This window comes from Nelusetta ayraudi, unplaced genomic scaffold, assembly GCF_046127955.1.
Source record: "Nelusetta ayraudi isolate G7.1 ecotype Tasmania unplaced genomic scaffold, CSIRO-AGI_Nayr_v1 ptg000151l, whole genome shotgun sequence".
In the NCBI taxonomy this organism is placed as follows: Eukaryota; Metazoa; Chordata; class Actinopteri; order Tetraodontiformes; family Monacanthidae; genus Nelusetta; species Nelusetta ayraudi.
The window spans coordinates 3,308,007-3,369,013 of record NW_027466201.1 but is presented as its reverse complement, the minus strand read 5'-3'; the positions used below and the strand labels follow the sequence as shown (position 1 = coordinate 3,369,013).

Sequence of the window (61,007 nt, the reverse complement as noted above, 5' to 3'; positions counted from 1 at the left end):
AGTTTTCCCTGTTGCTACAGCAACAGCATACTTTTATGTCAACTGCAACCTAGTTACTATGGAGATATGTATACAAGAGAAACTCTGTGCCGTCGTAGTCAAGGGCCGGATGACAGCATCGCGTGTGGATGTGTGCACGCACACACACACGCACACGCACACGCACACGCACACGCACACGCACACACACACACACGCGAACAAGAAGGTCCGCTTCACCCTTCAACCATTTTGTTGTGCAACACACACAAACACACCCGCACACACATTAAAGGAGGCGTTCAGGTTCACACGCTGGTCAAGGAACGCATCAAAAAAATCCCCCCATATCCCCGCTGGTATAATCTCAGTGGAGCTAAACACGCTAAAGCTACCATTGATCCTCCCTGTTTGGTGCCCCACCCTGAGCCCCCCCGGGCCAGATGAAATCTAAAGTCTGCTGGCATCTGTGTTATTAAATCCTCCAGTATTAATTTAGCGCTAATTGAGTGAGGGATTCATTGCCCCCCCGCCCCCACCCCCCCACCCTCTCCGTTTACCCCCAGTCTCTTTAATGGAGTCAAATCTGTACTGCTGGCTTTGGTTGTTTGGGAAGAGGGGGATGTGTGTGCGCGTGTGTGTGTGTGTGTGTGTGTGTGTGTGTTTGTGGGGGGGCGGCTATAAAAGGCAGCATCGGCGGCTTAAATCAAAAGCGAAATGCTGCTCCCACCCGGGGATCTCCGCACCGTCTGAGTGAAAGAGAACTATGAAAGCCGAGATCATCAACTATTGATAAGGCAGAATCTGGTACAACCGGAGACAAAATGCACCAATGTGTTTGACTTCAAGTCGGATATGCCTGCAAACGGCTGATAACTGTCTGGCTGTGAAATAACTTATAACCCGCCAATGATGGAGCGAATAATGGGTTGCACGCTTACCAGCCGGGCGGCGGCGGCGGCGTTATTTCATCATTTCAGAATGCAGAAGCTATGATTGATGGAAAGCAGGGGAAACAACCCCGCGCCCGGCTTACGCCGCCGTGGTGCGGCATCATGGGAAATTATGTCTCTGATTTGAGGATGGATTTTTTTTTTTTTTTTTTTGAAGGGCATTGGTGTGTCGGGCCGAGGGCAAAGATGTGAAACGTGAAAGTTAATTAAAGTTGCGATTTAAAAGGCCCTTGATGTTGTTGTGGACTTTGAACCATATATTTTCTGAGCAAAAAAAGTCAATTGAAATTGCGGATCATATCACTGCACTTTTCAAAAATGTACAATGCTGTGGAGATTTTTATACTGTTACATCAGTTTTAGGCAAAATAAGTGAAGGAAATTTGTAAAGGAAATTGTTTTTTTTTTTCTAAACTCTCCACAAATTGATACACTTCAGCTTTGCAATCATGTCATTCGTGTTGGTGTGAGTATTCTAACATCCAGAGCACAACTTTTACCGTAACTGCTTTCATCATGTTGAATCCAAGCGTTAAAACATACAGGAAGATCGCCCGGAAAACATAATCCACAAACAAATCAACTGAAAAAGCGAGGTTGTTTTTTCAGTTTGTTTGATCCTTACCTGACTCCGATCTTTGTCCACCTTCTTGAAGCACTTGTTGAGCGACAGATTGTGGCGCACCGAGTTCTTCCAGCCAGTGGGGGCGCTGGCAAAGTAGGGGAAGTGCTCCAGGATCCAGCCGTAGATATCCTTGACGGGGAGCCGCTTGTTGGGCGCGTCCTCGATGGCCATGAAGATCAGGCAGCTGAAGGAGTACGGCGGCTTGCGGTTGGCGCCCGCCGCCAGGTCGTACGCCGAGTGGCCGTCGCCCAGCAGGGGGTCGTCGGGCGAGGGCGACGAGGACGAGGGCGAGCGGGCGTGCTGGCCGTCGGGGTCCTGCAGCGGGGAGACGCTGCGCAGGCCCGAGTGGCTGAAGCTGTTGAGGAGGTCGGTGCTCTCGTGGAGCCACGAGAGGCTGGTGAGCTCCTCGTCCTCGGCCTTGGAGAAGGAGGCGGAGAGGGAGAGCGAGAGGTCGGCCGCCTCCGCCTCCGAGGCCGCCGTGGCCGCGTCGCCCTGCCGGTACGGCGGGCTCATGCCCTGCGAGGCGCTGGCTCCACTACTGGGGCTTTGAGCCTTCTTACTGGGGGGCATGGTGGGTCCCATCCAGCCCAGGGCTCACTGCTGGTCGTGCACCATTGCGTGGAGAAAAGGGGAAGAAAAGGGGGAGAGAGGAAAAAAGAGGAAGTCAGCTTTTAAGTTCTCTCACGAGTCTTTAAAGGTTCCGTATCGTGCAAATTTTATTTTTCACCGGGGTTTCTTTTAGAAAAATATGAGGCTGTGGCCGGATGATGAACTCTTCGCAAAGAGCGGCCTGCCACACTTCTCAGAAAGTCAGTTCCAAAACGCAAAGCCATCTAAAACTGAAAGCCATCCCACTGTGATGTCACAACGGGCGTTAATGTCCCTCTGATACAGCCGCCTTGTTTTTCGCCCCCTTTCAAAAACACGTGAAAGTTGCAACAAAGCGTCAGGTCAGTTTCAACAAACAGAGGGCGCAGTTTTCTGTAGCTCGAGAGCAGGCGTGCGCAAACTATGGCCCGGGGGCCATATGCGGCTCGTTAAGCTTTTCAATCCGGCCCGAAGAAAATATATTAATACTAAGTAAGTTATAAAAAAGCCGTATATCATTTTCTCAGTGTTTTAAGAGTCATTTCAATAAAGAGCTAAATACCGTGGGGCTCCAAAGACACATTTTGTTGTAACACTTTTGTCTATTTTCAATTGACATTAAAGCACACGTTTTTCTACGCATCCCATGATGATATATTCTCCTCCTATGAGGTTGGTCACCAAAGCACTCCATCCATCTGCTCCTCTGTCACATTTTAAAACACATTGTGGCCCCAACAGTCAAAAAGTTGGCCCAGCCCTGCGCCACAGAGTTGCTTTGTTTTATGTTTTCGGATGAGTTAATGTTGTGGCTGTTCCACTGGGGCTGGAGAAAAAAAGAAAAAGAAAAAAAAAGGACGTGAAAACGGGTGTAATGCACGACCTTTAAAAGGACGAGACACAAAACAAGCTCGTGACCACAATCCCAATTAGACCGTGTTCAGATCAGACGGGATAAGTATACATCATCATTCTTCTCTGGGGCAAATTTAGTGCTTCACTGGATGAGGAAATCTTCCCCCCCCCCTCCCCCCTCCAACTCGCCCCTCTTCCACCGCCGCCTTGTACGGCTCCGGCTCTAATTACGAGCAGTACCAGCCAAAGTACTGCTGTTACACAGCGCCGCTGTCATAACGTAGCCGACAGTTAGAGGGAGTCCGGCGGCGGCAGATATCGTCCCGGTGATTTAACACGGCTGCCGGGGGGGCGTGGGACGGGTCGGTGGGACGGAAGAACCTCCTCTCTGGAGGAGTAATATTAAAATTGGAGTGGGACACACACACACACACACACACACACACACACGCAAGAGACAAACAAGAACAAATGCTAGTGTGAATTTAAACACCCCCAGCCCGAGTCTAATCGGCACGTTATCGTCCAGACGTAAGAGCAGCGCCGCGCTTGTTAAGAGTGTTGTAATTAAAGAGGAGCGGGCGCCGGTATCACAGCACAATCACAAGGCTCGCGACTGAGCGGGACCCGGCCCTTTGATTGTACTCTGGCACAGGCAGCTGCATGTGTGTGTGTGTGTGTGTGTGTGTGTGTGTGTGTGTGTGTGGGTGTGTGTGGGTGTGTGCGAGCCCGGGTGCGTGTGTGTGTAAGGGGGCGGGAACCACGGCAGTGGTTACGGTCTGAATGTAATCTTCTGCTTTTCTGAGTCTGCACACACACACACACGCACGCACGCACGCACGCACGCACGGGCACAGAAATACACGCACGTCAATGTGCAGATTCAAATTTGTACAACATCACGCACATCCCATGTGCGGCAAGCCGCATAAGTATCTGCACACAGGCATGCACACACACACACACACACACACAAGTAAATGTGCAGATCCGAATTTGTACAACATCACGCACATCGCATGCGTAGCGAGCTGCATATGTATCTACACACACACACACACACACACACACACACACACACACACACACACACAAACACACACACACACTCACACACTCACACACACACACAAACACACACACAGCGCCATTAGTACATGGGGATTAAGTCCTGATATGTTCTCGCCGGCCCCTGTGCGCTGTGGCGGCGGCGATGGCAGCTCTCTAATCCAAGGTGATCGCCGTCGGCCGATCTGTCCCCTCACTCTGCGTGATTGACTGGCAGCTGTCACCCAGCGGGCCCCCGGCCACCGCAACTGTCGCCTCGTCGCGGGGCCGGGGCTGATGTGTCGCCATGGCAACAGAGGGAAACAACCACTCTCCCGCCCACCACCCCTCTCTCTCTCTCTCTCTCTCTCTCTCTCTCTCTCTCTCTCTCTCTCTCTCTCTCTCTCTCTCTCTCTCTCTCTCTCTCTCTCTCTCTCTGACGTTCCTCCTCTTCCTTCCTCCCTCCCCCTCCGCGTTTCCTCGAGCACTTATTGGAACGAGAGGGCGGCCGCTATTGGCCTTTGGTGGCCGGAGCCAATATTTAGAGAGTGGACGGTGAGTGTTGCTGTTTTCACTGCCGGGCTGACCGGGAGGGGGGAATGTTTGAAAACACGACATGTTGTTTCTTCTTAAATAAATGAGAGTCAAACTCTCTTCTGCAACAAAAAATAAAATTACAATTCATGAAAACCGCGGCAGGTTCAAAAGGGGAAGTGCGCATCTCCTTGAACAAACACTAATAGAGTTTGTGCTGACTTTTTTTGCTTGTTTGTTTAATCAGCCTTGTGAGTGCAAACATCGTCCAACGGCAACTGAAAAAACCCCCACCAAAAATCAAAATACCGACGAAATCGACTGATCAGCATGTGATTCGTCTGTCCTCACACCGGGGAAATACTTTGGTGTGCAACATGTGGTTTGACATGACATGACTTTTCTTGCGGTCGCGCAGCAACTCTGGAGTCCGACACAAACCTCTCCCCGTGGGCCCCACAGAAAAGGTGTCTCATCGCATCGGCACCGAGACGATTCCAATCCCTCTGACAGCCAGGAAGGCGCAGCCCTTCAACTAAAACACCCAAAGTAATGCCGACACAGGCGATGCGTGATTGATCTTCCAGGCCTGAAGGGGGCAACGTAACATGCCAGCTCGTGGCCTAATCTGCTCATGGAAACGATAAAAAATAATGATAATAAAAAGGGGGAAAGGCAGCGGCAGAGCTGGCGAAGCTGCTGCGTCTGTTTCAACAACAACAACAACAAAAAAACTAAAACAAAAGGCACTATTAATAACCGGGGCTCTGTTATACTTCACAGTCAGAAAGTGTGACAGAGACGACAATGTGACTCACTAACATGCAAAAACTTTGAATTCGTGAATCTTCATTAAAAAAAAAAAAAAGACCTACGTCAAGTATGTGCAAATCATTCAACGCAAATATAAGTCCTCAAAAAGCCCCGCCTCCAAAAAAAAGGACAGACGTCCCATTCTAAGAAGAAGAAGAAGAAGAAGAAGAAAAAAACTCGTTGGATAACTACGAGCAACAGTATCGACGGCTAAGACGCCGCTGTTGTCATTTCCCTGCAGATGATTTTCAAGCCCCGAGGGCTTTGCAAGGACCGAGCTAAATATAGACACGTGATGTTTAGCTGCTATAGCTGTTGCTACTGTACGGCCGTCCAGCCCGCGCTCGCTCCCCCGCGGCGGCAGCATCGGCTGCGGTTGGTGGCGACGAAGGAGGAGGAATGATGGGAGGGAGGGAGCGAGAAAAAAGAAAGAGAGAGAGAGAAAAGGCGAGAGGAAAAAAAAAAAAAAAAAAAACCACTTGCCGGAGATGCTCGCCTTTGATCTCCTCTCCTCACTTCTTCTTCTCCTCCTTCCCCTCCTCATCATCCCAGTTTTTCGCCCCCCCCCCCCCCTCCACCCCCCTTCTCTTCAACTTCACCCACTACTTCCCTGACAGAGCGTGCGTGCGCGCTCGCTCGCGCCTCTCATTCAACAAGCTGTAGCCTGTCTGAGGAATATTGTTGCGCCTGATATTGACATTGAGCGTAATTAATTCAAATTGGCCCACGTCGATGCTCGAGCCGCCGCCGCCGCCGCCGCCGCCGCGGCTGAAAATAGTCCGGCGCGCAAATCAAAGAGACGGGCAAGGTGTGTGTGTGTGTGTGTGTGTGTGTGTGTGTGTGTGTGTGGGGGGGGGGTGGTCAGGGTCCGCGCGCGCGCTCGTATTTATGCGCGCGTTTGACAGGCTCGTCACGGCGCCTTTGTCTCGGGGAAGGAAGGAGGAAGGAGGAAGGGCACCACCACCACCACCACCACCGCCGCCGCTCGCCGTCCACCGGCAGGCGCAGACGTCTCTGATGCTCTACCCCCCCCACCACCACCACCACCTCCTTCCCTCCATCTCTCCCGCTTCCACCCTTCTTGTTATGTTGCCATAGCGGCGAGGGGGCCATGAAACATTACGGCTGACAGTAAAGTCATCTCATTTTACTGTTGCCATGACGACAAACTCCTCGCTGTCGGTTGGGGCCAGCGCAAGCTGCCGCCCGAGCCTCGTGCCTTCGCTCGTGTGTGTATGTATGTGTGTGTGTTTATATATGAGTGAGTGTGTGTGTGTGTGTGTGTGTGTGTGTGTGTGCGTGTGTGAGTGCCACCATGTCTCCCATGGGCTCTCATAAAGCTTAACACACTCGCTCAGCTCTAAACAAACTTTCATGCAACTTCTCTACCGCGGCCCCTCAGGAGCCACTGCTAAAGGACAAAGGCAGATATCGCTCAAGTTCAGGCTAAATGATGTCGCCTGCTGCTGCATGTGTGTGTGTGTGTGTGTGTGTGTCTGTGTCTGTGTCTGTGCACGAGCGCGAGTATGCAAGTTCGACGCATCCTCAACATTTGTTTGACAGATGGGACTGTGCTTTTCTCTCTCTGTCTTCTTCATTCTCTGGATCACTCTGGTGTTTGCATGCTTTGTTTTGATTTGTGTTCATCTCTGTTTGGCTTGTCCAAATTTGGCTGAGCGCAGTGTGTGTGTGTGTGTGTGTGTGTGTGTGTGTATAAGTGCTTTATTTTTTTCCTACACTTGTGTGTGTGTGTACGTGCGTGTGCGCATCGGACTGTATAAGCACATGCTCCATCAAGCTGTGGTCCATCTCGCCAAAATATCACATGACAATTCTTTGTGTAGAGTTATGATCCACGATCTGACGCTACATTTATCGACATCTGTTTTGACGTCCAAGGGGATTAAATTTCAAAGTTATCTTTGGGTTTTGTTTGTTTGTTTGTGTGTGTGTGTGTGTGTGTGTGTGTGTGTGTGTGTGTGTGTTTTCGTACAACAAATGTGTTGTACCTGCTCTACTTGTCCCTGCAGGTGCTTCCAATTTTTTTCTTTTCCAAATTCCCAACAACCATCCCCGAAACGCAGACCCCCTTTTCCCCAGCACCAGTTCATCCTCATCCACCATTTTTTTTTTTTGCCGTCTTTGTAATATTTTCAAAATAGGTCAGACCTCCGAGATGCAAAGTGTGTCCAATTAGCATCGCCCTAATTGAGTCAAAACCAAGCACTCTCAGAGCTGTTTCATGTCAAGTCAGAAACTTTTTGGTGCATTTATTTATTCAAGTTTTAATGACATGCGCTGTATAATCCCTCTTAGAAGAGGAGATCATCTCCCCAAAATTAAGATGGTGCGCGGTCATAGATCTTCAGATAGCCACAGCGCGCCCCCCTACCTCTCCCTGTTTGTGTCTCTTACCACGCTGGCTCTATTTGCATGAATACATGGCTTTAAACACACCAGTGTTTACAGTTGGAGGGTACACTTAGTGTAGATGGTTTCTATAATTATGCTGCCGGGTTGCCTCAAGCTCTGACAGGTAACAGTGGAAGGAAATTACTAAGTCAGCTGTTTTGCACTCCAATGCCCTTCAGTCAGATCATTCATTTATTCCTTTGCTTCAAATGAGGACTGACTGTTAACGAGAGAAAAAATAAGAATCAACCAGCAGAAATTCAGAGCCCACAACAACTGTGGGTTCCACATTTCACATTTCAAGTAGTTTAAGATGCTTATTTTTCACTGAGTCCCCTGTGGACCCACCCATACGAATTGATTTTCTGACCCATGACTCTACAGATCCCCAGAAAATTATCACATTTAGCCTTTTGTTTACAGCCTGTCGCTGTAACTGACACATCTTCCACGTGTTTTGGAAGGGGACACAAACAAGGCAGTTAAAGGGTGGAGCCAATACATGGCTGAGGGTGTGGTCACTGACCCTGGAGGGATATCAGTGTCTCACAAAGAGCCGGTCTGGGTGTCTTCCATACAATATCTGAAAGTAAAATGTGGACTATTCCCACTCAGTTTGTTAAAAAAAAAAAAAAAAGATAGAGACACAAGCTGTTGTTAGAAAACACTGGACAATATTCAGCATTTTTTTCAGGAGCTTACTGCTCTGGATCACCCAAAATTACGACTTGAAATCTCAGTGATTCACTGAGTGAGTAGCAGAGCTCAATATTCTGACCTTTTATAGCAGGTGAAAAAAACCTACACAAGGTCAAGGTCAGACACTAGCTGCAGCAAAAAAAAAAAAAAAAAAAAAAAAGTCTTTCTTTTTGCCTCCCACTGAACACACGTATACACAGTAGATGTGAGCGTGAGGAAAGCAGAGAAACACATTTCATCAAATGTAGTACTACTGCAGAAACCTGAACCGGTGGACAGAAACATCACATTACAGTTAGGACAATGTGGTATAAACAGGGAGCAGCTGTTTAACGTATCACTGAGATTATACAGTTGCAACACTAGTGCACTGGAAGCGCACTCAGTACCAATGAGGCTCACAGAGAGGCATTTCCATAGACTGCAGTAAGTGGAGCTGCTGGGAGTCAGGTTGGAATATGAGAGGATATTTTCTCAACAGCATCCCGGATGACACGTCAGCGCCATTAAAGGCAAACCATTTTTTAAAATCAATTTCATCAATACACTTTCACCGCCAGCCGAAAAAAAAAAAAACAATGGCGCAGGTTCGAAATACCGCATTTAATTCCAGGAATGACCGCGCGCCACGGTCAGACCTCTGTATTCACCACAGGTGAAGTCCTCGCTCTTGCTTTTTGAGAGCTGAGATGAAACGCAGTGAGAATGTGTTCGTTTTTTAAAGCTTTACTGGCCTTAATGTGACCCCGCTGACCTCTGACCACCCCGCAGCACTCGGAAGTCTTTGTAATTGGAGGCATGGGGCCGTCAGTGTTTACCCGGAGGGGAGAAGGTTAGTACAACCCCCCCCCCCCCCCCCCCACCTCCCTCCTTTTGAGAGCGGAGCGCGCGGAGGCTAATTCATGCGCTCTAATTGATGGCATAATCATCTGCCGGCGCATTCATTCTCTGCATATACTGGTCTTGAAACTGCACAGCACCTTTACGTAACGCTCTGCAGATCTTCAACCGTTCGTGGCTCTTTTCATTTCGTGTTTTCGGTCTGATTCGTCGGCACCGTTCAAAGTACAATTCAGTGGCGCTGACCCTCTCCACGGAAAAAACCCTGAAGTCATCATCCAGCTACACAACCTACAAGTGAGGAAATGCCGCTTTTATTAGCTCTGGATACGCCATGTACTTTAATAAAAAAAATGATCTAAATGGTTAAAAAAAAAATTGATGCTGACAATTTATACCTATGAATAAAAGAATAAAAATTCATAGTGGACCTTACGGCAGCATTTAGCACCTCCTCGATAAAACTCAAATTTGTGAGCACATGCAGGTTTCTGCACGGCGTTTGTATCACCCGCCTTGTGAGTCTCGACATCAATTTTACCAAAAATACCCAGGCCCGATTATCCATTTGCCTTTAAATGGAATGAGTACTTCAGTGCTGCGTCAGTCAGGCAGTCTGAAAGGCAGAGCTTTACGAATGTGTGACTCCTCCAGACCTGAAGAGGGCAGCACAACACGTGGCGTGCAAAAGGAACTCATGCTCAAGCTTGAACGTGTCACCCAGCGCTAGACCAAAAGAGTCGGTACGATTCAGTGCAATATGCTCTGACCAATCAGGGATGTCAGAGACCAAGATAGCTTTGGGTATCTCGGGCACCCGATGCAAAGTTATACGCATGATCGCGTCGCACATTAAATCGTCCTGCCAATCTTAATGACACGCACAGGGAAAAAAGGCATCCCCCATCAAATAATCCCCCGCTACGCCTGACTGTGGCAGCGGTAGTAATAGTAGTGTCGCAGATAGTGGCGAAGAATGGAATAGTAGCTGGTAGAAGTTATTACTTTGCGGAGGGGTGAACCCAACCTCGTGGCTCCCCTGGCCACGGTGATAAAGCAGCGAGTCAGATGCACCGAGGCAAAACTAATCTGGAGTTTTGATGACAAAAGCACGACCTTTATCCCCCCCCCTACACATACGGCGGACAGCCGGATGGAAGGAAGGAAGGAAAGGGAGAGGAAGACCAACAGAGGAGAAGGGGAGGAAATGAGAACTCTTTCCAAGAATGGAAAATAATGACTTCTGCCCCATGGAAGTCAACTGCGGCAGTCAGGGAGCCCTGTGATGTTCTCCATTTCCAGCCCATGAAATCACCGCCCTACTTCCTGTAACCCCCCCACACCTCCACCATCAGCTCCCCACCCCATGCGCCCGACGACAAATAGAAGAGCCCCAGAGGGCTTTAAAGGCGACACGGCAGGACCAATCACATCCTATAAGGTCTGTCCGAGTCCCCTTCTCATGCCGTCCACAGCAGAAGCAGCAGCAGAGACTTACAGGGGGGAGGTCATAGGTCAGGGTGCCCTTGGGTGAGGCGGTTGGAGGGGGGGGCCACTGCCGACCTTGCGGTTCATTCTGCTCTCGGCTGCCCGGCAACTGACACGGGCGGCGCATGCAACATACATGTACATGCATGAATTCAGACGTTTGCAAACACAAGAGCGAGACGTGAGTGACACTTCGCCCGAGTCAACCCCCACCCCCGCCCACCGCCCCCACCCGAGAGCTGCCTTCTGTTGACTCAGATTTCCTTTTTCTGAAAAATTTACCACATTAAAATTGTGTCCCGGGGAAAAAAAAAAATACTGTCATATTATTTATCGTGTTGAATCCTCGTCATTCATTTTAATGGTGTTTGGGTAATTTATAAAGCAAGAGGGAGGGAGCGGTAGTTATTGGAATTCATGAGTCGGTTCTGATCAAGCGTTTCGATTGGTAAAGCGGCGTGGGGGGACTTCCGCCACAGAGCGAGGCAGCGCTGGGACTTCTCACGATGTGTCACTCTTACTCATTGGAGTTTTAATCGCTTATTCACACTGAATCCCAGCGGCGCTAAAAAGCCAGCAAGGAATTGCTCCCGCCGTTCGCCGCCGTGCCTGATCACCGTTTTTGGCAAATCGCAGCGAATTTGAAAGCAACCTCGACCTCAGAGGGAAGCCTGGAAATGCGGAGGCCAAGAAGTTGTCAGCTGCGGCGACGGCGACCACGGCAGCACAACAGCGGTTCTCCTTTGAAAAAAAAAAAAATTAACGTACGTTTTCCAGAGACTCGACAGTCGCCGCAGCACAGCTGGGAAACCGTTTGTGTTGTGATTTGGCAAATATTGCCGCGAACTGGGGATAACAAAAAGTTTGTAAAAGCTGATGAATGTTGAAGCTCCCCGCCCCACTTTTTGCGCTACCGCCTTATCATCCTGCGGGGCAAATTGGATGAATGTCGGGCGATATTTCACTGGTGGCAGGAGAAAAAGTCAGTGGGTTTCTCCCCTCAGAGAAGCAAGAACGTGGACACTTGGCTCGGCTCCAACCTCTAAAGTGAGCAGATTGGCAGCCGGGGCATCTGTTTCATGGCGCCCTAAATCAAAAACTTCGCTCACAGTTTGGACAAAATTGGGTATATTTCAGCCACTGCAATATTTTTAATTGGCATCTTTTGAAAATTGGTGCGGCGCCACTATCAGCAAAGCCATTTGGCCAGTAAAATAAATAAATAAGCAAAAGGTGTCCTTTTCCTCTCTTTTGAGCTGGAACATAATAAGTGAATGTTCATATCCTGTTCTGCAGAAGAATTAAACACCTGCGCCTCCCCCTCCCCCATCCACCCGACTCTTTGCCCTTTTGTTTACTGGCACCTAAGCAGATAGCAGGATGTGTTTTCAGAGGAACTGGGCCCCACAACTTTTAAATTGAAAAATGACGGCCCACACTGCCTCCAAGCGATGGCAAACGCAGGAACTAAGGCGGAAGCTCCGACATGTGTAGAGGCGAATAAAAATCAAATACTAGCCAGTGAATAATTCAAAACAACACGTTAGACCCCCCACTCCCCCTTCCCCAAACCACCTTCCCACTGCCCGTCCTCTGAAGCAACAGACAAAGCAAACAGACATCTGTCTGGCAAACACCGAAAAGGCTTCATGGGACGCATCAGCAGTCGCCTCTCATGACGGCAGCGCAATCGCACACACACACACACACAGAAACAGACGCACACACAAAAGCAAACGGATGGAGAGGATGTAGACACTTGAAGGTGACTTGTGCATTTGTGTGCAGCCCCGAGGTCTTTTGGTACGGCGCTGGAGTGGTGGTGTTTCAGACCGAGCTTGGGTCAGGCTTTAAGGAGAAATACATAAAAAAAAATAAAAAAAAATTGCCCATGCCTCAGGAGCGCCATGGAAACGGTTTACAACACACTGCGGGCACGCGCATGCCTGTTCGCTGTTTGCACTGGCTCGCTAGCTAGGAGCACGTTTAGTGCAAGATTTTGCCAACCGGTCTATAATATGCTTTCAGTGATGAGAGAGGAAGTTGGCAGAATGACCTGCTCTGAGATAGATAGATGCCTTGCTTGTTCGTACTCATTGTTTCAATGTTCCGCTCTGCTCCCATGGTATGCCACGTCACCGCAGACTACCAGCCTGGCATGAACACTTACAGCGTTGGTTTTCTGCTCATGTAAACTTGGAAAAATCGTTTGAGATTTACTCCTGTCTGAATGTGTTCTGAAAACAAAAAGTGGTTTATGTTCAGGATATGGTTGCAATTTTCCTCCCCCCAAAAAACAAAATCAAAATGAAGCAGAGCGGGACTGAATAAACCGTTTTTGTTTTGATCTACTTTCAATGGCCCCAGATATGTCAGACATGCAGCCAGCAACACTGATCATTGGTTAAAATGACAAAGGTAGCCAAAGGAAATGACGCCAATGTTTGGTTGGTGTGTTCCGGGCTGCTTATAATTTTATAGACAGAAAACAAACAACAAACAAATTTGCCTATGTTAGCTTTAATTCTTCCTTTCATCTTTCCTCTTTCACTATCACTCGTCTTTTGGACTAGCCGAGGAAGGCTTCATTCTCATTTCGTGCGACAAAAAAAAAAAATATCCAAGCCTTCAAATCCTCTGACAAGTCTAGGGCTAAGCTAAGCTAATCACGTCACCAAACTGGGGGACTGGAGGGAGACGGGGAATAACCACATTAATCACCGCTTTCGAGACATTCTTATCAGGTGAAATTATCGTTTTATGGCGCTATTTATGACTTCCAATTAAAGCGTGCATGCCTATCACAGAAAAGTGCTGCGAAGCTTAAATTAGCTTATCGGCTCAATGGCTGTGGATGGGGACCAGTTGCACTTGAGGCATCTGGAATGGGTAGGAGAAAAAAAAAGTGTGCGTGTGAGTGCATGCGTGCGCATGAGGGGTACAAAAAAAAAAGAAAAAAATGTTTTTTGTCATATCTTTCACTCCAGCAACTCTCCCCAAAAAATCTCAAAAGGCGAACCTCAAAACATTTCAAAGGGGGCTCTGAAGGCTCCAAAAAACCTGATGCTAATGCTGCGCGCGCGGCGCTGATCAAATGCTGCGCCGTGCCAAAAAAAGAGGGGTAATAATGATTAAAAGATAAGAGGCCCGCTCTGTCACGTTGCCGCCGCGTCTCTCCCACTCTCCTCCCTCCGCCCGCCTCCGAGGCCTTCGCTGTCTTTTTCCTCTCTGACAGCGAGCGGGTCCCTGCTGGCGCTCGGCGCTCACTTCTTTTACAATATTGTGGGGGGGGGAAAGGAGGAGGAGGAGAGCGATGAAGAGAAAGAGGGGAAGGAAGACTTGCCAGAAACGCTATACCATATCAAAGCGGCTAGCGAGCGGCTTTGATAGCGGGTTGGGGGGGAGTTGATGGAGGGGGTGAGAGGAAAGGGGCGGGCAGGGGAGGGGCGGGTCAGTGAAGGGCGAGGAGAACGGGACCTGGTGAGCCTGTTTAAAGTGGGGGATCTGTCGGGATCCCCCGCGCTGGGGTGGATGCTGCTTTGAGGTGGTGAGTGGTTTTTCAGCTGGATGTCCTGCAGCGGGAGAAGTACCAAAAAAAAAAAAATGTGGAGAAAAATGGAAGCAGGGGCCCCGTCTGTGTGTCTGACTGTCTCCCCGTTGCCGCCTCTGGCTTCTCCACTTATCTTGAACAAACAGCAGCTCAGGCTCTCAGCCACTGGCCCGACAGTTTGTCCCGACAAGAACGACAACAAAGGAAGGCGGGGGGGGGGTAAAAAAACATAAAAACAAACAAACAAAATGGGAAGAAAAGTCATGGCAACAACCGCTGGAACAGACAATCTGGATCCAAAAACTCAGACAGGGCTTTTTGTTGCCACTGTATTTGCTCTTTGAGACCATGCGAGAAAAATAAATAAAAATTTCGGCCCCCATGCGTCGCATCGGAATCAATACGTCGACGAGCTCCGGCTGCAGCGGTGGGAGGGGCCGCTGCGGTGGGAGGGGCCCCTGTGGTGGGAGGGGCTGCTGCCCTCGCCGCCCGCCTTCTGAAAGCCTCTCGGAAATAGATGAGTTTATTATCTCACCTCTGGCAGAGGAAATGAATAATCTCCTTTTGTCAGGTGTAGAACAGTGAGACAGAGGGCAGGGTGGATTTTTTTTTTTTTGTTGTTTGTGGCTTTTTTTTTTGTTTCATTTCATTTTTTGCATCGGGAGCCGAATAAAGTGGAGACGACAAGGACGGCGGAGTGAGGCAGCAGTTTGTCAGGAGCCCACACAGTCCCGCCCGCTGACGGGACTCGCGCCGCTTCTGCTGCCGATGACACAGGCGCTCTCTCGCTCGCATCCTTCACTCCTCCCCTCCCACTCCCGCAAGCTGTTTTTAACGCCGCGCGAGATACCTTATGTCAAGCCCGACGCACTCTGAATGCTGAAGGGGAGGAGAAAAAAAGAGAAAGAAGGAAAAAAAAAAAAACACTGGCTGTTTACAAGCTCGTGAGAAATAAAAAATAAATAAAAATATGGGCCAGACAGGAGAAAAAGCGATGGGAGGACTCGGCGGCGGTGGCGAGTCGGCCGGGCTCTTCACAGGGCATGCTTAATGACCTCACTTAGACGCTAATATGCATGTTTTAGCCAATTAAATAATACATGGTATGCAACATTCATTTACTGCTGGCAATTTTTCAAAGCGTCTTTTTCTTCAAGTTGCCTCCACGTTTGCACAATCCCCGACAGCTCGAGCGTAACTTAGCTTTACGCATAAGCTACCTATTCTAATTGAAGTCATGCGCACCGACTGAAAACATCAACTCGATCAAGCAGTGGCCAAAAAATCAAATAGCATCAAATGTCTGATCAGGAGACAGTCAAGAGGGACGCAAAAGTAAAACCATTTTGAAGTGTTCTGTTGGATAAGATCAACAGCAAACGGATTGTTTGACAAATCTGTTGGATTTACTTGGACACAACGTCTGGGAAAAGGCCTGGGGGAGACGTCTGGTAAGTGCTATCCCCAGTTATAAAGAGTAAAAACAAAAACAAAAAAAAAAAAATTGAAAGCTGATTGGTTGAACTTGATTCGTTCAGGGAGAGCAAAGTTAAAGACGTCCAGAGTAGATGGGGGCAAATGATTGGCTTTGGCCATCGCTGAATGGATCAGCCGAAAGAAGAAGACTTCAAACAACGGCAGGCCATGAAATGTTTTACTTTGCAATCAGTACGGCGATGACTTGTTGCAAAGTGACAACAAAGGAAGGCGGTTTCCAGCAAAACATGGCGCACCTTCTTGGTATAAAAGCATTGCGGATCACTGCTGAGGTGTTCTGGGTAAGTCCTATTCTGTAGGTGTTAGAATTCATCCCTGCAAACCCTTTGTGACTCAGTCCTCAGGCCCCACTGGTAAGAATGAGACTTGAGCCGTTGTAACGACACACCAGACAATCTGCCTGGGTTTTGGTCTTGTTGTGCCATAATCAGGTCAACCTTCAAGTCATCCGTCCAAACATTTGGCAAAAACGGCGAACATTTCCCCAAAGCATCAAACCTCGGCCAGCCTCAGGTGGAAGTTTCCGATCTGTTCGACTGGGTTTTCGTTGCCGTCAAAGCTGGACGGCTGCCTGGAAAGTTACAGCCTGAGCAGTTGGAATGAGCTGGATGAAATGCCATTGTTTCTTTCCCCTCATTTTTTTCATTTGGGCTGAACGGATGACACCGCGGTCGACGACGCTCGCACTTGATTGTGTTGTTTTACATTCATATGCCCCTGTCCCTCTGTCTGTCCTCTGTGCACCCTGCTGTGACAGCCACTGCTCCACTTATTTTCCCCGGCTGCACTTGTGATTGAAAAATATATACGGTGGGCCGGCACGATTGCAACTCAAAGTCCACTTCAAGGAAAAACCAGCCTCTCCTTGGAACTAGAGTGGACGTTAAAGAAGAAGGCAAGTCTTTGTTTAGTCAGAATCTAAATAGGTTTGGCACTGACAGCGAGGTGTTGCCTATTGGACGGCACATAAAGCCTTCGCTCTGCAATGTGGATCTAATTGTACTGGCTTTTGTGTCCACGTTTGAGTGTTTTTCCCTCCCGGAGGTGTTTATATTTGTCTGGATGCGACGCCTTTGGCTGTCCTTCTCTCAGGGAGGAGATTTCAAATCTGTGTGTCGGCCCAGTCTAAACAAAGGTTAAATAACATTTGGATCTTCCCACTCTGGACACCGTGGCTTCCTGTCGCACGCGTTTCTCTTATGGTATCTACCCTGGCGCTTCAGATGGGGATTTTTTTCATCTTGCTATCTAGCATAGCAGCTTTACACGATAAACTGTCTCGAAAAAATCTCCAGGAAACAGAGTATTTAGCCCTCTGTTTACCAGCTCCAACTTTTTTGGTTCTTCCGCCACATCATGAGACCTCCCACCAGACAATCGTTCGCACATCCCTGCCAGGTTTAGTCGTAAAGATTCGGACTCAACACGGCCTCATTCTCACAGGATGCCGATTGGTCAGGTCATTCTGAGCTTCTCAGCTTGAGTGTGCAAGAATTCAGACTTTTAAACTCCCGAAGCGCCGGCTGCCTCGCAAAAGGTTACCTCGTCCCCTCCCCCCGTCTTTTACATTCTCTAATCAGCAGATCCAGGCAGTCAAGAAGAAAGATGATCGCAAGTGCAAATGACAAGAGGTTGGAGTGGGGGAGGGTGGTGAGTGGTGAAGGGGAGTAAAAAAAAAAAAGTGGGGAAAAAAAGAAGAGAAATAGAGGGTAGCTGTATCCTTGGGTCATTAGCAGCATTTCAAAGTCACCCCATCTTTCAGCGTATGCTGTTTGACAGGTCCTGCCAGCAGAATTAGCGATGAGGAGTGACGCCGCTCGTGATTAGATGCGTAACTTGAGGGCGCAAAGACCGAGGCCGAATCCATGCTGACGGTCCGCTCGCAGACACCGCGCCAACCGTCCACTCACACACTCCCAAGACACCCGAGAATGAAACGGATCAAAGGAAAAAACAAAAAGGAAAAGAAGGAGGGAGATGCGATAACCCCAGCCTCAACATGTGGTCAGCCATCGATAAAACGGCTTTGAAACATCTCTAGCGGAGAGACCCGACGCTAGTGGGGACTGATAAACGCCGCGGGATCCCCCCGGCTCTTCCCTCAGCCAATAAACGATACTCTCACATTACCAGGCTTAAGATAACGTACCTGGGCTAAATTGCTGCTCTTTATAAGTCCACGGTCTCCTTTGTAGATATTCATCAAAGGGGCTGCTTCGCTCCCGACGCAGAGAACACAGGGAAGATGGGGAGGGAGGGAGGGAGGAAAAAAGTAAAGGAGGACAACACACACACACAATGTGGTCTGTATTAAGGCCTCTGATCTCCTATCTGGCGTCGCTTGTTTTCCGCTACATGCCTTTTGCCAGGGGTGATAGGAGGAAGAGGAAGGAGGGTGGTGGTGGGGGCGGTACGGGCGTCTGGCACAATCTCACTGCCGGTGCGAAATGTGTGCGCCCGGGCTTCCTCATCAGCTGGAGGTTTTCTAGCGCAAAGAAGCTGAGAGCAACCGGAGCTTCTGTCTCTCGTCACAAAGCAAACACCGCCGAGCTCCGCGGAACTCCGTCTCCGGCGCAACAGTTGTGCCTCCCGGTAACCTTTTCTCACTTTCTCGTCTTAAACGGCTTTCGTCTCGAGGTCCCTGACATCCTCTCCACCGCGGGGGGAAAGAGAAGGTTGGCGGTTTCCGTCTGTGTCTCACTCAACAGGCAGCCGGTTGGGTAAGCTGAGGCGTGGTCCATCTGTCGATGGCGGGACTCGCCACTGACCCCAGCGTTAGCCCCCAAAATCATGTCTAACAAGCCCACTTAAAGGCGGGAGGTACTGAGTCGGGCTTGGAAGGAAAGGCAGCGGGCACGCAGGTGCCGGAAACGCAGATTCGCGGACAGGATGGGTCATCAGTAACTCAAAAAATTTATTTGCCAACAATTTCCATTTCCCAACAACACGGATGCAAAGCGCTCTCTGGGTAACAACAAAAATCTTGGCAAGTAATGATGAATCAGAACGAAAAACAGCCTATTTAGCCCTCTGTTTGTAGCCTGTAAAATGTTGGCTTTCAGTTTCCTGCTAAAAAGAAAAACAATAATTTATTGGACCCTCCACGTGGCTGGAAGGGGGAAAAGGAGGTGGTCTTAGAGGGCAGAGCCAACACCTGTTTGAGGATGTTGGCACAGATAGAATTGTTCTTTGTGACATCACAAAGGGCTGATTTCATTAACATTTTGTTTCCACAAAACCCTGCAGGTCCATCCCAACACTACCTCCCTGGCTGGCTGGCTGGCTGGCCGAATCACTTAGCCGAGCCTCAAACATTTGCATGTAAGCTTCAATTTTGACCTCTGTGCAGATCAACGCAGAGCTTCTCTACCCAGAACACCACCGCCCTCCCCCCCCCCACCCAGCCCGCCAGGTTGGGCGCGCGAACGGCATGAATAAACCGGCTTCAAGAAATTAATGAGGGTGAGGAAGGTGAAAGCGATTTGTTTGCCGGCCGTAAATTAAACCAGAGCACAAAGAAATTTATGATGAATCAGCTCCAAGGCGAGCTCGCATTACCCGCATTCAGCCGGTGCCGCTCAGGTCAGCGAGCGTGTCAGGCGGGCTTTAAAAGGGATGACGGATCTCGAGGAATGCAGCGGGACGACGCCGCCGAGCCCTTAATTTAGAGTGCCGTTCCTGTCCGTTAATGTTCTTTTTTTCCACCCAAAGACAGTGAAACGCAGCGGCAAAAATCTCCCAGCAGAAATCTTCCGCTAACTCAGTTAAGTTGTATAAAAATAAAAATATACCGCAATCACGTAAAATTGACGCAGCCTTGGACTGTGACGGACTCAAAAAAATAAGACAAAACTGCCAACTTTACAAATTTTCATGGACTTGGAAGCCTGCACGGTGTTTGCAGCAGCACAAACAAACTTGCAAAGTCTGGTTGCGTTATGATGTCTTGGCCGCACGCGCAATGCGAAGACTTGCAGATTTGTGCTCTCAGTGCCTGTGTCAGTTCGTTACGCCGAACCATAATGCAATGCAACTGCGGATTAAAAAAAAAAAAAAAAAAAAACGCTCTCTCACGGCTTTACTCCCCATCAGACACCAGAACGAGAGCAGCCGAAGATCAAAAAATGACTGCGGAACCTTGGCGGTGTCAAGAGGGATTGTGGGAAGTGTAGGAATAAGCAAAGTAAACACGGCGAGGGAGGCTGCGGGCGGAGAAATATAAGCAAAAGAGGGCGAATAAAAAACCCGCTGATTCACAAAATAACAGCGTTGGATGTCCCCGGTCGTGATGATTTATAGCAGTCTGAGCCGCGCTGGGATGGAATTTTCCTCTGAGGTTGGGCCGTTCCACATTTTTTTTTTCTTCTCTTTCTTTTCAATTCCCTCCCTCCCAAACAGCTTGGGTAACTTTTTCTCGCAAGTGCACAAGTGAACAACTGCATTCCTGCGCTCCCTCTCCCAAAAAAAAAAAAAAAAAAAAAAAAAAATCAGAAACAAAAAGTTGCATCATTTTTTTTATTTTTTTGCATACGTGCACTTGTTCTCTCTTTTTTTTTCTTCTTTCCGCAGGCCTCCTTCCTGTCTTCTTCCACCTCTCGTGTGCTGCTACAATTCAGAGCATGAACGCGCCGAGTCAGCGAGTCTGGACACGGCTGCTGAATATTCAGCTGCCTCCTGCTCTGCCTTCCTCCTCCTCCTCGCCATCGCTGTCTTCTCCCACCTTCAGCTCCCTATCCTCCTCCTCCCTCCCATTCCTCCCTCCCTCTCTCCCCCTCCAGCTCCCGCCACCGTCGCCGCGTTCCACTTTCATTAAGGGTCTCTCCTCTGATGGCCCTTCATATAACACTTAATCATCATAACAATAAGAGCACTCTCACGCGCAGACAAACCGCTGTCCCCCGGGGGCCGCTCCTAAACATCCCACGTTAACTGATGTCATTAAAGCGCCGCGAGAGCATCCTGATTGGCCGGAGCGGTCGGGTGGGGGTCGGATGGTAGCCCGCCCACGAGGGCTCCTGACGGAGGGGGCGTAGGGGGGCTCCGTGGGAGCGTGCAGGGTCGGGCGGGCCAAGGACATTCCTCCGGTGGAGGAGAAGGGGAAGGGAGAACGCACACAACACAGACACATACACACCTATACTCCTTTGTGTGTGTGTGTGAGGGCACAAAGGCTTTTGCCAGGAAGCCGTAGACAAGGCGTGTTTGGTTTTGCAGTCGAGAGAAAGACATGAATCAGGACAGAGCACAAACGGGGAGGGAGGTTTTGGATAACTGTATTTTACATGAATGGATCCTCGGGGAGACGACTGCTTCCTCGCCGCTCTATTTTCCGCCGACGTTTGACAACAGAGAGCTAAGCGCGTGTGTGTTTGCGTGGAGTGGGGGGAGGGGTGAGCTGCGCGTCGCCCGATTAAGACGACGCCGCCGCCGCCGCCGCCACCGCCGTTAGTGACGGTGCGGCGAAATTACATCAAAGGTTGCAATTGATGCAGAGGGATAAGAACCGCTCACACGCACGCACAAACACGGCGGGGAGAAAATCACAGCTGTTCTCAGCTGCCACGCGCCGCCGCTCGCACCATCGTCTCAGATAGCGGGGCCGTGCGGGCAAGGCGAGGCCGGACTCGGCCGAGGTCACAAGGTCAAAGGGGTACTGTGACAAGATTGCCTAGCAACAAGCGACACGTTTCATTTTCAGGGCTAATCCCTCCGCCCGGCTCCCGCCCGCCCTCCCCCCCTCCCCCCCTCAGTGCGGCCCCGGCGCGTGTGTGCCCGACAGCTGATGATTGTTTTCCGCACGTGTTTGCGGAGAAGCGTGTCACGCGAGCGCTACGCAGAGGGTGTTTTTTTTTGGTTTTTCATTTTGTGTGTGCAGCCAGCAGTAAACATGACGCAGTCTGAGCTTCCTCCTCCTCCTCCTCCTCCTCCTCCTCTTCGCCGAAGTGACGTACTTTGGGAAGCTTTCAGTGACATTTAAAGTCTGCCGAGCGTCAAATGAGTTCTTCTTCATTTGTTAAATGTAGCCTAAAAGGCCCAGCATGGGAGGTTTAGCACCATCTGATGGTAAGGAATTATAACTGCAAGTAGCGTTCATGTTATTTCCTGTTTTACGGATGCCCACCCAAACCAACCCCCCGCAAAAATGTATATGTATGATGACCATGTGTATATGTATAGTTTTATTAATTTTTTTCATTGGAATAGTCCCTATTCTTCAAAAACTAAACTAAATTTGAAGTGGCTAAATTATTTAAGGAAACTAAAGTTGTTTTTTCTTTTTATTTGAAGCTTTCTGGACTAAAGATCCTCATTAATATTAGTTATCGTTAGTTGACAATGCTCATGAACTGTTCAAGCAGCACAACTTATGCCGATACTAATATTTGCTGTGACACCATTTCTGGGATACGAGCTGCCACCCATTATTTAAAAAGAAACACAGACGCACATTCAAGCTGCGAGCTGGAAGCTTTTGCCACAGTCACAGGCCAAGGGCTTAACATCTCTACTTCAGAATCAAGGCTGTCGGCTGATTGGCTATCAATGAGTCCAAATATTTTTGCTCATTCAGCCTGCAAGTCTGGAGGCGCAGGAATGAAAAAAAGCCTCTCGAGGGGCTCGCTGATCGGATTTCCCGCAAAAGAGCAACTCCGGTGGGAGGGCGCATGTCGGCGATGACTCCCAACAAGTTGTTTGCGCTTTAGGAGCACACACAGGGCTGGTGATGTCAGAGGCCCCCCCGGCCGCCGTGTTTGCCCTCTGTTTGCACCGCGTGGATCAAATCAGACACGGCAGAGGAAGGAATTTATTTTTGAAGAAGAGGAAGGAAAAGAAGAGGAAAAAATGCAGAGCGCAGAGGTGGAGTAATTGGGAAAACCGTCACAGCAACTGAATCCTCTCCTGGTGCATGGCGTGCACACAAACACACACACACACACACACACACACACACACACACACACACACACACACACACACACACACACACACACACACACACACAGGAGGTGTTTACATCATATGGGAAAGTATTTTTTCCCCTCGCACTGCCAGGGAACAGGCCCACGCATGGACACAGACGCTGACTAAGGCCAGAAGACTCCTTTAAAGAGGGGAGTTAGGGAAGAGGGGTGTGTCATGTGTGTGTGTGTGTGTGTGTATGTGTGTGCGTGTGTGCGCGCTAAACACTGTGCGTGTTTGTGCGTACGTAACCGCTGCGTAGTTTGTGCGTTTGCGTCCAGCTGCTGAAGAAGTCCACAAATGTCAGGGGCCAGTTTGTTTGTGTTTGTTTACCTGTGTGTCTGCCTGCATGACTGTGTGCATGCGCCTCTGTGTGTGTGTGTGTGTCCTATTGTTAGGTCAAGTTGCTCAGAGTTCAGCTGTGGTGCGGCCGCCGGTATGTACACTGGGCCGTTTGTGGTTGAGACTCAGCCAGCGCAAGCTAATGCTAATCAGTTTATTGAGAGAAAATCTGCATGTTTTCTTTGTGTGTGTGTGTGTGTGTGTGTGTGTGTGGGTGAGAGAGAGAGAGAGAGAGAGAGAGAGAGAGAGAGAGTGTGTGTTTGATTAAGGGCCCCACACTCAACCCACTTCCAGATCTCCGTCCTCTCGTTCCAGATCAACAGTTAGCCAAGAATCTTGATAGGTCTCCAGAAAACAGCATTTTTAGCCTTCTGTTAGCCTCTCGCTAAAGTGCTGGTCTTAGCTTCCAGCTAAAATTGATGCTTTTTTTGACGTCCTACATATCTGGAAGGGAACAAGAGCAAGAGGGTCACAGTTGGTGCTGGAGCTAACACCCAGCTGGGGGTTTTGTTTGTGATCTGGGAGATGCATCAGTAGCTGCGCTTCCATTACCCCTAGAATTGCGCGAAACCTAAATATGGCAATAAAAAGCTGGTATTGGAAACACCTAAACTGTGCGCGAAACCTCCGAGAACCCTCGCAGAACCTTCTGCGAAGAAATTTCATTCCTGGGATTCCACTGACAAAGTGAATTTTTTGCATAATGTGAGACCTTGAAGCACTGATACAGTTCAGGGCCATAAACTGTTTGCAAAGGAAGAAAGAAAGAGCGATAGAGAGAGAGAGAGAGAGAGAGAGAGAGAGAGAGCAAGGGTTAGCGAGTGCGTTAAACCCTGCGAGTTGTCTCGCCAGCCCCGCCGGCTGACGCTCGCAGCTCCAGCCGCTCACAATGCAGGGAGAAACACAACAACAGACGTCCTATTCAAGTCGGGACGCAAATAGAGCACTCTTCCTCTTCCTCTTCCTCGCCCCTAAAAAAGCCCACAGCTCCGGCGTGCAGGCCTCGAAACAGATGCTTTGTGCGCGCGGTTGTGTGCATGTGTGTGTGTGTGTGTGTGTGTGTGTGTGTGTGTGTTTCAGCGGCTCAGAGAAGGTCCAGCAACCAACAAAAAAAAAAACAATCGCACTCCTCTTTCTCAGCGACTCTGCCTTTTATATTCTATTCCTTTTTTTTTTTCCCCCCGCTTTCGCCTCGGTTAAAAATAAGAGGCGCCGCACTCGGCGGCCGCGGAGGAGCCCCGACTCCGTCTCCTTCCACTTTCATTGGCTGCCGCACCGCCTTCCAGCCTGCCCGCCCGCCCGCCCGCCGCGCGATGGTTGCCAAACGTCGAGGATGAGAACCACGGAAAGGTCAGGCAGTGGCAGACAAGAGGGCAACAAGGCGATGGAGTTACCGAGTGCCAGACAAACCGGGCGAGATCCATTTCAAACAGGAAGCCGCTCTCTCCGAGGGGGAGGTGTGGAGCGAGGGGGGGGGGCAGTCAGGAGGAGGAGGAGGAGGAGGGAGGAGGGGGGAGGGGGGAACCGCAACAGGCTGCAACAGCGCGGGGCATCTTTAAACGGCTCGCCGCTGCCAAGGAAAACACACGCACAAAGATGGGGCGGCAGTCAGTGAGAGTGGCTTCTACTTGAAAGAGGAGCAAAGAGGAAGATCCTGGAGGTCATTGACCTTTTGTTTGTGATCTTTGTCACCGCGCGCGCAATTCCGCGTCGGCCACAAACGCACAAACACACGGAGACCCGAGCGCAACTTTGCACGGCTGCGTCCCCTCGTGACATCACCGCAGCCTGGCCAAAGACAGCTCGAGAGAGAGAGAGAGAGAGAGGGAGAGAGAGAGAGAGAGAGAGAGAGAGAGAGAGAGCCAAGCTTGACGTCACCCCCCCTCCCCCCAAACCCCCCACCCATTCACCCAGCGTTGATTATGTAATGACGAGCCTGCAGGAGCGACGGCGTGTGTGCGTGTGTGTGTGTGTGTGTGTGTGCTTTTGTGCGTCTGCAGGAACACATAATTGCAATCTCATGTGTGAGAGGAGAAAATAAAGCGAGGCGTGCTGATGACATCATCAGGGGCAAGGGGCTGTGACAGGGTGAAAGACTTTTGGGGTAAAAAAAAAAAGGGGGGGGGGACGTGGAGGGCGAGGGGGGGGGCAGACCTGGCTGGAGGAGTTATGCAACACACACAAAAAAAACTAGAGAGACTAAAAAAAGGGCCTTCTCTTCCAGTCTCTCGTGAGTATGTACGCGTGCGCTTGCGAGTAGCTCTTTACCTTGAAGCGCATTAAAAACAAAAGAAGAGAGAGAGAGAGAGGGAGAGAGAGGGGAGAGAGAGAGAGAGAGAGAGAGAGAGAGAGAGCAACTCGAGCATACGGCCGCCTGTCGCAAACGCGTGCGCGCAGGCAAACGCACGCAACAGCCTTCCAACCTCTTTTTCTATCTCTCGCTCACACACGCGCGCGCACTCGCGCTCGAGCACGTAACACACAGCAGCTTCCTAAGGACAGGAAATCCTCCCACCCACGCGTTCCTGCGTTGCGCGGCAACCCGGGCAGCGGCGTCACGGAGCGCCCCGCGCCTCCGTCGCACAACAACAACAACGCTATAACGCGCGCGCGCGCGCGCCCGCAGACCCCTTGAACTCCTTGCTCCTTTAAAGACGTCACACACACACACACACACACACACACACACGCACAGCTGCCGCCCCCCTCCCTCCCCGACACTCTCGTTAGCGTTAGCGATGGAGCTAAACCAAACATGACATCAGCTCTTGTAAACATAAAACAATTTCTCTCCCTTCTCCCCCCCCCCCCCCCGCCCCCCCCTCCACACAACATTTTACAAGCTCTATTTTTAACACCCGCTGACGTCCCTCCGTGCGGGAGAGACGCACCCCTGAACGTGAGGAATCCGAGGCAACGAACGCGGACGAGGGCTCCATTTTCCGATCGGCAGGGGGGCTCATTGGAAACAATTAGAACCTGGGAGGGGACACGGAGGAGCGTTTTTCTTCTTCAGTCGTCTGACTCGTGTCTTAACGCACAAGTCACAACGGGAAACTGAAGAAAAACAAAACAGGGTCACCAGTCCTGCCAGTGAGGCTAAAGATGAAGCGAAACACAACAGACAGATTTTTCCCACGCCACTCCAAGACAAATCAGATGCCTCGTTGACCTTGCGCCGCCACACCACCAGAAGCTCTGAACTTTGAATTGTTTCATTTGTTTCCGGACGGAGTGTTGACGAAGTCACTAGCTATCTATTAGTTGTGTCTGGAAACAGGAAGTGACCAGGAAGTGACCAGGCACTGCTTTGCTGCCCTTGAAAGCTCCAAGGGGGAAGACGAAGAAAACGAACGCGAACGGGACTGCTAGCAAACCTAGCCGTTGCTACACAGATTAGCGTGAATGTTTCAGCAATGGCAGTGCTATTAGAACAGGACAATGTTTGTTTTTTTTGTTGTTTTTTTGTTGTTTTTTTTTTAACATTAACAGAACATTAAACAACTGCCGGTTCTGAGAGTGATAGTAAGCCCGTCCAGTCAAACTTCCAATGGCGTTGCCAACTTTCATTCAGACAAATAAAGGACGCGTCCCGCAGTGCTCGGGGCCATGGCCCTCACAGGCTAGTGGCTCACCAGTAGTGGTCAATCATAACTTAAAAAAGGGTTTCAAAAAAGTATATAGTTCACATTGATTCAACTGCTTTGTTCCCAATAGACACTAGAAAAGAGCTGAATGTTTAAATTGTATTGAAATCTTTTAACTGAACATATTTTTACACAACTATCAATAAAGTGCACGATAGATGGCTTTTTACAAAGGAATTAAATAAATAGAGCTGAAAAGAACAAACAACCCTGATTCATAGCCTACTCTACACACAAGCTACGCAAACAGTACGCAGTTGTTGTGAATGGGTAGCTGCAGTTGTTGCCTGCAGCTACGCAGATTACGCAAAAACTCTTGGATCAAAAATAAATTTACACTCAAGACAACTATATAAATACGGGAAATACGGGACAAGCCCCGTCCCATATCGATTCAAAATGGGACACAGAATTTCATTGTCGAATACGGGACTTCTGTATTGTAAGGGACAGTTGGCAACTCTAACTTCCGAGGTTCTCCCCGCGCCTAACGTTTTCACGGGTTCTTGACCAGATTGCAGCGTGAAATACATCGGGCAGATTTGGGGAAGGTTCCATCTGGCACGGCGAATTAGTGTCTCCTGCGAATAGTTGTTTTTGTTACGCCGACTGATGCCCCCCCCACCCCCAAATTTCCTCCCCGCTCAGCGTCAAACTTTTTATAGAGTCAATAAAGCTCAAGGTTCTGGAGCAGCTGGGGGTGGGGGAGGCTGTGCTGGTTGGTCGCTGGTTCAGAACATTGGGGACGCAACACTTTGGACGGAAAAGTTTTGTTTATTTCAATTCCTTCTTATTAAAAAGGAATTGAAAAAAAAGAGCTTCTTGTAGAGTTTGCATGAAGTGCGACTTGCTTTGTTTGTATCTAAAATAAGTTGTGCTGTGCGATTATGCTAACATGACACAGCTAGCGCCTGCATTATGCTGTTAGCAGCTGGTTAAACAGAAAATAATAATAAAATTAAATAAAGATCTGCATGTTAATTGCACACTGACTAACATTTTAGGTTGCCAAATTGTATACATACATATATATATGTGTGTGTGTGTGTGTGTGTGTGTGTGTGTGTGTGTGTGTCCACACATGATTACTTCTTCCAATCTTTGGTCAGGTTTTACTGGCCCAGGCCTCAACGGTTAATGACTGAGGTCTCTTTCATTTTCTTCTTTTCGGAAGGGGACGTGTGCGTGTTTAATTAGTTCAGCTATATTTAGTGAGCCTGCAATCCGGCGGGAATCGGACCCTCGACGAGGACGGAAGAAATAACGCTCTACCGTCAGAAAGGGAGACGGCCGTGCCCGAATGTTGCGTTCTGTTGACCTCGCAAGTCTCAATTCGGGGGGGCCGGGAATGACGTCAAAGTGTTCTAATCGCCAGCCGTAAAAAAGCAAGGTGGGCACCTCTGTTTGTCGTCGTCAGCGCCGCTGGCTAACAACAGCTGTTATCCTTCGGGCATGACGGCAGCCAAACGAGCCGAGTGGCTAAAAAATGGTGCAAAACGCAACTTTCCTTCCGCCGTGATATTGAGAGAGATTTTGAGATAGTCCAGTCCAATATGGATCGAAAACTAAATGTTAATCAGGTCAAATTTGGAATACAGGGAACAATTGTAATCAAATAATTAGATTAATTAATTAATCTAATCTGTCTTTAGAAAAAAAAAAATATTTAGATACTACATGCACTTTTACTGTCGGCAGAAAGCAGAGGATCCATCTGAGCGCGCTCACTGTGATGCCTCGGAAACTTCACTCGTCAGGATATTTTTACAGCTTTTGCTGATAAGCAGCACTTCCATAGTGTTTACCTTTCAGAAATGGATACACCTCTGCGGTGCAATTTGGACTTTTTTTTTTCTTTCCGCTGCATGCGCATTTGCTTTTTTTTTTTTTTTCTACTAACAAACCCAGCCATATGGCTGCCAGGGGGGGTGAACACAGCTGACCAAAGCACAGCGGTGGGTCTGTAGCGTAGCTTGGGGGCGAGCATTAACACAATCAGAAATATTAAAAGAGCCACTTTTGAGCGTTTACTCTGAATAAATCATCCCGTTGGCATCCAAAGGAACGCTGTCGGCCGCTTTTTTGTTTTTTATTATTCAGAAACGGAGACGATTCCGATTCATGTGCGGATGAATTATAGATCCATTATGGACTGTTTGAGCGCACGTGCCCGACAGCATCAGGCCTGACAACAGTTTGTAGGGGGAAGCTGCTAACCCACTAAGCCATCCATACCAATTAGCCGCGTCTGGGGTGGAGTCCGAGCTCAATATTCAATTTGCTCGACTCAATCTCTCATCTGAGGGGTCGGGGGGGGCCGGCGGAATGCTTAAAAAAAGTAAATAAAAATAAAAATAAAAATAAAATTGTGGGCTGATGCATGGTGGGGATTTTATTTCTTTCAGTCTCCCCTATTTGAGAAAGTGAGAATGACTTCCTTTCTACAGGAGTGTCTCGCCACGGTGGGAGGTGGTCCGCTGAGAGACGGGCAGAGGTGGAGAGGGTGGCGAGAGGAGGGCAGGTGGGGGGTTCCCATTGAGCGCAGTCACAGCAGGGGGTGGCATGAATGGGTGGGGGTCAACGTGTGAATGAAGGATCGCCGTGGAGGTGAATTATAAATGAGCGCTGGCTGGCTGGCTGGCTGGCTGGCACTGTGGAGAGCAACTCCCAGTCCACTCCAGCCCTAATACCCCGATCATCACCCCCCGCCTAAACCCAGCCAACTGACTCCTCGCCGACTCATCCCCAAAGACCCTCATGACACTGACCATTCACTTCCTGTCCCTCGCCTACTGAAAGACAAATGGCGACAACCAACCGCACGACACACACTTCGTTTCCATTCCCCCTAGAATTGCACAATAGCTAAATATCGCGATTAAAATAAATGGTAATGGAAACGCCTAAACCTTGAAAAACCTCTCAAATGTCACTAGAAGGTTTTGACGCTCGCATGAGTTTGTTTTTCAGACGTGTCGATATGGAGGTGTATCGCGAAAGTGTCATGGAAACTATTTTTTCGCATTGAAACGTCGCCGGACCTGACGTTACGGGGTCACGTGACCAGTTCACTTCAAATAGCTGCTCCAAAACGCAAAGTGGAGTCCCGCGGGACGAGATTTTACGAGAATTACGGCTTCATGCCATTCTATGGAAAAACCTGCAAATCACAACAGTACATGGAAATATCGCTTTTATTTTGCAAAAAACTGTCATGGAAACGCAGCTACAGTAAAGCGCGGGGGTAGAGGGAGGTGGGGATCTGGCGAACAAGGCGGGGGGGGGGGGGGGTGTTTGGTTGGCAGGGGGGTCTCCCTGGGAGCTCAGCCACAGCAAGGCCAGGTGGGTGGGAGAGTGGTGGTGGTGGTGGTGGTCCCGATATGTGAATGAATGTTCGCCGTGGAGGTGAATTATGAATGAGCCTCTCAGCTCCCAGTCTCCTCCGACCCCCACCGACCCCCCCCCCAACCCACGCACCAGTCCACTTCCTGTCCCCATCCAGCCCCCTTCCTCCATCGAAGCGGCGGGGGGACATGGGGTGGGATAGGTAGGTGTGCAAGGATTTGGCAGGGGCTGCCGAGGGGGTTACGGTGGTGGTAGTGGGGGGCCCACCTGCCCTCTGTCCGCCCCCCTTGCACGCGTTGCCCTGGGATGCAGAGGACTTCGGCATCGGCACAAAAGATAAAACACAGGGGTTGGAGGGGAGGGGGGGGGGGGGGGGGCGGCGGCGGCACGTGCAGAGGCAGACGCATGCATTAAGCGAAAACGCTCTCAGGCACCGACACACAAGCACACGCACACGCACACGCACACGCACACACACACAAGCACACGCACTTTTCTCCCAGCTGTTCTGCTGGCCAAAGAGCTTGTGTGTGCGAGTGTGTGTGTGTGTGTGTGTGTGTGTGTGTGTGTGTGTGTGTGCCAGTGAGTGTGTGTGTACTGGTGTGTGCGTAATCCAATGTGCTCGCCGCTGCTCAGCCCGTGCCACGCTCTCCCCTCTGTTGCTGTGCGTCTGATCAGATCTGCCTTCCTCAACCTGTTTGCCGTCTATGGCGCGCGCACGCACGCACACACGCACACACACACACACACGCACACACGCACTGGAGTCGCACATTAAGGAGCTGCTACTACTTATCGAGGCGCCGTTCAGAGTCAGCTGATCTTTGAAAGGGGAGCCGGAGCGACGACAGGAGACGACTCTGAAATCAACGCTGGTTCTTGCAAAGAGAGCCTCAAAGTATCTGAGCGGGCTTGCGTGTGTGTGTGTGTGTGTGTGTGTGTGTGGAAGAGAGAGAGAGAGAGAGAGAGAGAGAGAGAGAGAGAGAGAGAGAGAGAGAGTGTGTGTGTGTGGGAATTGGATCAGGGTTTTTTTTCCTAAAAGGGAAAAAAGAAAGAAAGTATCCCCTCCTTTTGATCCCTTCACTCCAGTTTATAGCGGTCAGCTCAGCACGCTTACACACTTTTGGCCCCCTTCTTTTTTTTTTAGCTACTGGAAAAACAACAACCCCAAAACACACATACACACACACACACACACACACACACACACACACACACACACACACACACACACACTAAAATAAATACAAATGCCCACCTACATGTACTGTATATACTGTACACACAGACACACACATGCCCCTACCTGATCAACACACCTTCACTCTTGTCCCCCTTTAAAGTGCAGAGCCATGCAGCACATGTCAACACCTCTCTCTCTCTCTCTCCCTCTCTCTCTCTCTCTCTCTCTCTCACTCACACACACACACACACACACACACACACACACACACACACACACACACACACACACACACCTCCATAAAAGTCACCTTAGGATCCTTGTGTGTTCCAGACGAGCCCCGCTCCTTCTCAGCGCTCCTCTCCTGGTAGCAGTCCTTCTCTCCTTCCTTCCTTCCGTCCGTCCGTCCTTCCTTCCTTCCTTCCCCCCGTCCTTCCTTCCTTCCGTCCGTCCGTCCGTCCTTCCTTTCCTCCTCCTGTCGGTGTCGGTTGACTCGGTCAGTCCGAAGCGTTCTTCCTCCCGAGCCCCTCCATGTCCGCCCCGCCAGCCAGTCCTTGCTACCGCCGAGCGAGCGAGCGAGCAAGCAAGCGAGCGAGCGTACCGACACACACCTCACACACACACACACGCACACACACACTCTCCCTCTCCCGCTCTCTCACACACGCACGCGCGCACACACACGAGCCGCTGCGTTCCTATACTCTCTCTCTCTCCCGCGTTCCCACTTCTCTGCGTGTCCCTGTGTTTATCACTCTCTGCTCTCTCTCTCTCTCTCTCTCTCTCTCTCTCTCTCTCTCTCTCTCTCTCTCCCCCCGTCAGTCGGAGAAGTGTGTGCGCATGTGTGTGTTTATGTGCGCATGTGTGTGTGGGTGCGTGTTTCTGTGCCCCGCCAGCAGCAGCAGCAGCAGCAGCAGCGGCGGCGGCGACGGCAGCAGCAGCAGCAGAGGACTTCCCCCCGGCGCCCGCCCTGGGTCTCAGCGCCGGTCAAATTCACTGAAAGAATGCTATTGTGTACGGAAGACTGAGTCAAAGATCGTCTATGCATCAGTCGAGAACGCTTACTGCCTCTGTTGACGTTGGTGTTTTGTTTTGTTTTTTCTCTCCACGTCGCCCCAACCTAACTTCTGACTCCTCAAAGAGAAGAGTCCATCTTTATTTTTTCGAAATACAAAGAATATCTCAGCCCTCAACCTGGTGTTTGCTGAACCCTTTCAACCCGCCATCTTTAAAATGTTTTCCTTCCAAACACTTCCAAAGGTCTTACAAAGTTTTGGTCGGGGTCTAAAAACCAGCATTTACCTCTCCTTTTCTTGAGGCTATGAACAGAGGACGAGATATGTTTTTTTTTTTTTTACTCTGCAGACTTTGAATGGGTCATTAATCAGGCAGGATTTGGTTTCCACTTGACACCAAGTTTCCACTTGACACCAATAAGTTAATTAGTAAACATCTGAAAATAGACCAAATATGGGGCCTTTTTAATGTTTTGATCTAAAAATAACAAGAAAGGTGTTGGTTGATAAATTGATGCATTACTCGATACCCGATTTTGCAAGCTAAATCACCCAAAACACCCTTATAGTGTCAGAAAAAAATACATGTGCAGCTATTTTTTTTTGTCCATGCTAAACTTTACAGTGGTCATCAGCAAAGATGCAATATTGCATCATAAGCTCGAGGCACCCTGAAGAACAGAAAGGATGTTTTGATTTCCTCTAACGTGAAGGCACAATGTGAGCAGCGATTGCTTTTTTTTTTTTTTTGTCAGCAAGTTGTTTTGAGTCTGTACCCGAGCTGTCGCTATGGCAACAGGAGGGAAAGAAGCAGAGGCAGGGAGCCATGCGGGGGGTTGTGGGGTGGGTGGGGGTGCAGGAGCCATTATAGGTGAAGGATGGAGGGGACACGTCCTCGTTGCTCATGATCACTCGTGAGCTGCGCGTCTGACCTATTTCCTCCCCCTCGCTCCGTGTTCTCCGTGCCCGAGTCAAAACCATGTCAAACGGCGTGTGCCACTTCCTTCTGTAATTGTGTGTGTGCGTGCACTGCACGTGCACTGCATGTGCATGCGTCCACCCTGCAGTGATTATCCCTGCCAGCCTCTTAAACTGCAAAAGCGGGCACGCCGCGTGGCCTCGATTGAAAATCTTACAGTGGCTGTATTGTTGTCGTGTCGGCATGTCATATTTAAAATTAGAATTTCCCAAAAATAGAATAATCATAAAAACAACACTGCACTTTCAATCACAGCCAGTAAGTGACGGTGTCCTATTACGCGGGGGGGATGCAGTGGGGGAAATGGGAGCGTTGTTTGTTTGTTTTACTAACCAAAGTGAGTCATCCTCGCGCTCCCACGCGATCTTCGGTTGCAGCTACCTTCCTCCTCATCTCCCCCACGCCTCCCCTCCCTGCTTCTCCAGCTCAGAGCGTCATCAGGTTGCCCTGGCAACGGTCCGCCTATGGGAGACAGAGATCAGATCATTATGGACTACGGGATCCAGAAAGTGAAGGACATGATTTCTTTTTTTTCCTCTTCTTTTTCTCTCCCCTTGCCCCCTCCTTCCTCCTCCGTCTGTCCTGCTACAAACACAGGAAGTGGGAACACTTGGAAGTCGGCCCTGTGCTCGACGCTGCCCTGTCGCAGCAGAGGCAAGTTTGACCGAGCTCAGGTGATCAATTTATGCCCCCTCGTAAACATGAGTAATGCTTTTGGAAGAATCAAGCAAATTAGAGCGTTTGAAAAAAAAATGGGACGTCTGGGAAGTGAACACGTAGCCCGAAGAGAGCAGGAAACCAAGAGTGTGCGCTCGCAAATTAATGGCTCTGACAGACTCTGGTGGAAAAGCTTGCTGCAGCCAGTCAGAAATCCAAGTGCGCCCTTGTTTCAAGTGCGGTGGTGTTGAAGGAGGGGCCGTGAAACAAAAGGAAAAAAAGGTGGGGGTGAGGTGGGCAAACACACACACACACACACACACACAGTGGAAGCACAAAATCCACCAAGGAAACTGTTTTGTTGCATAAGGATCAAAGAGAATTGTGGGAAGGAAGGAGTGTGTTTACGAATCCTTGAATCCAGGCTACTTCTCCCTGCCCCTGTTGTTAGTGTGTGTGTGTGTGTGTGTGTGTGTGTGTGTGTGTGTGTGTGTGTGTGTGTGTGTGTGTGTGTGTGTGTGTGAAACCCAGAGGGCTGCGTTAAGCCAAAGCGACAGTGGGGATCTTTCAGACTTCTTCCAAAGTTTGCCGTGAAAGGAGATTAAATCTCCTTTCATGGCCACCTTCCGTCCCAGAGCTCTGGAAGGTGGCATCCAGTTGCTAAGGTAACGAGTGCGCTTGTTTATCTGCGCACAAGTCCGCTCTCTCACCCATTTTCAAAGGCTGTGGCATCGACAGGTAAACACACAGATCTTGTGGGCAATACCAGTTGTGGGTGAACAAGGTTCCTTTACTCTTTGCCACAATTTACAAGTTATGAAGTTTAAAAAAAAAAAAAAAAGTCACATGACATGGGCAAAAAAAATGAGTTATTGGACTTAAAATGTGCAGAGAAACACAGCCGAATTGATACGTTTTAGAACATCCAATACATTGCTGCTTTTGCGTGCATTTTGAGAAACGTCACTTCAGGAAGTCACTTATCGTGCTGCATGTCAACCAAAACAAACCGGCTCCCTGCACGTCCTCGACAGACCAGCAGCTCTCAACCGCGGCTTCATATTCAAGTTCGTAATTTTGCAACAACAGGACATGACTCATTTGTGTTTCTACTGGATTGTTTTGTTCCCCTGAAAACTAGTTACAGCTTTTGCATGCTAGGCTATCATTTGCATCAGTGGTGTCGAAACTTTAGAAATATGCCCTATAACAGCTGGGAGAGGCTCCAGTAGACCCCCGTGACCCTGAGCTCAGGAAGAGGCGGGTACTGAAAATGGATGGATGGATGGATTAAGATTAGCTTTTGGCTAATGGCACGGCGACAGAAATAAGATAAAAAGAAAAAGAAAAAAAAGCTGCGTCGCGCAGTATAAATACCCACACGGCGAACACATCCAGCAGAGACGACAAACAGCTTGAAAGGAATCCATTCATTTATTAAATAGAAGCAGGACCCCATCCCCAGGTCTGCCTTCCCGCCCACCCAGAGGTCTCAGCTGCACGGAGCCGACGGCCAACAATCATTTGTGCAACAGGAAAAAGAAAAAAGAAAAAATATATATAAAAAAAAATACTGTCAGCCGCGCCGGCTGTCAATCAAAGCGAGTTCCGTCTCTTTTATCCCCCCTTGATTTTCGCCGCCTCGTCCGTCTCCCCCACCCTCCTGATTCTCCCTGAAGTCTGACGAGCAGAGAGGGAAAATAAGTGAGAGGGAGGCGTGCGAGTCCTCCTGTCACACACAGACACACACACTCACTCACTCATGGGAGTGGAACTCACACAGGCACGGGCTTCTTTTTGGTCTCGGATGTCTGAGCGACAGCGAGCTCGCGCTTTCGTCAGCGTGGCAGTTTAGCGGAGCGTGTTCGCAATTCATCCCCTTACACTTTTTCACTTTGCAAGGCTGCAGACGGCCAAACACGCAACATTCCTCAAAAGACGAGCTGACACGCAGATAGAGAGAGGGCGAGAGACAGGGAGAGGGGGAGAGAGAGGTGGTGGTGGGGTGGCTGTAAGCTCGCTCTCCCCCTTTCCGAATGCAGCCGAGCGCTCCGCACGGATCGATAGTAATCCTCGGTGGGAGCCGTTTATTTTGGGAAAGTGCGCGAGAGCCGGCGGGTGACAGAATCCACGTTCACACTCACACGTGTGCCACATTGTAAATCGTTGCGGTGGAGCCGGAGTCAATGGTGCAAGCACACACGCACACACGCACACGCACACGCACACGCACACACACACACACGCACACACGCGCACACTGGGTTAGGAGGCACAGAGTTAAGCTTCTTTCACACACGGATTTCGGGCAACGTTGGGAAAATCAGTTTGGGGCAAAGTCCAGCGTGAGCCTGTTCATACACGCAAGCGAATATCAGGCACAACGCGTAGCGGTCAAGCAAACTTTATTTTGTTTCTGAAAGATGCGCATGGCAGTAGCATGTAAACAAGTTGAACGGTGGACTGAAATGCTTGCTTGTTATGTCAGCCCTAGTAAACATTTCAGCAATAAGATAAAAGCAAAACAAAGTTTCCAAACTTAGTTTCACAAAGTGTCGCTGTGACTGTACCGTGTCTGAAATTTTACAGAGCACAAGACAAAAACGCGAAAGGCAGAAAGTTTTGGAGGATTCCTAAAATATGAATAAAACCGAAAGACAGTAAAACTAACAACACAATATGTTCAGATGTTAACTCACCGTAGTACCAGTAATATTTGTTGGACTATCCCTCAATAAATTCTGGACATCTTCAGGCAAACAATGTGTAGTAGGGGCTCTAGACACACACACACACACACACACACACACACACACACACACACATGCACACATACTGTCAAGAGCACACTCAACATGCTCCGGGGCCTGACAAGCGAAGCCTCCCATTGGCGGCTGCTCTGGTGTCTCGTCCGCTGAGCCGGACTCCAGGCTGGACCCACTGTGTCTCAACACCGTCCCCTGCCAAGCTTTCTGTTTCTGGGGATGGCAGCTCTCAGCAGCTGGCTCCGTCTCGCTGACTCCAAGCGGCTGGCCGTCCAGCCATGCCAGGAATTTAGCTTTTTTTTCCACGTCTTTTTTTTCCTTTCTTTTTTTTTTTATATATATATAAAAAGAAGACCTCATTTTGCTTTTGTTTTGTGACAACAAACACAAGCACAGAGACAGATTCGATTTGAACGGTTCCGATTTCCTCATGCCTGAGATCCGCTGACGTCAGCAAACCAAACCGCCGGCTGCGTCAAAGTGATGCATGCGCGAGTGACATAGATGAATTAGGGCCACGGGTTCTTTTGTTCCTTTGTTTCCAAATTACGAGCCGCAGCGTAATTAGCTAATTAGGTGCGTTGCATCAGCCGCACAACTTTCTTTTCTCTTCCAATTTAATCCTCCTCCAACGCAGACAAGAACAGCATGCGAACCCTGCGCATCATGAATTAGCACAGCGTGTGAAGTCGAAATCCGGAGCCGCTAATGGCGTCACGATTCAAGGTGTAATTGCCGTCATTAGCACTGTAGGCCCAAACAGCACAATATGTCCAAAGTTGGACGGAAGAAACATATTTTGTATGGATAGATGTTGTGCGATACAATCTAAACAAAAACAGAGAGGGTACCTCAAGAAAATTTGGCTGTTACCAGGATGGCCCGGTCCAATCCTACGTGAGAAACTCATTAACTATTCATGGAGGAGGCCTGTCGACATTTCGGCATTTACAGGACCATCGAATTCATCAGATGATACCCGATAATGGCACGTTATGCAAAAGACCAGAGACACCAGATATGGATAAAGTAGCTTTTGTTTATACACCACCTGCCAATGTTGCTTGTAAGTTGTAGATTATTCTCAAGGACTCAGTATTGACCTGATCTGGTGACAGACCCGGTGGTTGTTGAGGTTCCACTGATTTTGTGGCATGGGAACATCTTCGCTGAGATTTTCAAGGCAATCTTTGCCTGGAAAACAGAGACATGTTTCATAAAACAGCATAGAGTGAGAGAAGAAGCATTTCACAATAAATGCACCCATATGGGGTACGCGCCACTGTTAGCCATTAGCTTTCGTTTAGTTCAAAGTACAAGTACAAGTCATTAAACAACTTTGTTTTACCGTTGTTCCTACTTTTACCAATTATCACCCAGTTCTTGCAACTAATTTAAGACATGCAAATGCGTGGGTTGCTGTTGAATTTATCCGGACACATAGCGAATTCTAATAATCACAGTGAAAAACCCTCTGGAGGCTCCATTTGGCAGCGTGCTGTGAGGGCTCATCTGGGCTTGCTGTCTGACTCCTCTTTTTTTCTTCCTTTTTTTCATGAGGAAGGTTGAGATCGGTTTGGATCTCTTGTTGGCAGAATTGGCTCCCCCTTAGAGGCGACAAGCCAGAACTAAACAAAGCCCAGCGTACACAAACACCACAAAGACACACCTGCGCTTCACCTGAGAGTGCTTGGTTATCCCAGCACATTCCGACAGCAAAAAAAAAAAAGCATGTGAGCACTCAAAGCCATTTTCAACAGAAAATTTACAAACATATGATAACATCACAGATACCATTCTGAGGCTTTTACTCTGAGTGGCCAATTCTACCTCACAGACTGGGCCTATTTCAAACTAATTTCACAGCGTTTTCCATCAAAATGCAACAATTATGAACGATAGACCTCCTGGTCCACTCGCCCGGTATTCACTTTTCCTTGCCTACGCATTAGAACATTACTATAATTTTTTATCAGTTTTGTTTTTATTGTTTCGATCAATGCTCGATTAATGCTCACATCTAGAGGCAAAGATCAGCCTGAGTGCATTCCGTTAATAAGTTTACTCTGACCTCGATTGGCCCTTACCCCAAGATTTGTGTTGAATGAAGAAAGGAAAACAAGGAAATGCATGTAGCAAACACATACAAAGGGCTGAAGTTTTCAAAGGTCTGTTCCCAGCTGATAAAACCCTCAGCTGTCATTTTTGGGGAATTTTGACAAGTATATACTCACATCTGGAGGTAAAAATTCCACTCGAGGACATTATTAAGTGTGTTGCTAATTAGCCTTACTTAGCACTTGCCTCGAAGTAGGGGTGAAGAGAGAAGGACTTGCATGGGCGGGGAAAGACGTGATAAGTTCCTGCTGGACCAACAGGTGCACGGTGCCCTTTGAGCGTGATTGCTGGCTCGTGGGAAAAAAAAAAACCCGCCGATGCATCATTAAAAGAGCAATGCAACACCTTCCGACCAATATGCAGCTTTAAAGGTCAAGCTTAACTCCAGTCAGGTAAGGGACCTTTTCCATTTAGCAAGGCGATAGATCTGAGCAGCAGGCAACCCCATAGTTCCACACCAGTAGAGTAATGGGGAGTGGGAAGTAAGAGGTGGGAGGGGGGCACGTGCTGCCGCATGTTGCCCACCGCCCCCACCCCTACCACCACCACCACCACCACCTTCCCAGACTCGTGGGACCTGACCACTCAAACTATCTGCGGGCTTTGCAGCAGTCAGCACTACGGATATATATCCCCGGCAATTCGCTCTTATCCCGGCGCAATACAGCCGGCTCAGTAGTGTACCTCCTTCAGCGCCGCATAATCACCTCCTGTGACAACATCGCCGGCTCCTTGGGAGTCCATCTACCCCGCCTCAAATACCCTCGCACTCGCAAGATAAAGACATTAGAGACGATGGGATTTGGACAAGAGTTAAGAAATGGGTCTCACGCGCGGCCCCCTGAAGACAACAAAAGCTACCGAAGAGGTTTTTGGGGAATCTCGCTCCTGAGATACAATCTAATGACACACTGAAAGGGGAAGCAGAGCAGCACGGAAAGAGCAGATCGGGTCTGACGCTGAGTCGGTTGTGGGGGGGGGGGGGTATTTGGCTAAGCTATATAAAAAAAAACACCTTTTCAAAACTAAACGGGCAACAGTTCTGGGAATGTTCTGTCAAGGATATGGACGGTACTGGCGGGCAATCAGAGAAGGGAAGAAGTTCGGCGAGCGACGAGCACAGAGCGGATTAGGAGCGCATTGAAACGAAAAGGTCATGAGGAAAAACGCTGCGTGCCGCATGCCGTCACTGCGAATCCGGACTCTTCTCCTTCTCCAGCTTTGCCTCCCGCTCCCACCGTCCTCCTCACCCACCCTCCCTTCCCCCAAACTCGCTGTCCCAGGGTGGGATGACTCATCCAAAGAGAGGGAAGAAGAAAATAGGGGAGCAGAAGGGAGGTGTAGCTGCGAATGTGCGCGTGCGTTTCGGCTTCTGCGCACTGTTGTTGTGTCATCCCTCCCGGGGTGCCGTTGCCCTTCACACTTCCTCCACGTCAGACGCACGCGGCTCATTGGCCCGGTTTGTTGAGAGCGCGAACTTCGGGGTCTCTATCCGCTGAGGCGCCTGATCCATTAAACCTGTCTTCTGTCCAAATGCAAAGTTGGTTTAACTACAATGAACAATTTTAAGTTTTGGAATCTGTCTTCAGTCACCTTGCCAAGACCTTGACATTGGTCTATACTACTATACCACGGTATTGCTCCTACAGGTAGCAGTTAGACAACAGTTAGACAAGAAAGATGCATCAGTTGTTCACTTGGGTTTGCATGGCCTGATGTTTAAGTCGACTGACCCCAATGGTGGCAGATTTGCTCGGGATGACCTCACGTTCCTGCTCCCGGTGGCCAAACGGAAGTGAAGATTTAAATCCTTCAACCCAATCAATCCAATCCCAAATCTCCAACATGAACTTTTGAATGCCCTATTTGACTTTGCGTGCGGCAAATTCCCCCAATTCGTGCGTGATCTCTGCTTTCCATCGTCTCTTGGCAGGAGGCGTCGCGCCCAGACAAAACACCGCCGACCCAAAAAACGTCGGACAGCCGCTGCGCCCTCACTCGTTGCTCGACCTCGTTTTCCTCTCCAAGGCCAGTTTGTGCGACGCTTTTCCCGCGCAAGCTGTGGCTGCTGGAGACCAAGGAGAGAGCGGCGAGTTTGATGCGAGGGGACGGCGACGGCGGATCTGCTGCTTTTTAATCTGCGACGACGGCCGGCGACAAATTCAAGAGTCAAGAGTCCGGCTGCTTTAAGTTTCCGGACTGGAGAGAAAGGTCAACTGATCGGCCAAAAAACCAACAGACGTCGCTGGAGGTTCTGGCTGACTCTCTCTTTGCATACGCGTACGCACGCTCACGTGCGTGTACACACACACACACACACACACACACACACACACACACAAACACGCATTTAAGTTACCAAGCAGCGTGCAGCTCTCCGGTGTACTGTACTGTCATTTCCATAAATACTCTTAAAAGGTGTAGCCAAAACCGTGGAAGGGTGCAATTGCCTTCCGGTTAGAAAACACAAAACACACACACACACACACACACACACACACACACACACACACACACACACACACGTGCACACAAGCATGCTCAGACACACAAAAAAAGCTCTTTTCTCTTTCAAGAGACTGTTGGAGAGGATGACCCACTTAATCGAACAATTTGGAGCGCCTCCTTGCACGCTCAGCGCATACGTGCGCGCCGGTGCGTGCACGCACGTGCACGTGCGCGGGTAAAAAGGCCTCCCAGTGCCCGGAGACAACAACAATGAAAGGAACGGATGAGCTCGCGGTGATGCAAAGACATGGATGTTAGCGTGTGTGTGTGCGTGTGTGTTATACAGTGTTCTGCGTGTGCCCAGGTGACGGATTGTGTTTTTTTTTTTTTATTTTGTACATATACAGCTTCAGTGCAGGTATTTATTGACTCTGCACAACAATCCAGCACCGGCGCGATGGGATGCGTGTTGGTTGTAAAAATGTGTTGTGTGCAACGTGCTTGTCTTGTCATTTCATTATGCAGCAGCAGCTTCCCGTCCACCGCCGCCAAGCTACGTACCCATTGGCTTAGCCCCCTTTATAATCGTTCTCCCAATCAGAATTGTCAATTCTAATAATATCCCCTTATCTTTGCATTTATAAAGCCGCGATTAAGCCGCACCGAGCGATTGTCCAGCTGATAACCTCTCATTTTGTGACAATTCATCACGCTAAGTACGCCACCGGATCCCCTCGCTACACTTTTATTTATTTTTTTTTGTTAGCCTCCATGCCCACCCCATCCCCCTCCTCTCCCTCCTCCCCCTGCTGCAGAAGATCCACTTTCATCTCCTTTTCATAAAGCCATGAAACATCAGGCGGAGGCATAAATCTCACATGTGATTGCCATAATGACCCGGGAGGGAGGGAGGGGGGGTGATGGGGGTGGTGCTGGGCGGGGGAGGCCCTGCTGAATGCGCAGCTCTCACATGACAAGCGAGGGGATGGTGGGAGGGAGGGCGAGTAACAGTGGGAGGGGGCGGGGGGAGGGGTCAACGCTGGTGCGCGTGCCGTGTCGGTGACACGCGCCGAGCGGGCCGGCCCGGCTTTGACGCGCTGCGCTAATGCGAAGGGGCTCGCGCGCAGCGCTGGAGGAGGGCGAATCTCGCGGCAGCTCAGACGGCGCTGTGTGTGCACACGCATGCACGCACGCACACACACACACACACACACACACATACGCACTCACACTCACACACATACACGCTCGCACATATACGCATACAAGGAGGCTGAACGGACCGCTAATAGGATTCCATTTCCTGGCTGGTCCTCCGGAGCCCCGGCGCCGGCCGCGCGGCCCAACACAAATATCACAGCCGGAGAGTCGAGAGAGAGAGAGAGAGAGAAGGAGGGAGAGAGAGAGAGAGGGAGAAAGAGAGAGAGAGACGTCCACGTAAGAAAGGACAATGAATTTGGCCGACGGGCAGTTTCATACAGAGCTCGCTCTGAAGTCTGAGGTGTCTGCAAAAATTACCCGCTCGCGTCCGTTGCAGCGTCCAATTTAGCCGTATTTGGATACATTTAGGGGAAAAAAATGCCTCCAGGCGAAATGATAGTTCCGTCTTCCAAAAACGGCTCCGAATTTGTTCTACTTGACCTCATGGAGAAATTCTTTAAAAGGATTCCACTTTTTTAAAGTTCAAAAAGGTGCGACAGAAAGATCTGAAGACCCAGATGGAAGCGTGCGCTAAACTCGATGGAGAGGCTGCCGCTGCTTTACAGCCGGGGAAACGATCACAAAATCAAGTCTTGAGTGTTGCTGTTTCCTGAAACTCAAATATATGTATATATTACTCTTACTCTTGTATGTATATATTGCTCTTACCAGAGAGTCGCTAGTTTAAGAAATTAAATTAATTTAAAAAAAGAAGCAATAAAGCCCAACTCAGCCGTCCACTTTTTAGAAAAACAGTTTCAGCAGGAAACTTGGAGAAGGAAAAACAGGAGGCTGTAAACAGAGGGCCAATTCCAGACGTCCACAAAGTTTTTGCTGAACTGATTAAGTGAAGCTGCTCCAGCGGAGTCAAAGATAGTAAGTTAACTGAATATGGGCAGAAACATGGGCTTTTTAAGCTTGACAGTAATTAAGTTGCAACAACAACAACTGCAACGGACACAAGAGGAAAAAATAAAAACCTGCATGCAACACAAACCTCAGTTTGCCCACAATCAAATGCAGCCCGTTTCGCACCCTGGGGGCCGATGCGACGTACAGAAACGACTCTCAAAGAAATGTACATCTGCATCTTAAAACGTGTACATAGCAATAAAGAAAAATGGGCCAGAACTGGGGGGCAAAAGGTCTCTGTTTGTTTTCGGGACTCCTGCGGGCGCCGTGTCCTCGTTTCCATGGCGGAGGACGTCTGCGGCACATAATGCCACAGAGCCTCCTCCCATTGAGTGACATTCGCCTTTAAGTGGAGGCCGAGACAAACCGCATCTCCTTCAAAACCGTCCACCCTCTCCCCCCAGCGCCACCCACCGCCCACCTCTCCCCCCTTTTAATGCTCCTGGCCTGCGCCAGCGTTAAGTGTGTCCCCATTGAGACGGCGGCCCGACCCCGGCGGCGTCGATGGCGCCAAAGGCCTCGCATCAACTGCTGACCTTTGCCGGGGCTCCCCCCCCCCCTCCGCCCCCTCCCGCCTTTTGTTCGCCCGGCGGGTCGCGCACAAAAGCAACTTTTGACCAGGCGGCGGAGAGAGCGATGAGGAGATAGCGGCGGACGGCGGCGGACGGGAGCGATAAAGGGACGGCTGTCGGCTGGAGGTCGGCGCTAATGGCCCCTGTGTGTTTTGTAATTAGGGGCCGGTGTCAGGAGATGCAAGATGCGGGGGAGGGGGCCACGGGGGTGGAGGGTGGTGTTGGCCGGGGTCAAGAGATGGGCAGAGAGAAAAGAGGGCAGATATCCGGGACGGAGATAGAGGGAGGAGGAGGAGAAGAAGAAGGAGAAAAGACGAGATTAGAGAGCAATTAAGAGCGAGAGCAGAGGAGGGCGGCTTGTAAAGAGAGCCGAGAGAAGAGCTCCAATCGTCTGATCAGCCATTGATCTTGTGCCATTGTGCCTTCCCTGTGCGTGTGTGTGTGTGTGTGTGTGTGTGTGTGTGTGTGCATGTGCACTCAATGCAGGGTCGAGCATAAAGCTGTTGGAAGTCAAAGAACACACATTGCCATCTAATTTGAATTTATCTGTTTTTAAGTTAATTTTTAATCATTAGTTAAGTTTTAATCATTATTATTATTATTATTATTCTCAATGGACTTGGGTTCAAGATAATCCTACAATGCTTTTCCCTGTAGCACCTACTCGGCTTTACTTGGTTTTGAGCTTTTCCATTAGGCGGTAGCACGTGTTCTAGTATCAAGCGTAATTAAGTGAGTGCGAAAGTGTGAGTTGTCGATTTGACCAATGCATTGTGGGTAAACTTGCACAAAGAAAGGGCTTGGGGCTGAGTCAGATTTAAGACGCTGAAGCAACGCTAGCCGCACTGTCGCTAGCTGCTAAGCACCGCAGTCTTTAGCTAAACTCACCCTCGGGAATAAACTCATTAAGTATTTCTGGACAGAACCCTTCACAGTTGTTTTTGTTGTATTTTTAAGATGAATATTGCATCCAGCGCTGGTAAAACTGATGGTATAGCATCCATGCTAATCTCAATTGGCAGTAGCTGTTGTTTACAACTTGGCGTGGCTACTCCTGGTCTTTCTCTGTGATTTTTCAGAGCCTTCTTTTTTTTTTTTTTACATTGTTGAGGGAAGCTGACTGTGTGTAGGATCCAAGAAATCTTTTTAAGACTGAACACAGTGTGAAAAATGGATGAGGGAGAATTGAGGAAATTCAGGACGTTTTCACTGTCCAGACGGCAACGATGTGACAACGACGAAACGGCGTTGTCAGATTTTCCCACTCTGGGACCCGTTTTCAAAACAAAATACCGTTTCGGGGGACCCAAAACGCCGTCGCCATATGGATGAAACGCCGCAACGGTTAAATACTTTACCGTTTCCACCAAAAAACGTTCCCGTGTGGACAGGACCTCAGAAGAGACACTGGAGGGTTCCACTTTGGATTTCCCTTTGAAATCAACCCTCTTAATTCTTTTCCTTCCTCTCTCAAACAATCTAACGACAACTCCATTTCCACTTGTGAGGGGAAACACCCCCCCCCCCCCAACCACTCCACCCCCCCCCCCCATCAGCGTGGCGTGGCGTGGTCTAAATACCACAACCAGCCCCGACTGCTGTTGCCATGGAGAGGAAAACCAGTCTGAGGCACAAATTGGGTCTGTGGTGGTTTTCAACGCTTCATCACTGCGGTCGGGGGGGGGGGGGGGGGGGGAGGAGAAGCACGAGACTGTGGTTTCCACTGGAGCAATCGGGCAGAACAATTCAAGTCAGCAGTCTGTGTTGTTGCTATTATTATAATTTTTTATTTTTTATTTTGATGCCCTTTGGTTTTTTCCCCCATCCTAAGGTCACCTTGAGCCAAACGCGCTGCACGGAGCCGAAAGCTCGCTGGTTGGATGCTTCACAGTCATGTTAGTGACGGAATTGTGAGTCATGTGACTTCTTTTTTTTTCTCTCGGGGAGATAGGGGACTTTTCGAAGCAGGGGCCGTGTTGACATAATTGCCATCACATTCGCTGCTCAGCAGCCAAGCAGACACGGCGCGCTTCGACGGCTCCATCACTGCAGTTAAACAGCTGGTTTTGGTCAGTGTAGTACAAGGTAATGCAGTTAAAAATACCATCAAATGTCAAAATAAAGGGTCAGAATCAGTAGAAGTATTTTTTTTGTAGTTTGATCAGTTAATCTCCACTTTACTGAACCTCATTCTCATCCAGTCTTGAACTTTAACTTAATGATTACGAGCGAACCCGCGCTCATAATCTCATAATTGGCTCTAACTTGGACATTCTTTGCACGTATAGAGAAAAGCGGCCATGCAGTGCTCCAGTGTATAAGCGAACCCCCAGTTTACTCTGGTCCTGCTATGGATCCACGCAGCTCCCACAATTAGCATGTATGCAGACGGACACCTCCCCTCTTTTCTCCCTCTCTCTCTCTCTTCTTGTTTGAGCGTGCGAGCGCTCGCGGGCCGCACGTGCGATGAGGGACGGACATGAGCGGGGCAGCGGCGCCGACGGAGCGAGGCGGATCAGCCGGAGACTTAACACTCGGCTCCCCCGGCGGGACGGCCTTTGATGTTGATGTGAACAAATAAAAGGGAGCCAAAATGAGCGGAATGGACCCATTATCTGCATGTGGAGACGGTTCTCCCGTGGAAGTCTGCGTCCCACCAGGGCAGCGGGGAGGGCGAGGAGGGGTGGATGAAGATGGAGAAAGTGCGTGTGTGAGGGAGAAAGAGAGAGAGAGGGAGGGAGAGAGAGAGTGAGATACAGGCTATGAGACAAGTGAAGAGGCGTTGTGGTGCTATTGATTGCACTCTCGTGCTAAATCCAAACGCCGCAGCCTCCCGTTAGCAACTGTTAGCGGACGTACAGAGCGAATGCAAACCAGTAAAGTACGAGTACTTGCATTCCAGCACTCACCGATGCCGATACTGAGTACTTAATAAGGCACGGTTGTTATTTGAACTGGACATATTTTTCTAAAACTTCGGAGACTATGACAAATTTCACTGCAGTACAAACACAAATTTAACAAAATTGTCATATACATACAAATACGACTGGTATCAGTGCTGTGGTATTAACCCGATATTGGTACTGATACCTGATACTGGTATTGGTACTAGTGCATCCCATCCATTCATCCATCCATCCATCCATCAATTTTGACTTCTTGCTTCTTCCTGAAGTCAGGGTTGCAGTCTGGTGCATTCCTACGAACAACAATAATAGTAAATATGATGACAAATCAGCTGGCGCCACAACGGGATTGAGCCTTGGATGGAACACACACACACACATACACACACACACACACACACACACAAGGTAATTTAAATGCACCATAAGTTTATTGGCAGTGCAATTGGCTTGGTTTTCCGTTTTACAATCACTTCCAGGGAAAAGCACGAGGCCGTTTGCCAAGGATACAAACAAAAAACAAAAATCAAGAGCAAAATCTAAACTGACTGGTGAAGCAAAGAGTGGTGAAATACATCTTTTTTTTTTTTTTTTTAGCTCTGGTTATTCTGTCGTGACGAAAGTAAACCTCAGTCTGCACCAAATTTTGAGGGGGGAAAGGAGGAATCTGGAAAGGTCATTAAATTGCGACAAAGGAATAAAAAGAAGGTTTCAAAGCAGAGGGAACGCGTTTGCCAACGCTGACACATGTGAAACGTTTTTTTTTGTATACAAGCTGGAAATAAAACACAAAAGTGGGTCAGGAGCGACGGCGGCAAATATGTGCTAGGTGAACAAACGGGGAGACGGCGGCGGCGGCGGCGGCAGACGCTGACCCACAGAGGAAAGTTGTTCCCCTTTTTTAGAAACTGCGCGCAGACTGCGGTCGCGGCGAGCGGCCGGTGCCAGGAGTGATGCAGCAATGTTTCCAGAAAGCAGAAGTTGTGTTAAAAATAGACGGCAGGAGACGGAATGAGCTGCGAGTTTTCCAGTGATTCATCAAGAAATGTTGTTTCCATTTCTGGGGTTGTGTTTGGCCGGTTCAGGCGGGGATCCCAGGGCGTGAGATGCACACGCAGCAAACAGCCTGGCTTGTTTTTTTTTTTAAACTGGAGGGCCACACAGCAGCAGAGTGACTTGTTCAGCTTTGTCATGGAAACATTCAGGCATGAAGACACAAACGGCACAAACAGCTCATTTCATTCGGTAATGTTAGCTAGCTGTGTTATGTGTGTACGCTACGCACGCACGCAAACCATTTCCTATCCAAATGGTTATTTTTGGCCAACTTGGTCTTGGTCTCGTCTCGGACTCGGAGGCATCTTTTCTTAGCCTTGTCTCTGTCTCGGACTGGACGTGTTTTTCTGTTTTGTTATTTTTCTTTGAAATATAAAGTCTTGGTCATGTCTTGGTCTCGAACCCCAAAGGTCTTGGTCTTGTCTCGATCTTGATACTCTCTAGCCTTGATAAGGTCTTGGTCTCGGTCGGTGCGGTCTTGACCACAACACTCGTTAGCCTAGGCATGTTAGCGATATCCGTTTGGGAGACTTTCATGAAAAAGTGAAAAAAAAGCGCTAACTGAGTTATTGACTCTGCATTTATTATGCAAATGATCTCTCAAAGGACAAGACGTTAGAGCAACATGAGAGCACAACAACAACAACGAACTCAATGAATTCAATGTTAATTAGCGGCGCTGACCAATACCACTTCCTGTGCGTGAGTCTCTCGTAGGTTTTTTCGCCAAATACCAGCCCCCCCCCCCAAAAAAAAAAAATCAAAAACAAGGTCGAAACAGAGACGTAACCAAGTTAACGGAATAAAACAGAGCTCAGCATCCAGTAATTGTTTTCTCCTCCCCAAGAGGGCCAGTCAGTCTCGAGATAATGCAGCAAAACAGATAATGGATCATCCTTAGAATGAAGCAGTTGCATTGGAAAAGCGCCCCCTCCCCGCAAGCCAAGTGCCTGAATGCAATTAATAATGAATAATTAAAAACAGAAGCTTTTACCGGCGCTTTGTTGGGCTTCATAAGGCGATCACGGTGGCAGCGGCCGCTGGAAGTTGTAATTAGTTTGCGATGCCACTTTGTGACGGCAGCCGGTCGAACCTTAATGAACACCAGCGGCACTAATTGAGTGGAAAATGACGCTAAGAAATACAAGATGTCGCGGGCCGGCGGAGGGGACGTCCACATCAGTCGGGCCCCTCACAGTCCCTCGGCTGCAGCTTTGCGACGAGAGCGACGAGGACACTGCCTTACCTTCTGCTGTTTTTTTTTTTTTAGTTTTTTTTTTTTTACTTGATTTTATTTTTTGTTCTTTTTATCTCTCTGTGGCATCCCATCGCTATTCACGCTGCAGAACAGAGGCTTCCAAGCCTCGGAACACGTTTCATATCTTTCCCGGACTTTCTTAAAACGCTTTTCGACAACCTGTCTCCTTCAGTGGGAGCGGCTGAGATGCGAGATGTCCCACTTACTACCCCCCCGTCCCCCACCCCCACCTCCTCCCCGACTCTGACTCCCTGTTTTTTTTCTCTGTTCCTCTACTTTATTCTAATAACTTCAGATCCTTTTTTTCCTCAGGTTTTATTCTCTTATGAACTTGTGCAACACGGAGCCTGACCGAGCCTTTGGTTTATTCATGAGTGTCCAATAAGGGAAGGCCTTTGATGTGCATGAATTATTCAAAGGCAACACATTTTATTTTTTCATTTTTTATTTTATTTTATTTTTTTGGGTTAGCGGTGTTTGATTTACTTAGTAAATTTAACCTGGTAGTCATTGTCAACCGTGGTGTTCAGTTGGTGGATCCACACCTGGACGTGGATACAGATAATGATGAAAATCAGCCTACAATCAGGGCGATATATGAACTTTGTGGCACTTGAAAAAAAAAAAAAAAAAAAACAGCTGGTGGAACAAAAAAAAAAAAAAGTTTTACATGTTTTCACCTAAGGAAAACTTTTATGAAAATGAACTCACTCAAGCACACGCTCTAAAAACCGATGAGCTCAACCGTAGAAAACAAAGAAAGTGTCGGTTAAAACGCCCGGTTCAAGAACTCAGCCCGTTGTGATGTCACAAAGGGGCACATACATCTCTACCAGTTTAATGACAACACCCCCAACCAGGTGTTGGCTCCGTCCCTTCTGAGACCACCTCACTCTTCGTCCCCTTCCGACGAGGAACCGTGTTTTAGCACGAAGCTAAACGGCGTGTGTTTCGCAGGAGGCTGCAAACACAGGGCTAAACGCCTTGCAAGTTTTTTTTCTTTTGTCTTTTTTGCCATCTTTGGAGGTCATCGGCTAATCGTTGCTGCCAAGCGGCTCCGCTGGAGTCCGGGATGAAATCTGAAGACCTGAAAACGGCTCCTTAAACGCTTTAAAAAGTCAGATTCTCGCTCCGGTCCCCCCCCCCCCCCCCCCAAAAAAAAGGTGTCACATTTTAGCGCACAGCTGGTCGCCTTGGTGATTAGTGACAGCCGAGACCCCCTGCTGGTCTTCACCGCTAAACCCCATCCAGCATCACTACCCCCCCCCCCCCACTCCCCTCAACACACACACACACACCATCCCGCCAACTCATCCCATCTCATCTCTCCCGTTCCATTCGTCCACCTGCACATTTTTCCCTCGTCTCCCCCATTTGCACGTACCCTCGCCCTCACCCTCGCCCTCGCCCCCTCCCTCCGCCGCCACCCACCACATCTTTGAACCGCGATAGCATTGCCCGGCGTGATCCGAGGGGGCAGCGGAGGGAGCGAGGCTCCGGCTCCGCTAGTTTTACCCCATGCGGCGCTCGGCGTGGCGGCGGCGGCGGGGCAGGGGTGATATAATTGGAATGGAAATGACAGAAAAGTTAGAGGCGAGCTAAATCCCCCCTCCCTCCCCCCCTCCGACACCGTCATTGCCCCCCCACCCCCACCCTCTCCGCGCCATCGCGTGGCTAAAAATGTCCCGGGCAACGCCGGTGGATGTATCACCATAGCAACAGCCTTCTTCCGCACACTATTTTCAGCCCGAGAAAGGGAAGGGAGAAACCATCCGGGGCAAAAAAAAAAGGGAGGGAGAGAGAGGGAGAGGGAGAGAGGGAGAGAGGGAGAGAGGGAGAGGAAGAGAGCATCGGCGGCAGCCGGAGGAAGCGAGCGAATGCAAACATTCGATGCATTATTCAAGCGAGGAAAGCATCTCAAAGTGAGCAGCAGCAGCAGCAGCAGCAGCAGTCGGGATGGTGGGGAAATGGGTGGCGGTGGCGGTGTTGGGGGGCGGAGGGGGTTGCGGCTGAGCTCGTGTGACGGTCACGCAAGGACACGCCATGGGTGGGGTGGAGGAGGGGACGGGGGGGCGGGGGGGGGGCTCGACTTACGCGTCCCGCGCCGAGGTCAGGCGCTGAAATCCACACCGGGCCCGGTCGGCTAACGTGCTAGCACGTGAGCGTCCACCCCCCCCCCTCACCCCCTCATCCCCCCCCCCCCCCTCCCACCGGCTCCAATCCATCACGTCGTCACCTGCGGAAACTGAATCATCCCGTGAGGAGGGGGACGATTCGGGGGGAGTGCGTGGTGTACGTGTGTGTGTGTGTGTGTGTGTGTGTGCGGGTGGGGGGGGGTAACCCCTCTTCTCCCTGCCCCCCCCCCCCTCTGCTCCAGAGTGCAGCCCGGTGCTGAAAGTTCAGCCCCGGTGTCAAGGGTGCGGCGTCATTGCTGCCAGGATTCAGATTTCAGCGAGGGCCTTTTTTTCAAAATTAACCCCCCGACCCTGCGTCCGTTCATCCATCCCGTCGCATTTAGTCTCAATTTCTCAATTCCCCCCCCCCCTTCAGCTCATTAGGACTCATTTCGACGGCGCTATCGGCTCGAGCGCGTGACGAACAAACCGCCAACAAGCACCGGAATAAAAAGATCCACAGTTCAGTCCCCGCCTGCTGCTCTAATCAAGTCTTAAATGAAAGCTAACACACACACACACAGGCACTGAAACACACACACACACACACACTCGCTCTGTCCATCTTTCCGTCTCCTAATGTTTCTCCGGACCCCCAGGGGGTCTGATTGAGCTGGCTGGGAGGCGAGGATCTCTCTCTATTGATCGGCCTGCTGAATCACTTATCCCTTTTCCAATGGCCTTCATCACCACACTCAGGTTTTTTAGCACTCGCCGCGCCGCACAGATTTCCTTACCCGTGCAGCCAATATCCGGCAGCTTGGAAGAGAGCGGGAGAGCGAGGAGAAAAGCGGGGGGGGAGCGTCGCCGGTGAATAGAATACAGTAATTGGATGGCGAGGAACTTTGCGGAAAAAAAGGGTAATGAATTAGGGGTTTTTTTTTTCTTCGCGGCGGAGGCCCCCGTGAATCACAGCCCCAGAAAACACTCGGCGTTCGCAGGCGCCGGGGCTTTTGTCTCCAAATGGCCCAATCGGAAGCGGCAATCGATGAGGTCGCCGAAGGAAATTGGGTCATTATTATGTATGGAGATACACTATAGAGCGAAAAGGAAAACACTCGACGTTCCGCCCGTGACGTTTTAGCCAATACGGGCCTTTAAATCCTGGGATCGAGCGGCGCGGGTCAGACGTTTGGAGACGGAACATGGGATTAAAGTGAACATGGAGGTGAAATGGGAGGTGTAAAGTGAAAATAAAAAGGGATTTAGGTAAAGTGGATTTGGGCGGATGGGCGGATTCAGGCCTCTCAGGGTCAAAGATCAAGTTTGCTTCAAAAAAAGCAATTTGAAAACAGACATTTATGTCAATTATTTGTCATGCAGGGCAGGGGCGTGGCTAGAAATTGTGGGCATCATTTTGAGCCCCCCTCCTATACATAGTATTAATAGTATTCGAAACGACAGCGGTTTTCACGTGATTTGCTGATTTGGTGCAGATGAAGCTACGTAAAGCATAGCGACCTAATCTGATGTTATGGCTTCGGGAAGAAGCAAAGGTAAAGAACAGAGAGAAGGTTTCAGCTTTCACCGTCAGGTGGCCGAGTTGGAATTGTTCTTGTATGTCAGCGAGCGAGCGGCCGGCCGACAATCTAGCTCACTCTTTACTTAGTCGGTGTTCTACTTTAATCTGTCACCCCAAACAGTCTGGACTTGGTACCACCTTTCCAGAACAATCTACTGTTACTGTGGCTGCGCTTGCTGTCCGGCGCCGTTTTTTTTGTTTTGTTTTTTGTTTTCCAGTCTGAAGGCTGGAAGCCAAATTGTGCTGATGCATGCAGGGTATTTTAAATGTGAGTGCAGCTGAAGCAGGTGTAAATGCAGATACCGGATATGGGTCACCGTTAGAGGTGGACAGCGTAGAGCAAGACAAAGAAAAGAAGGGGTAAAAGCTATTGGTGATTTCCACAGATGATAATAAAGGTTGATGTTTTTCCTGGTGCGCTGCATGGTTACTGTCTCGTAAACATGAAATGCACCAGTCTCCACGGGCTCAATAAAGTACTGTGATTCTGATTGTGATAGGTCTACTGCTTTGAAAGAAATGCCCTGAATGGATACATTTGAAACTGAAGACCTCATATCAGACCTATCACTTGGATTCACTGTAACCGGGGTCAGATCCAACTCTGCTGATCAAATGCTGTAGCGCGGCCTCGCTACGATGCGATAGAAGTATCCGACCGACCAACTACGAGACCACAAGGGGGCAGTAAATGATGCCGTAGGTCCGTCCCGCCTGAGATGAAGAGCTCGGGGTTCAGGGAGAGCAGAGGTCAGACTGGGCGATCGTAGCAAGTTAGCAGCGCTAATGCAAACTACAGGGAATCGGGGGTGCATATCAAAATAGCAAACCAACCCGAGGTGCGATCTGCTGACGGTCAGGCTGAAGTTAATCATCAGAAAGTGGACTTGAGGGAGAAACACCGGCGAGTGGATTAGCCGTTGGCTGTTTCTATTAGCAAGAGAAGAAACATGAGAAAGAAAAGCCTGGGCAGGATGTTCGTGCTGCAAAAGAAAAGGCTGATGTAACTTCAGGTAAGTGAGCAACTTGCCAAATTAACACAAACTTGCTCATTTGCAAGTTCCTGTTCATTTGTCTCAGCTCTGCACGAGTCCAGGTCCAAAATTTCAAAACTTGACTGCTCCAGTCCTGATCACCGTTAGCATGTAGCTTCTCTCGTGAACATCCGAACATGTGCTCGAACACCTGCTCTCCCACCTCTCTGTAGGAAAAATAAAAAAATAAATAAAATAAAAAACGTCTACGAAAGCAAAGCCTGGCGCATACATCCACACGGCGCGCTACGTCGACTGCGGGAGATCATTTGCATGCCGAGGCGAGAACCTTTTATTATCGCCATCCATCAACTTGTCGTGCATCATTTTTTATTTCTCTTCATGCCGAACTGACCGGCAGGAGACGGAGAAAAAAATTGAAAAAGGGGAGAAGAGGGGAAGCCGAGGTAACGAGACGCTGGTTGCAATCAGGGCGGCATCAATCCAGTTGGTTGCAGAGGGAGGAAGTTTCACCTGAGGCTTGGAACATGGAGGGCAAATTCATTCCATCAATCATCATCATAAGCTATCATTATTAATATTATTATTATTATAATTATTATAATTATTATAATTATTATAATTATTATTATTATTATTATTATTATTATCATTATTATTATTATTATTATTATTATTATTGTTATTATTAGTACGTCTACTTTTTACTTATTTTAGAGGGCCGGTTAGGATGCAACAATAAACTGTTTTATAATTATAAAAAAAAAAATATATTTTTTTTTATTTTATTAAACAGAGCTTCTGTCCTTGACCCTGTCCTTTTTTTTTTTTTTACATCACACATTATTTAAAAAACAAACAATTGGAAATTATATACATTTCGACAAAGACATACATTGATAGGGAAATAAATGAAGAAATAAGAAGAAGAAGAAGAAGAAGAAGAAGAAGAAGAAGAAGAAGGAGAAGAGGAAGAAGCAATAGCTGTTAAGACAGGTCCCGAGTGGTGGTGCAGCTTTTTGCACAGTCAACCAGATGCCTGTGGGCTGACGCAGATGCTTTCATCCCCCCCCGGCGGCGCTGGCGCTGCCAGCCTCTGTCCAGGCAGAGTCTCTGCAAGCACCCTGATAATGACTTACAGGGATTCATCAGCCCTTTAGCCGCTTTTTCATCATATTTTGGGGAAGGTCTGTGTTTGCATCCAACGTCCCCGTGCAGATGATAAATGCTGTTTGATGACTGCAGCTGTTCTGCTTTTTTGGGGCGATTTTTTTTATGTGCAGGCGCCCGTGATTTTTTTTTTTTTTTTTTTTTTTTTTTTAACCGGCGCAAACAGCGACAAATTGGAGGTAAAATAAACCGCGGCTTTTGCACTTTTAAAGGTCAGAGTTGTCGCTCAGTGGTGGGAGGCAGTTACGGATGGAAGCGCAAAACCAGAACGCGAGACACTTAAAGTCCGCGTGAGTGCGGACTTCCTGTTTCCGTCTGGCTCACTTCCCCTCCGGGCCCCTTTCTCTTTAAATTCTTTCTCTCATTCTCCTTCTCTCTCCCTCTCTCTCTCCCTCCCCTCTCGCCGCCTGCACGCTTTAGTTCTGCTTTATTTTCGTCATCAAACGTGATGAATCGTCACTGTCGGCACAGTTCGCTCCGACCTTCTGTGCGCGCCGTCACTTTGAACCCTCGCCGTCCTTCATTTGGGATGACGTGCGGAGACAGCGGATGACCGACATGCACACACACACACACACACACACACACACACACAGAGACACACAACCCCGGTGCATTGAAAGATGGAACAACAGTGATGAGAAGCCAACGTGGTTCCGGAACTCGTCGATGCGACGCACTTTGTGGCGTCACGCTAACTTATCACGACAATCTTGATTGTGTGAGCAATACAATGCCTGTGTGTGTGTGTGTGTGTGTGTATGCGTGTGCGTGTCCCTGTGTGTGTGTGCGCGGGTCATGAGTCTATTCCTGGCTGTCAGCGTAAGGATAAATGCACAGCAGCGCACGGCTAAAGTGCGCACGCACACGCATGGGTGCACATCTCCATTTCTGCCGCTCAGGGTTCACAGCTGTCAGTCGGTCGCCAATGTGGGTCAGATTCGGCGCGCGTCAAGCAGTGGCGGCCGGAAGAATGAATGCAGAGTTCAGGTATTTTCCACACCGGGCAGGAGGCGAAGAGAAAGGCAGGGGGGGGGGAGAAACTTACTAGCTAGCAGAGAGGAGCTAGCCGGCTAGCGCCGACCTGCTGTGACCTCTGCGGTCGGTGGAGGACACAATCTCTCTCTGTGTGCGTCGAGCTAAAAAAGTTTCAGAGGGAGCGAGTCAGAGATTTTTTTTTTTTTTTTTTACAGCCTTCTCTTTCTGTGTGTTTCCAGAGCGAGAAGGAAAAAGAAAAAAAAGGGAGGGAAGGGTGAAGGCGAAACCTGTTTTTGCCAAGTGGCTAGTGGCCTCAAACCAACGTTTCTCTTTGTTACGCGTCAGAGCCAAAAGTTCTCCCAAACAATCTGAACATTTTCAGGGGGGCCTGTTTATTTTTGTGCGGCCTGCTTCTTTTAAAAATGTGTTATGAACAAAAAAGTGCAGCTGCTTTCTGCAGAACAACGGGGAGCAAAAAAATAAATAAATAAATAAAATAAATAAAGCCATGACTGCTCCCTCTGCACAGAAATAAAGCTCTATATGTACCTCGGACTGAGACAAGGGGTTTTCTTTGCCTCAGTGCCAAACACTCCTCTTAATTTTGTCTCTATTTGGTGAGGTTCCCCCCCTCCCTCCGATGAGATGAAAGACGTCGTGTGACAAGTAACGACTCGAGCTGAGACGGAGGGTTTCACACCCTGCACCTCTGAATAATCTGTGCTGGAAAATGAAAACAAAGTTGTTGATGAGCTTGATTTGCAACCACCCGTGACTACGAGGACTACGTTGACTTAACATCAGCGGTGGCGCTGAAGTGCCGCTTTGCTCTCATGTTGAGGCACGTTGACTTTGCAGCGTTGCTTTTTTTTTTTTTCTTTTTTTTTTTAATTGTTTTTTTGGATCAACGGGACGTGAACCAACAGATTTCTGCCACCTGCTGGCATCGAATTCAGGTCACCAGGAATGAAGAGCCACTCGGCACCACTGCGTCGTCTCCAAGACATCTTTTCTAAGTGCTTCTGAAGTTGCCTTCACTATTTGCAGGCATTCTCGTCATAGGATGTCATACTTCGTACAGCAACTGTATTTAAAAGTGTGTTGAAAAGCTATGAATCTCTTCCCAAAGCTTGATTTGTGTACATGTTTTCACATGTAATTCATCACGAAGTATTATTATCCGAATGTTTGCTGTCTCTCCCCCTACTAACCTGAAAAACAGGAAACAATTTGACTTGTCAAAGCGAGTACTTTAAATTATGGCCGGGCTTTGTGCGCGAAATGCAAGCCGTGCTCCCGAGTAGCAGTTTTGCTTTTGGTGCTCGGTTACCAAAGACCAGGACACTTGGCCCGACAACCAGATACGCATGCATACAAAGAGCTTTGCACCACAATCCAGTAATCAAATGCAAACACAGCTAGCTGAGCTTCAAGAGCTCGTACTATACTCCAAAGTTATACAGTGTTCATCGAAGTTTACTCGACAAGCAATCAGCTTCCCGTCAACGCTCCCGCTTGCAGAAGGAATTCCGGGATGACGTGAGCGCCGGGCGGAATTTCTTTAACCGAGCGAGGCGAACAAAGTCACGCGTTTCTCGTCGCACCGTCGTCGCCTCACTCGCGCGTAGTGGCACCTTGATTTTACACGCTGGGATTAATCTTCTCTCGCAGTTTACAAGAACAGCGGCAGGGCAACGGGATTAGCGGGGCGGGGGGTGGGGGGGGTGGGAAATAAGAGAACGCGGGGTTCAAGCTACATCTAATTACGAGGGAACCCGCCGCCGCCGATCTCGACGGCGTCCACGGCCAAAGTTAGCGGAAGTGAACGTCGGGGTGGCGGGGGAGCAATTTTGGCGATTAGCGGGAGCTTCGACCGCGAGATTAAGCGGCTCCTCTTCGTCCGCTTCTGTCTTTTCTTGTCATGGCCAAATTGCAAACCGACAGTCGAGGACGTTTTGTGGGTTTTTGAATTGCCCCCCCCAAAAAAAAAACAACAAACTGTACGTTTTATATCTGAGGATGGAATTTTGAAGGTAAGAAAGTCAGTTTGAGGCTGGAAATATATACACATGCCCACAACCCATATATATGTACACACAGATATATTTGTATATTATCATGTATATATGTATATTATATAGATGTACATACATATATATACACATATATATACATATAGAATAAAATAAAATGCTTTTATTTATCCCACATTGGGGAAAACTGCATAATTACAGCAGTATTTACATATATATCGTATATATACATATACATGTTTGTAATTCAACATGGCTGACCGCTCACTTTGTCCTCTTTTGTGTCAATAAATCTCTGCGCTGACGGTTTGACACAATACCTCCCCGAAGCATCTCCCCGTTTTTTTTGTGCTTTTGCCCGCCGCCCCACCCTGTGCTCCCATGTAGCTGCTCTGACATGCTAGTAATTACACCAGCGACGGACGAGTCCACCTCGCCTTTTCTAATGGAAATTTCCCATGGAGCCGAACGCGTCGACGTTCCCGCCAATGAATTTTTCTATTTTCCGGGACTGAGCGGGACACATCATTAGCTGGCGGGGGGTGGGGAGAGGGGGGGGGAAGGGGGGGAGGGGAGTGGGGCCACCTGACATGTTAACGTGCCACCGACACGCCTCCCTATTAACCCATCTGCTGTTCTCAATTAGACAGCGAGGCCGTCGGTCCAGTGCGCCGAGGCGGGCGCCTATACAATACATCCCATCAATGTATGTATGAGCGGCCACGCGCTGCCTCTGCCAACCTGCTGCTCCAATATAACCTCTCGCCACCAGCCCCCCACCTCCCACCTCCCCTGAGGTGAAGGGAACCAAACACACACACACACACACGCACGCACGCACGCTTGGCAGCGGCACACGGCTTCAGATGTGTAAGGTTTTAATCCCGGCCCGAGGTTCGCTGCCGAGGTATTATGAACAACAAAGGCCTGATAAAGTCGCCATTTTAGTCAATTTGGCCGCGGGACATGATTAGCAACGACCCACGCCAGGTGAGACGCCCGAGGCTACGCCGCCACTACGCCAATAAACGAGAGATGGAAGAGAGGAGGAGGTAGACTGGGAGCGAGCGAGGCTGGATTTACACGACATGGTTTTAAATGACCCAGTTTTTTTTTTTTTCTCTGTCTCTCTCTCTCTGTCTCTCTCTCTCTCTCTCTGTCTCTCTCTCTCTGTCTCTCTCTGTCTCTGTCTCTCTCTCTCTCGCTCGCTCTCTGAAGTGGCACAGATCGGAACTAATTTGGATACCGTCTGATCGGATTCAGGGTCTCCTGCACAGGAGGAAATAAAAAAAAAAGCTGTGGATTGGATATCGGCCAGTCTGCGGTCTGAGCAGAGAGAGAAGCGTCTGATATTCCTGTTGCCGCTTCTGTGTGAGTTTCTATAAAAGGCTTTCAGCGTGCAATTTTTAAGAATATCACAATATAACATTTATGGAAACGGCAAAATGTGTGAAACAAACAAACAAACCAAAAAAAAAAAAAAACACTTCCCTATCGCAAAAAAAGATGCTTGTGATTCTTGAGGTACAAACATGGACTACCCAAGTTGTTTTTTTTTTTTCTTCTTTTTCCTTTCAGGAAACAGAACTGGGGAACAAAATGTTGAATGGAACCAGAAGAACGGCGTTCGTCACGGCTGGTGTCAGCTGACCTAAAACAATAATTACAAGTTAGCCTCTGACAACAGTAGCTCCTAAAAATACTCTCTATATACTTTTCTGGTTTCGTTTGATCCTCTCACGAGTTGCCTATGAATGTGGACGATGGACAAACTCGTGCTGTTTGACACGGCCTGACTTATCCAGAAGCTTCAAATCTAGTGTAACCTTAGAATCATCATAGATCTTCCAACACACTTTTAATCCACCGATTCACTCGCAGGGTCATAGGTCATAGGGCTACATAGACAGACAAGCTTCTGTCAGACAGTTTTAACGCTTGTCTTTTAGCCTGTGTGAGGACGTTGGAGCAGCTGGTGAGAAAATCCACATACATAGTACAGAATCCACCCAGGTGCTTCCTGTCGTCCGGTAGGTGCACAATATAGACACCCAAGTTCAAGCAGACGTGAGGAAAAACGTGCCACAAGCGAAGAGGAATTTGCCGTCAAAGCGGTTTGTCGTTTGAGTGCACTTTTTTGATGGAGGCGGGAATATGAGGCGTACTTTGGCAAATGGGAGGGGAAGGAGGCGGTCTAGGGGAGGCAGGGAGGCAGCACAACTATCAATAAGAGCTCCGAGCTGATTATATTTACTAGCGGGAACAAAAGAGCCGAGCCCAGCACGCCCGCCCGCCTCCATTAATGATTCAAAAAATGAGGGGAAATTGTAGGAGAAAAGTCAGAAAAGGGAAGCTCCCCCGGGGGAGGAGAAGGGGAACTGAGCGGGGGAGGAAGGAAGAGGAAGGAGGAGGATGTATGAATGCGGCAGGGGGAGGAGATAGCGGCGGCGGGCGGGCGGCTCTCTGTTGGGCACGGCAGGTTAATTTGCTCTTGTCACAACGAGGGCTTTTCCCTTCCAGCCGCCCTTATCTCTGTTGTCCTCCTGGATGTCGGTGTCAAAACCAGAACACCCCCCCACCACCACCACCATCCCCGCAACCCCCCCCCCCCCTCCTGTTACAGCCCCAGCTGCTGACGAGAGTGGCAGCTTTACACCGTAATCCCGTAATTATGTCAATTACGGGGATGAGGAATCGAGCGGGGGGGCGACTCCAAATTCCGCCCCGTAAAGACGGAGGAAGAAGGTAAATTGTCCAGGTAGAGGCCGACAATTAGCGGCAGGTAATTGTCGGCTGCTTAATTAAGACGGCGTCGAAGCCGCCGAACAATGTCCAATTACTTTCTGATGCAGAGAACGACCCCACCACCACCAGCACCACCAGCACCG

The 61,007-nt window shown here is 49.3% G+C and overlaps 1 protein-coding gene across 4 annotated transcripts; it reads right to left on the bottom strand.

Moving 5' to 3' along the window:
- Positions 1-1,449: 1,449 nt before the first annotated feature.
- On the bottom strand, positions 1,450-32,758 carry LOC142879991 (forkhead box protein N3-like). 4 transcript variants are annotated; one of them, XM_076013592.1, is made up of 2 exons: positions 31,653-32,758; positions 1,450-2,157 (listed from the first exon to the last, which is right to left on the bottom strand). In XM_076013592.1, exon 2 carries the CDS (start codon positions 2,137-2,139, stop codon positions 1,465-1,467), a length of 675 nt encoding a protein of 224 aa, XP_075869707.1. In that variant the 5' UTR covers positions 2,140-2,157; positions 31,653-32,758; the 3' UTR covers positions 1,450-1,464. The 4 variants fall into 4 exon arrangements, with proteins under 4 accessions (XP_075869707.1, XP_075869706.1, XP_075869705.1 ...); XM_076013591.1 differs by having other exon boundaries at positions 1,450-2,154; positions 31,653-32,757; XM_076013590.1 differs by having other exon boundaries at positions 1,450-2,154; positions 31,668-32,756.
- Between the last annotated feature and the right edge of the window lie 28,249 nt (positions 32,759-61,007).

Bases quoted from the DNA above. Each gene is read 5' to 3' on its own strand.
- LOC142879991 (XM_076013592.1), bottom strand. From the start codon at position 2,139: ATGGGACCCACCATGCCCCCCAGTAAGAAGGCTCAAAGCCCCAGTAGT.